Source organism: Henckelia pumila, chromosome 3, assembly GCF_033568475.1.
Source record: "Henckelia pumila isolate YLH828 chromosome 3, ASM3356847v2, whole genome shotgun sequence".
Lineage (NCBI taxonomy): Eukaryota > Viridiplantae > Streptophyta > Magnoliopsida > Lamiales > Gesneriaceae > Henckelia > Henckelia pumila.
This window is the reverse complement of record NC_133122.1, coordinates 61,901,819-61,973,907: the sequence shown is the minus strand read 5'-3', so window position 1 is coordinate 61,973,907 and position 72,089 is coordinate 61,901,819. Positions and strand designations below refer to the sequence as shown.

The window sequence follows — 72,089 nt, the reverse complement described above, 5'->3', positions numbered from 1 at the left end:
CCAGTAGGCCTCTTCCATAATGTACCAACATTAAAGTAGACAGTTGGAGTTATATGACCTCCAACACCCCTGACACGTCCACCATGCTCTTCTGAATCAAGTACATTTGAAAGGATATCCTTTTTTGACCCTTCAAATTTCAACTTACCATCCCGTTTTTTCTTCACATATTCATCCTGTCAAGCACAAGAAATTATTTTTTACCAAAAAATAGTTTAGTTGAATAAATACTATTGGATTCATGTACTTATTACATACAATCTTTTCTATTTTCATTTTCAGATCATCTCCTTCAACTTCACCCTCCTTATTCACCCGTCCTTTCTTCCAAATAAGAGCCCGATTGACATCATCATCATCACATAATTCACTTGCCTTCAAACAAGATAAAAAATATCAAATGATTGTCATACCTTTACGGGAAAGCCGATGTGGGTATATGTTCTGCTTTCTTCTCTTCTTTTGCTCAGCACTTAAGTTTTAGATAATTCTCCACATGTGTTAATGTATCGGTATATATAATAATGACATGTTAAATTGTTTTTAAGAAGTAATTAATAATCGATCTTACCATGAAGTCAACGGACATGCGAGTGATTACAAAGGAACTCCAATCATCCCGTGGAATACCGTAGCCACTTGGCGGTTCTTTCAACTCCTCTGGTTTATCAAACTTCGAGAAAATGAACTTCTCAGTTAGATGCGCCTTGTATTGCCGCCACTTACTATTCGCTGAATGCAAACAGCCCTTCCTCCAGCTTGGGCTAACATTGTATGTCAGCTGTAAAGAAAAGTATATATCAACCCATACATAACATTTAAATTATTTAAACTGTCAAATACTTCTTACTTACATTAACTGATTCCCATATTAACTCTTTAACATCACTTGGAACTTGCTTCCAATTCTTGTAACTGATCTTAATCTTTTCTCGAGCGAGAACTCCTATATAACTCTGCATTTCAGCCGCAAACTCTCCTATTGGCTGTCCAATTTTATTGAACATTACATCCTTTCTAACTCCCTGCACCCTTTGCCTAACGACCTTATCCAAACGTGTACGTCCTCTAGAACTTCTTGTCATCTCGGTCTCAGTAGATTCCACCGGTTCTGCCTCATTGTTTTTAGCAGCTTTACCATTGTGATAACCCTTACGAAACTGTTCACGAGCTTCCATAGTGCCAGAAATTAGAAGATTATTCAATGCCAAATCAGACCTCAAGTTTCCCCAATGACAGTTCCTGCAAAAGTTGACATCTTCTTAGGCATACGTATTAAAACGAAATAAAGAGTGATAATGAAAACGAACTATAAATTTCAAGATAAAATACAAAGAAAATAGATTAACGAGATTTATATACTAAACAGTAAAAAAAGGATTTCAGTGGGTTACATTATGCATTGTCAACCCAAGTTCCATCACAATCTTCACGAATGCATGGTGGTTCATTTTCATCTTTTTCATCAACATCCAATGGTTCCATTGGTAGAAATCCTCTAGTAAAAGATTGATAATGAATTACAGAGTTTCCAACACATCCTCAGATATGAATTCAATGTACTCCTTGGTAGGAGTAGTAAGTACAACATGCCATGTAGGATCTTGAGGATCTTAAATATAAAACACCTGTTTTGCTTGACTGGCTAAGATAAAAGAGTCAGATTTGAATCCAACTCTTTTCAAGTTCACCAACGTGAAACCAAGATCATCAACTTTAATATCGTTATTATTCTCAACCCAATTACATTTAAACATTGGAACTTGATATTTGTGGTAATCGAGTACCCATATCTCTTGAATGACTCCAAAGAAAATCATGTCTGACACAACTGGATGTTTGTCCTTTGCACTGGCAACTTGCATTGTTTTTGCAATTAAGCTTACTCCAGAGTTTTGAACAACTCGTCTATCATCACACTCTTTGGTATGATAAGTTACCCCATCAATCAGATAGCTAGAGTACTTTAACACTTGATTGCTAGGTCCACGGGCTATCCACTTTAATCTTTCTGATATTTGACAGGTGGAATGACCAACACCACTTCCAACCTATATTTCACAATGTGATAAATTTTATCACGAACTTCAAAACTTATATTTCAATGCTTATGACACTTACACGGTCACGTAACCAGTTAGCAAACGCGCGTTTGTGCTCATCTTGTAACCACTTTTTGGACTTAGCTTTATTGGGAAATTTTTCATTCAGAAATGTCATGTGTTCCCTAATAAAAAAATAAATGTGTTTATGTTAAACAATAGATCAAAAAAGTTGAAAGAAATTACTAATAAGTTAGAGAAATTACTCGATATATGGATCAACGTCAACATCATTTTCCAACACATAGCGATGCACTTGATGCAACTCATCAAGGCTAGTGGAGTACACTACGGCACCAGATAAAGGCCTAGTAAGTTGTAATTGTCGATGCCTTGTTGGGATCCCAATTGTATGAACGTTAGACATGTAGTCGGAGCAAAATTCCACAGCCTCTTCAGCAACGTAACATTCGGCTATACACCCTTCCGGCCGATTGCGATTTCGCACATAGCCTTTCAAGATCTTCATGAATCTTTCAAATGGGTACATCTGCCTATACCAAACAGGTCCACACAATTTTACCTTCCGCACAAGATGGACAGTTAAATGAACCATTATATCGAAAAAGGATGGTGGAAAATATTTTTCAAGCATACACAATAGGGTAACAATCTCTCTTTGCAGACCATCCAACTTTGAGACATCTATCACTTTATTGCATAAAACATTGAAGAACCCACACAACCGGATGATAGTATCTCTAACATGTTTAGGCAAGAAGACATCGCGGATGGCGATTGGAAACAATTGTTGCATCAAAGTGTGGTAGTCATGTGACTTGAGGCCAACAAGTTTTAAGTCCTTCATTGACACCAGATTTTTAACATTGGAGGAGTAACCTGTCGGGACTTTCATTCCAAACAAAGAATTGCAAAGTTTTCTTTTCTCAGTCCTACTTAGTGTAAAACAAGCTGCTGGCAAAAAAGTTCTATTCTCCTCCGTCTTTGGTGCCAAATCAGTCCTCACATTCATCTCCACAAGGTCTAGTCTAGCGGCTACCCCATCCTTTGTTTTTCCTGGAACATTAAGTAGCGTACCAATAAGACTTTCACAAACATTTTTTTCAATGTGCATCACATCAAGCACATGTCGAACATGTAGATGTTTCCAATACTCTAGTTCAAAGAATATGGATTTTCTTTTCCAACATGATTTTGTTTCCAACTCCTTGCGCTGAAGCTTCCCACTCATTTTTCCCGCACGATAGTTAATCTTATCAACTCTTTCCAACACTTCAAGCCCAGTTAATGGTTTTGGTGCGGGGTTAAACTCTTGTTTCCCATTAAAAGCTTTTTTTTGCCTTCGGTAAGGATGATTTCTAGGAAGAAACCTTCGATGACCTGTATATGACATTTTTCTACTATGCTTCAACCTGGTCGAATATGTTTCTTTCCCACAGATAGGGCATGCTTGATATCCTTTCACAACACAACCTGACATGTTCCCATAAGCAGGAAAATCATTGATTGTCCATAGTAAGACAGCTCTGAGCGAGAAATATTCTTTCCGATATGCATCATATGCATCAACACCTATCTCCCATAAACATTTTAAGTCATCAACTAGAGGTGCTAAATAAACGTCAATATCATTTCCAGGTTGTTTGGGTCCAGAAATCAATAAAGTCAGCATCATAAATTTTCTCTTCATACACAACCATGGAGGAAGGTTGTAAGTGATCATCACAACTGGCCAACAGCTATATGCAGAACTCATCAAACTATGGGGATTGATCCCATCTGCTGATATGGCCGATCTAAGATTTCTTGACTCCGATGCAAAATCCGGCCATTTGTGATCCACTACTTTCCAAGCCGGCGAATCAGCTGGATGACGCAAGTATCCATCACAAATTCTTTTATCAGCATGCCAAGTTAACTCTTTAGACACCTCTTTGTTCTGAAATAATCTTTGAAATCTAGGAATAGGTGGGAAGTACCAAAGAACCTTTGCAGGAGTACCTTCATTCACCACAGAATTATTACCCAACTTCCACCTAGACATACCGCAAATAGGACAATTGGACAAGTCCTCAAACTCTTTCCGGTACAAGATACAATCATTAGGGCAAGCATGTATTTTCACATAATTCATTCCTAATGCACTGAAGCTTTTCTTTGCATCATAGTAGGATAAAGGCAATTCATTGTGATCAGGAAGCATTTCTCCTAACAAACTTAGCAAGTCAGTGAAACTTTTATCGCTCCAACTATATTTTGCTTTCAAATTAAATAATTTCACAAGTGCTGTTAACTTTGTAAATTTTGTGCATACAGAGTATAAAGGTTTCTCGGCATCTTCAAGTATCTTATGAAATTGGCTTGGATTCTCAGCATAGCTATCATATGCATCATGTACCATATCTATAGTTTCCTTGGCAAAATATTTGTGTTCATCTGGTCCTACTTGATCACTATCATTCATTGGGTTCTTGACCGTAGATCTTTCCCCGTGCCAAATCCATGTATGATATGTTAAATCCATGCCATTAGAACACAAATGTGCCCTTATAGTGCGAACATCTTTCATCTGTAGATTACCACATCTTGTGCAGGGGCAAGGTATTTCATTTGGATCGTTGGCATTTTGCATTGCAAATTGCAGAAAAGATTCTACCCCAACCTCATATTCATGTGATAATCTGTTCTTTGACATCCAAGCTTTGTCCATTACTCATACAAATAAGCAACCAGCACTGAGTCTAATCCTTCAAAACTTAAAAAAAATTAATCAATGTTTTATCATTCTATTTTGTTGAAGAAATATACCAGTTAACACTAGTTTCTAATCTTTATAATAAAATCCTTAAATATTGATCTAATCCACTAATCAACGGACTATGGAAAAATAAGGAAAGAACTAATTCTACTAATGTCCAATATTTGAGTGAAAAGGAGCGAATTTCTCAGAAAAATAAATTTTATGATTTGATATTCAACCTAGAACATAATGAAAAATTGTGAAAAGAATTCAATGGCAAAGAAAACAGTAACAAAATAGAACCACTTTTTGATGTTCATATTTCAAAAATCAAAAATAAGAAATGAAGAAGAGGATTGTCTTACCAGCAGTATACCACAGACAAGATTCACAGATCAGTTCCCATCCACAGAGACATTGGCACTGAAGTTATCTAACACAGCTGGAAATAATCCTGTATCAATTTAGAACACGCACCATTATGGCCAAGAAACACACAGAGAAGTATGAACATTTTTTATGAAAAGTATTGGTTGCCAAGAAAACATTACTTGATGGGCAGAATTGTTGGCGTAGCTAGTTGCACCATTTCCTACAGTCATATGCACATCAACTTCCTTCACTCCCATAATATCTGACTTTTCTTTGAAATTTTTCTGCGGTTTTCAAAATTTGATTGTGATGTTAATCTTCCAACTCACTTCTTCTATTTATAGTGATCGAGTTACATTTTTTTTTCTTTTTGAGAAATTTTATACATTAATTATCTAATTAAAACTACTTGCCTAGTTGATATACGGTTGTTCTTTGACGACCTTGTCAAATAGTCTAATTTGACAGCAAATGTCAGAATTATTTAACTGTTGATTCTTGGGAATCATCAATCCCGTCAAATGACTAGTTGTAATATAAAATATGAGCTACAAGATATTGAAACAATTAATTTAATTACAAATTAATAATACTAGTATTCCATACTTTGCCACTTTTGGAAAGGAAAATTGAGTGCAAGATAGATATAAATTAAAAGAGATCTGGTACGGGAATTGGATACAAACAATTGTTGTTTGAGAGTGTTATTTTAATTTCTATGTATTTTGTGTAAGATATATATTTGATCATATGAATTCAAAACAAAAAAATATTTGGGTCTACTAGATGATCACATGCATAAACATCTTGTATATATAAAAATGCATAAAAAGTAAAATTGCAGATGTAACATGTATAAACTTAACAATAAAGAAATATATATAATTTTATGGAATCACCATTCGAGATTAATTCAATTATTATTAGCTTCTAGTTATTAATCTTTTTTAAAGTACTATAAATCACTGCCAAGAGGAAAATCTATTATATCTCAAATTTATGAACCATATATGATTATAATTAATTATTAATGCATGGCACTGTCATTTATTGGTTAAGTTGTTTTAACTATCACCTTTATAATTCAGGTACTCTTTTAATGACATCTACATTTCTAAGATAAAATTATCTGTTTTGTCCAATAAAATTGTCACATTTTATTAGTTTTCTTTAATACACGATTCATGTATAATCAGTTAATCTACCAAAATTGATCAGACATTAGACACTCAGATCTCAAGTTTGAATCCAGACATTAGACACTCAGATCTAGCTAGTTTCAGTTTTGGTGGACTAAATTTTAAATAGGCACATCGATCTAGGTAAATAAGGAGCAAATCGATGCTAGCTAGATTCTTGTTTTCAGAAAATTATACAAAATCAATTCAGTTGTATCATCATAAAAAATGTTCATACTTTTAGATATAAAAGACTAAATTAAATCCAAACAATAAAATCATAGGAATTATTTGGGCGATTAAGTGGATTTGCAACCAAAACTTGTAATTTTAAAAACACTAAACACAAACTCATGAAAAATTTCTTCGAGGAGGAGATCTGCCCCTAATGGGTCGGTTCTGATTATCAACATTAGCCGATTTTTTTTCCAATAAAAGAATCATTCATCACAGGATAAACTGAATTTAGTAATCAGATACAGGGAAAACATTTCTTCACTGACCTTTTTCTCCTCAACCAAGCGCAAAAGTTATGGGATTTCTCTAGAATTCTACACCAGAACTCGTCATTACCGAGCCATTGTTTGAGGGGGCACTCTTTCAATTGATTACTTCACTCTTTTAAATGGATGCGCACGCCTACATTTATCCTCTGCCTCCTCTGTCGTGGATCCCTTGGCAATTCCAATGGCCTCTACTGTCAAAAAATCGAGCAAGTCAATCCAAAACGCGAAACCAAAAGTCACGTGCATCTTGAAGAAGACCGCAAGCAACACCAGCGTTCCACTTTTGCTTGCAGCAGAAAGAGATGATCAGAATGAATGGACTAAGGGAAGTACTCTAATTATGCCGATCCATCAATCACTGAAATCAATCAAACCCTGCCTTCCACGTAGACTAAACCACATTAAAAGATGTATCAATTTTCCCAAGATATATGGAGATGGACAATCAACCAGTCAATACAGCAGTCCGATATCCTCTGCCACCACTACTTCAGGAGGGGGAGCCTTAAGTGAATTCCTCATAAGAAGTTAGCACGCGGGCCTATCTTTATCATTCTATATACAATCTACCACTAACAGACTTCACAAAGTACACTAATTTTCATATTTACACGAGCACTAGTTGCTCCAAGTCTGTCAATTATCAGTTATATCAAGATTAAGAATGCGACGAAGAGTCTTAGTCGCAGTGTCAGCACTATAAAAAATATCACCATCCAGAGGGCTCTGCTCCCTGGTGGGGTAAGTAGGCAGAGATTTCACAGCAAAGCGCAAACCAATTTCAGAGGTTGAGGCATCCAAATCAAGGGAAATGGATTGTTTAGGCTGTACCGAGAATGTAGGTATAGGCAAGCAACACCAGCGTTCCACTTTTGCTTGCAACAGAAAGAGATGATCAGAATGAATGGACTAAGGGAAGTACTCTAATTGCTGCCAATGACTTGGCTGCATTGTTACACGCCGAAAGTAGAAAGCTGTTTCTCAATGATGTGGAGGAATATCTGGACCAAGTTGAGCGAAAATTCTCATCAAGGGAGTGTGAAAACTCGATTGCTGGGATGATGTACAGAGTGAAAAAGGTGAGCGACTGGCTGGATTTGATAGTAAATAAAGAGGGAAGTCTTCGAAAAGATGGTGGAAGATTGAGTTCTATTGATTTGGAAGATTCTGAAATCGAAATTTTTGGGAGACTGAGGAACAAGATTTACGCGATCTCGATGAAGAACATCGAGCGGACAGCAATGGCTTTTGAAACCAACAGAAACTGATCAAAAAAGTGTACAAATTTCACATTGTGTATGGATCAAAGATTGGCTATGCAGCAAGATTTGTTGATGTATATAGAATTAGCTGCAGTTAGAACCAAGATACGGTACTATAACTTCCTAAGGCAGTGGTTCTAATTATAACTATAAAGTTTAAAAATTTGCAATTTTTATACTTGATGAAGTTTTATTCTAAAAAATTATATAATAACATCTCAATGAATACCAACTTTAATTCCAATAAAGAAAAAAAGGCAACTACTTCGATTTGCCCGACAATTATATTGTATTAAAGAAGGCCACACTTCCAGCTATAACACATAGTACATTATTGAAATTTAAGAAAGAACCAAATGGCCAACTTCTGTCACCATGCCTCCTCTAAGCACAGACCCACCATTATCATCATCTTTTTCTTCTATCACAGGTACGTACTCTATACGTTTTTCTTTTCCATTCTTTTTCTTTCAAAAATATATAGTCAATTTTTTTTGTTGATAAACAACACACATTGTACAAGGAAACCAAAGAGTAACATGAGTTTTGTGGTATAAACTCGAAAACAATATCACAGGCAATGGTTTTACACAAACGGATGAGCTAATGAAAGAACCCAAAAAAAAAACACAAAATAGAGTCTCGTTTTTCACCTTTTCTCGACATTCACCTAAAACCCAAACAACAATAAATCTAGACTCTCAACATCTACTAAAAATACCTAGAAACATGAGCCCGAAGAAAGAGAAGAAAGCAACAAAACTTACACGTGAAAGTCGCGACACTGAAGCTCCGATCCAAGCTTTAAACTCACGATTGAAGTCACGATTGCCGTTGCCAAGGCTTGGGCTAGGTTCAAAGAGGTCGGACAACCATTTTTCGGCGATCCATCGGCGCCGGAGGTGAGCTGGGTTGAAGGGGGCGAAGGGTTTGGCTAGGGATTGGGTTTCTCTCGATTCTTCTTAAGGCAGACGTAGTATATGGGTTTATGTTATATGTATTATATTTTTTAAATATTATTATATTTTTTAAAATATTAAAAATAAAAAAAAATAAATAAATAACAAGGACAACAGATTACAATCTTTTGTCTTAGACCTTCAGAAAAACTCTAATAGACAACGGTTTTTAAAACCGTTGTCATAGAACATCAAAAACGCGCTCATTGACAACGGTTTTTAAAAACCGTTGTATTTGACGAATATAAGACAATTGATTTTTAAAAACCGTTGTCTTTTTAATTAAAAATACGGTTAACGACAACGGTTTTTGTAAAAACCGTTGTTAAAGGAAAAAAGACAACAGTTTGTGTATAAAACCGTTGTCTTTTCAGTGTTGTTAATGAGCATATTTGTTGTAGTGTTAACCCAACAAGTAAAAAAATTTTAAAAAAAAATTGAAAAACATGAACGAAAGAAAACTTGTTAATGGGCTATTTAGCATAGCCCAACAAGTAAAACATTCAAAAATAGAAATTGAAGGATGTCACTCAGAGTCGAACCTGGCTCTTTTTCTTAAAAATAAAGGTAGTTTACTAGCTACACCAAATAAAAATTTAATATAATTTTACTAGTTTATATATATATATATATATATAAACACACACACACTAAGAATAATTTTTTTTGGGGGGGCTATCGATCCCCTGGTCACACTGTAGATAAAGGTAGTTTACCAGTTACGCCAAATGAAAATTTAATATAATTTTACTACTTTATATACACTAAGAATAAAAAATTTTTGGGGGGGCCATCGACCCCCTGGTCACACTGTAGATACGCCTCTGGTGAGGCCTCGTAAACATCTATCTTGTATACGCCACGGGGTCTTCCCCCGGCCCCCTTGGAGAGATTTTCTCTGATGTACACTAGTCCCTTCTTATATCCAATAATTCCGTCATGGTAGCTCATAGCCTTGTTAGCCACACTCTAGCTCTCCTATATCCAACCGTGGACTTCCAGGAACAGGGTTATCTTTGAAGGGGAAGCTTTGGATGTTAAAGATGCTACTAGAAAAATTAAGTTGTTGGTCCTACGATGTGTGCCCCTGTCATGTGATATTTTCCTATGATTTAAGTTTAGTGGTGTGACGGTGTAAGTTGAAATCACCTGAGGATACCCAGTGTATTTGTTTTTTTTTTTTTTTACCCTTTTAATGGAATTTATTTCATTGAAAAAATATCCTATTCTTTTGCCTCCCTTTTCTATTTTTGCTTGTTTGTTTAGGATGATAATGTCTTGAAAATCCTTGAATCGGTTTAAGAATTTCAGAATATTCTATATGATTAGTAGTGTTTAGATTATTCTAGAATGTGGTATACTCTAGAATCATGTAATTAATGCAATTTTATATGAAAAGACAACATAGTAGAGCATTTTATAATCTTTTAATGGTATATAAGTATAGTATAAATAGACGGCTAACGTTCTTCCTTTGTAACACCACTCAAATTTCCCATATTATAATAAAACCACATTTTTTCTACAAACCACTCTTTATTTCTCTTGTCGGGAAATTTATTTTTTGTTTTGATATGTTTATCTCTTTACGATTTTGATCTAACGTGACACCAATACAACATTAATTTAGAGCTGACGTATGTAGTGTCACGTTAGCATTTTTTCAAGTAATCTTTGTTCTCTAAAAATTAATCATGATCCTCCAGCACGAAACCGAACTCCGGGCGGCAAACGATTCATCCTCTCGCTTAATACTGATTCGAATGCATACTACTCCTTAAAACTTCAAACTCATCTTATGAGTTCTTGAAATCGATTTAAAGAAAATTTGTGTTATTCTCTAGGATTGAGGGCCAGTTTTGATACATATCGGTCTCAAGAAAATTTGTGGCATTCCGTGGGATTGAAGGTCAGTTTGGATATAGTAGATGTAGAGTGCGTTAGATTACGGAAGCCAACAAAAAAAAATAAAAATAAATAAAATGATTTTCTTGAAAATTTAAGCGTTACTTATTTAAGTGCAAATAAATGTTTTTTAAAAGCCACAAATTTTGGCTTTTTGGCTTCTGTTTCTATTTAAAAAAATTATTTTTTTAACATTTATTCAAACATTAAAACCGCTTATGTTTTTTTTTTTTTTTAATAAAAGCTCTTTAAAAAGCTGAACTTATTAAGTATTTTTTTAAGCTAATATCTTTTGTATCCAAACTGGTCCGTAACCTTAAGTGCTTTTATTTTTTAAAAACACAGAAGCGATTTTGTTTTTTAAGATAAATGTTGCAAAAATATTTTTATTTAAAATTTTAAATATAGTCAGAAAAAGCCCAAAAAACTAAAAATTATAGCTTTTTAAAAAATAATTTTAATTTTTAAGTGCTTTTTAAAATTGATTTTTCAACCAAACGTAACAATTTTTAAAAAATGTTTTTTTTTAAAAATGATTTTATTCTCTTACCTTCCCCAACCAAACGGCCTCGGAATCTGTAGAAACTTTGAAGATTGAATCTGTGGGAATCTGGCTAAATTCTTTGGATTATTTAGTATATATCTTTTTAAAATTAATCTTTTTTTTTAAAATCTGGATAAAATTAAACCAAATTTAAACTAATTATATAATTGATATATCTAAAATCAGTTGTAGATATAATTAACTTTTACATTGGTCACTAGTTTGAAATTGAACTTTTAATTTATCTTATCAACAAATTATCATTTACCTTATTTTATCCATCCCATGATTCTCTATATATTTTAGCTTACGAAAAACATGATCATATATTATTACAAATATTTTTTAAAAATAGTTTTTATGATAAAATTTCAAAGTTAATGGTTAATTACCATTATATTAAATAACACAAAATATTTTATTATTGGTGAACGATGTTCATGTATGTTGCGCATGTAATATATAGTATATTAATTTTAATATAACATGTGATTATTTTATAATTATTGACAATTGAGACATATACAATTAAACAGTATTTTATTAGGATTGAAACTGTAGAACGTATCTTTGTTGTTAAATTTTTTTGGATAATTAGTTATTATCTTTTTACGATTAGCTTGTTTTTAAAAACTTGATAAAATCAAGGATATAACTGGAATCTATAGATCTTGTTGGATGTTGTCATATTTTAATAAATCAAGAAACCAAATTTAAACTAATTATATCCAATCCTAGCTTTTTGTTTGACAGGCCGAGGTCGGAATCCGTTGTCTGCTTTGAGCTCTCCATGCGTAACATTGCAGACATCTAATTTTCTTATTTGATAATTTCCATGTGGATTTGTAAATCCTACAAACCGACCATGCACGAACCAAAATGCACAAAACCAATTCAAAGTGAAGTATTTAAAGAAACAAATTCATGGTGAAACAAATTCATGGTGAGATTAATGTATATACCATGGCATGCATCATAATTTTCGATTTTGATTCCGTGCAGTGGGGCCACGTAAACATCTATCTTGTATACGCCACACGGTCTTCTCCCGGCCCTCTTGGAGGGATTTTCTCTTATGTACACCAGTCCCTTCCTATATCCATTATATAATTCCGCCATGGTAGCTCATAGCCTTGTTAGCCACACTAGCTCTCCAATATGCTATTCTTTTGCCTCTTTTTCTATTTTTGCTTGTTTGATTTTACCTTGTTTCGACAACAAATACTTCTAATTAAATTATTTTCATAAATTCTATTCAATCAATAGCCAAGAACACTTTAGATTGAACCGGTCGGACCATTTTTTAAGATTTTATAATCATAAAAAAATTCATTTCATTGATGAAATTTGTATTCTTCTAAGTGATAAATATATACTCCAAGTAGACGAGACCGCTTCCTAGCCCTAAGAATAGAAAAGCCCAGGTCCCACCAGCTTTCCTTCCTTTCCTACCTTTCGAAGGCTTATTCCTAGGTACCCGGCTCTCATGCTTTTAGTGATATGTGAAAAACGGTGTTCTTTTCAAAAGCTCTGTTAACGTTATACACTCTCCCGAGCTATATAAACAATTAACACTATAATTTCTAATGTCCTATTCAAAATTCTCTTTCCCGAGCAACGATTTCAAATAAATATAACATATCAATCTATGGCCAGAAAAATTGAAAAGATAATCAATACTAGAGAAAACAATTAATGTAGGAGAATTCAATCCAATAAAATCAAAAGGTTGTAGAAGTCGTATACACGAGGCTACGTCAATCTCTAGACTACTAAAATTTAGTTCATAATCAAAAAATGATAAACACAAAACATGTTTTTGACGGCACGCGGTGACCCGCTCTCGCCGCACACATTATGATCATTTTTATCATGCATCGGCGAGCGACGAGCAGCCGTTTGTGTCCCGTTCTCTTTATTGGAGCATGGGTCGCGCTTGTGATTGATTGCCCACATCTTCGTGTCCGAATATCTGTGCTTGCATATGAGGTTGAGAATAAGCTTGAAACTCCAATAAGGCTTGCATCCCCAAAAGTAGATCGGTTATATCGGTGGGGCTGTGAGTTCTCGTGCAAGACGTTTCGAGTGGGTTCGACTGGAATCCCCTGAAAATCGAAGAAGAGGAGGCATGGGCCGAAAATAACTGCAAAAATGTTCAGATGGGTTTCGTTTAGATTTATCATGAAGGGTCTTGAAAATCAATCCTTGAATCAGTATAAGCAATTCCAGGATATTCTATATGATTAGTAGTGTTTAGATTAATTTAGATTGTGGTATATATACTCTAAAATCATGTAATTAATGTAATTTTATATGAAAAGACAATAAGTGTAGTATAAATAGGCAGCTAACATTCTTCATTTGTAACACCACTCAAATTTTCCAAATTATAGTAACACCACATTTTCTCTTCAAACCCCTATTTATTTCTCTTGTCGGGAAATTTGTTTTTTGATCCGATATATTTGTCTCTTTGAGATTTTGATCTTCTATATTGTCCAATTTCAATTTTAGTTTGTTATTTTTGTTTTGTTTGTTTGTTTTTTTTTAAAAAAATTTTAGTTCTTTTTCTGACGTGACGCTAACGTGACACCAACGCAACACTGATATGGAGCTGACATTTGTAGTGTTTCCTCCAGACAAAACCGAACTTCGAGCGGCAAACGATCCATCCTCTCGCTTAATAATGATTCGAATGCATACTGCTCCTTGAAACTTCAAACTCATCTTATGAGTTCTTGAAACCAATTTAAAGAAAATTTGCCCTATTATCTGGGATCGAGGGCCAGTTTGGATACAGTAGAGGTAGAGTGCGGAAGCCAACAAAAGAAAAGAAAAGCACTTATAAGATAGTAGATAGAGTATAATTTTGATTTCGACATTTTTTTTCTTTCATTAATAAAAATGAATGAGTATTTTTATAGGTTAAATATGTAATTTAATATTATTATAACATCGAGGGAGAATATATCAATTCGGAGCATGATATATATAGGTGCCCTCTGATAAAAATAATCAAAATACATTTACCACCAAAACTAAAATAAACATTTTCTATAGATACAAAATTTCAAATGACAGTGTGTATCTATTACATTTATTCAACATAAACCAGGTCTAATGCTCGAATAATTCGAGTATCAATTAATTTCCACGCCTTCTCTTCATTTATCATTTATCATTTATCATTCAATGATTATTATAAAAGAACGGTTCATAAGCTTTATATAAATAATCTTTACATATTTTTATTTTTAACATGATCTCTAAATTTTATAATATCTTTATATATAAAGTACGTTATTCTTTACAATTCATTCACATAAATACATTTTATTTCTTAGAAGTGAGGTTCTTAGATAGGGAAGATTTTTTTTATTTTTTTTTTGTCCATTAACTTGTCTATTTTTTTTTGTTTTGGTCCATTAATTTATCAAATTTTGGTTTTGTTCACTAACTTTTATTTTTCGGATATTTTGGTAAAACTGTTGATATGAGACCGGAAAATGATGATGTGACATTAAAAAATGATGATGCGACACCGAAAAATGTTGACGTGTCTAGCTGTCACATCAGCAATTAGACCAAAATCACTAAACATTAAAAGTTAATATACCAAAACAAAATTTAAAAAATTAATGGACCAAAACCAAAAAATGAATAACTTATTGGACCAAAAAAAGCATTTTCCCGAACAATTTTTAATATAATTTTAATCATATATAATTATTTTTTTTGAATGAACAAATAACATAAATTTATAAATATTAGTAACTATGTTAAATGTAAAATAATTTTTATTATTTAATTAGTTGTTCAAACAATTAAAGAGTTAAATGTTATATAGAGAGAGAATTCAGGTGAGTGAAATGTGGGATAAATTAAAGGGATATAAGTTTCATCACCCTACCTCGGTTCTTCTGCACGATGAGCTTATACATTTAAATATTTATATAAAAATGATAATTTTTTTTGTTATCTTCAAATTAATGATTTTTACAAATTTTTATTAGGAGTAATATATTATCTAAATTTTTTAAAATATATATAAGATATATGATTGAATTTTAAATATAGATAAAGTTATGATCAAATTTTAAAATATGGATAAAAATAATATTGAAGATTTGAAAGAAATATTATGGGTATTAACGTAATTTTATTATATGTTTCACCAAATTAATTAAGATTCGGTTATTAAAAAGGGTATGGTTTCCCAGTCCCGTGTGTGTTGTTTATATAAAAAAAGGGTAGACATACTAGTCGCATACACACGTATTGCGTGTATGATTAAAATATGAATATTATTTATTGTATACATATTATATGTTTATTACAAATCAATTTAAATTTTAAAATAAAATAAGTTGCGTGTGTGATTAAAATATGAATATTATTTATTGTATATATGTATTATATCTTTGTTTCAAATCAATTTAAATTTGAAAATAAATGAAATCACAAATCAATCAATTTTCTTAAATTTGAAAATAAATGAAATCACAAATTGAATATTATAATGGACAATTAAAGTTAATTTTAAAGAGATAGAGATTTTTTTCTTTTTTTTTAAGGGAGGGTAGAATCTTAATCACATATATATATTAGTACTCTCGTGCATGCAACTACCTTAATTACATATATATTAGTACTCTTGTACACGCCTTGCATGCTTATAAAATTCATGTTTTTTTTAAAGAAAAAGCAAAAAATAAAATTAAAATTAAAAAATACAAAGATTTAGTGTTTTTTCATAAATAAATAATCATTAAAACATAATAAATACATATTTTATAGGTGTGTGACATTTTCATAAATAAAAAGATATCAAGTATCACAAAGTTAATGTTATTTTGGTAAATAAAAAAAATTTAAAGCTTAAGAAAGGTCATATAAAATGACTAATTTGCTTAATAATTTTGATTTTATTATAAATTAAGTTAGGAAATAATCGTAATTTTATCTCATACTTCACCAATTAATTGAAATTTAGTTAATTAAAATATATATACTATAATAAGATAGTAAGATATCAAGATATAAAAACAAAAGAGTTTTTTTTAAAAAGGATATAAAAACAAAAACAAAAACAAAAAATAGATAAACGTTATTAAAATTAAAAATATTCAATCAAATAAAAAGAAGAAAAACTATCAAAAAATAATGTATTTTACATTGTGAAAATAAAATGATAACACATCATGGCGTATTCCGAAATGGCAAAATTTCCTCAATAATTAAAAAAAAATTATTTATATATACCGTGATATATTTTTTAAAAATAATTGAAAATTTGTGATGTCTAAGGTGATAAAAAAAAAAAAAAAAAAAAGAGTGATCGTCGGTATCGATGCCAAGAGGTTGCACAGACAAATAGAACCTAACTTAACCGAACCCTTACCATATGAGATGATTATTAGATTGTGTATGTATGTGAGTGCACGGTTGACTAGGGTTTGTAAAATTTTGAATTAATATGAAATATTAGCTCGGATGACACGATTAAAAAAATTAAAGGATTTTGGAATTTAAAATTAACCCGAATAGATTTTTAATTCTGACTTCATCATTCATGGAAAGACTCGTAAATATGGGATGAGGGCCCTTGAAAAGTTTCTCAATATGTGTAAGCGTAAAAAGACAAGTATTGATATAATAAGGCCGACAGTCGTTGTTATATAGTTAATTAATATCCAAATCCTTCTAATAATATTTTTATATTATAAGAAAGAAAACAAAGAGCAGGTTTAATTGGAAGTAGAAGCACTCTAAACAATAAATTACATATTTATAAAACTATTTTTTTTAAAATAACAAATATTGAAATATTTCGTTCCAAAAAAATGGTTACTTAATCGAATTTAAGTGTATTAAAATTTATATGAGATTATGGTCTCTGAAGCAAATTTGTTAGAACAAGGTTAAAAAGTACTTTTATTGTTATTTTTAAATGTAATTATTTAGAAGTAAACGTCCAATAGGGAGAAATTCTAGCTTTAACCAAAGACAACAATTTTTAAGAAAAAATGTTTTTTTTTTATTTAAAAAAATGTTTTTATCCTCTTGAGACTTGACATCTCTAACTAAATGGACTCAAAAGGTATGAATATGTTGAAACTCGGAATGGAATATTGATAAATTACAAAATAAAGCACAAAATGTATGAATATATATGTCGAAACTTAAAAAAGTAATTTTATCATATTGGTAAAAATAAATTATAATACAATAGCATGGTGACTGATGATGTCGAAATTTTACCTCGGGTTCGATCTGGTAGAATGGATCCTCAAAATCTTCTGTGAAACAGGTCGGGTCGGGTATCAATGAAATCTGCGCAAGTAACAGCTAGGTCAAGGGGCACCGAAGGTGTTTTCGGCGTGACCCCTCCGATGCCTAAGTCAGTGTCTTGAAGGCAGATGATATGATTAATGCTAAAACTGAGAGATATGAGTGTGTGAATGTAAAAGTGAGAGTGAATGTGTGATAAATAATGAGTAGTGAATAATGAATAATGAATAATCACAATCATAAAAATACATGTATTTATAGGGAAAAAATAGTAAGTTACCTAGTCGAATTATAAAATGTCCTGCACTAGGACTCTTTTGAAAGAGTGGGTGCCCGGTTAGCCAACTTGTGGCTAAGGGCTTTTATGACTCTATGTAAAACAATCTTTTGTTTAATATAATTTACACTTTTATAATGGCATTGACTTTATCTTTCTTCATATTGTTATATTATGATATACTATTGTTGTTTTGATAAAGACCTTGAATATACTATAGTGTATGTAAGATGTGGTAGCACATGGGGATGGCTATCATGAAACACATCTTATAGTCACTGTATATTCTAAACAGTTCCTAGTCAATTGAGCCGTCTGCAAATAAAGGATAAGGATCACTCGAGATTGAGACTAGCATTTGCGATGCCGAGTACCACGTTTCATTGGTATGGAACATAGAGATGTTCAAAGCATGCAAATGGATATTCATATGATGAATGATCGAACTACCCTATTCGAACTTTCCAAGTGGTTATCACTTATCGAGTGGATAAAGTCCGCGGTTTTGGTTGTACACCATTAGTCCTTATTACTTGAAACATCATTGAGACTCTATATGCTAGTACTGTATTTTGACTCGTTTATCGACTCTATTGGGGTCATCAGGTGTCGGGATTGGGTACAGTTACGACACATATAGGAGTCGATGCTTTGTTGTTAAGGATTCACCACATACTTGCGAGTGTGGATATCCTATGCGATCTGAGGAGATATTAGTGTGACGAATCTCTGGCCAGAGTACATGATGTGTTTTAGGTTAATGGGTTATCCTAGTAACACATGCGATGTCACTATTTGATCTCCAAGATGTTATGCATAGTTATCGAATCTCGAACGACTCTCGATGCACCAATGGTTGTTGATTCGATCGGGATATTTGGTTGAAGGGACCGTACTGTACGCTAACCAAAATCTACTGGTTCTTGCAGGCACTATCAGTAATACCTAGGGAATCATGGGGCGATGTTGCTAGGCGCTCTTACCATGATTCGATGGGTAAGTCGGAAATTGTTGTTCCGAGTCACAAGGAGTTGTGAGCCCACGGCTAGCTGTATTCCTGAACCATTGAGGGTTACACAAGTAATGGATTACTAAAACCCCGTAAAGATAGTTAAATTTAAAGATTTAAATTTAATGAAAGAGAAGTTGGACTTCTTAACTAAAGGGAGTGAGATTTCCTAAAATGACATAGGGATGGACATTTTTGGAAATCACTGAATTCGGATTCAGAAAAATTATCTTGACTCTAAAAGATGCAGAAATGGTTTCTGTGCACATTGGTGAAATCAGTTTATCAATCGGAGTCACGATGAATTTTATATTAATTTCTATAACAACAGGCTTGGCTTGTTGGGCTTAAGTTATGGATTGTGGGCTTTAAGGAGTTAGAGTCCTGATATAATTATAACTTAATCCAGTCTAAAAATTATCAATAAATAGGACTGCAGTGTTCGAAAATTATGTCTTGAATTTTCGAAAATTAGTCTAGATTATTCAAGAGGAATTTCGAAATCCTCTGTCCCTTTCGGAGAAAATTCGGCTTGTGATTTTTATGAAAAATTACAATCTGAATTAACAGATCATATCTGTTTATTCTCTACGCAAACTTCTGATTGATTTCTAGTGCAGTCAATCAGAGGGTTTTGTTTTCTATTCGTGGACCTGATTGAAGAAACGTTCGTTCATCAGTTCCGCGGATATACAACAAGAGCAGATTAAATTCTGTTGGTGTCCATAATCTCGCTTCGAGATTTTAAGGTAAAATATTTAATAGTGATTATTTGTTTTACTTACACAATTTAATCGTAAAGTTTTGATACCCAGATATGGAATCGTTCCATATTAATAAAATAAATTTTTAAACTTCCGCTGCACCGGGTATCAATTCTAATTGATCTGAACACAGTTTTTCAACAGTGGTATCAGAGCCAGGTTGCTCAGATCAAACGATTAAATTAATCGATTGTACAAAATTTTTAAGCGTCGGTTTTTGAAACAAAACAAATTTTTTAAAATCAAAATTTTGACGGGCAAAACACGGGCAGCGATCGGATCGCTGCCCGGGGCAGCGACTGGATCACTGCCCAGGGCAGCGACGGGCTGCCCGGGATTGTCCCGGGCAGCCCGGAAAATTAAAATTTTATTTTTAAAAAAATTTTGAATTTTTGAAATTCTAGTGTTTGATCCGATCGAAAATTGTTTTTGATTAGATCATGAGGCATCGGATCGAATTTTTCGAGTCCGAAATTTTTAAAATTGATTTTTGGATAAATTTGAATTTTTGAAAAATTTATAAATTTTATCCGTTAAATTAGATTTTATAAAATTAATTATTTTGGTATAATTGATGATAAGATATGATCTTATGGATGAATAAGATAAAATATGATTTTATCTTTTAATTATGATGTCATTGCATGTTTATCCAATTATTTAATTATTGAATTAGTTAATGGGTAAAGGATGATCGATTGCCATGACCAATGTTTTAGGTGTATGTTAGGTGATTTACATTTGTCTTATTGTTGTTGGTGTTTATTAATGGGCTTGGTTTATAGCCCAATATGATTGTCATATGTAATAAAAGTGGGCCTGGTTTATGGCCCGTTCCCACCCCTAAAAATGTATCTCATATTTGTCATCGAAATTTATTGTAAATTTATTAGACTTAGTGGGAGACAAAGATTTGAAGAAATGGTGGGCCCAGCAGACAATGAAGACCGAAGAAATGTAAATTGGAAGCACAATGTAATAGGATTGCATTGCATACTTGCATATCACCTAGGATTGGACTTAGACTCGTGATTGGCAACCACGGGTCGATTAGTTAATGGGATCGATCATCCTTAAATAATATATGATATTATTGATGTATGCATGTTTAGACTAAATTGTATGAATCCCGCAAGCATACATAAATTGCATGATGAGACAAATTTTCAAAATTAAAAATCCCTCATTTTAAATATGATTTAAAATTGATATCAAGATTAATAAAAAGGGAATTTAAATATTGTTTAAATATTTCTACCTTCCATCAACGATCAATGTATGAGATGCTACCCGCAGATACGGTCCGGCTCATATTATTGAGGGGGCCCGTTCGTCGGAAAGCTGTACATTGGATCGACACATGTTGTAAGTTGGGTGGAACTCCCATGGGATTGGCTCATATTATTGGGGGATCCACATGGCGACCGTCCATCACAACTTAATATTGATGGGTTATCTTGACATGTCACAATAAACGGCGTCATATTATTGGGCCCTTATTGGACATGAGGTAAAAACATGGGGGTAACTTTGAAAGTAATTGGGCTCTAACTTTTGAAAATTATGGTTGGCTGATATTATTCGGGATCATGATTTGTCAATTGGATTCCATGTTCTCACTAAGGAAAATAGTTTTCCGTTTTCACTAGAGGGTAGTGAAATCGTTAAAATAGTGGGAGTGTAATTCATAAAATAAAATTCTCCATATTTTATGTCTCAGTAAATTAATTAAACAATCATTGATTATTGTCTGTTTCCTTTTCAGTATACTATTACAATGACTTCTCGCAATCCACTGTTTTCAATTCTCGAACAAAACAAATTGACTGGCGCAAACTATACGGAATGGTTCCGTAAGTTGAAAATTATTCTTACTTCGGAAAAAGCTTTCTACGTGTTAGAGAAGCCGCCTCCGAAGGAAGCCCCGACTAATACAAATCCGGAAGAGTTGGCCAAACTTGATTTATGGTGGGACCATGATATCAAGGCCAAATGCTACATGCAGGCTTCGATGTCTGATGAGCTTCAAAGGAGATTCGAGGATACCGTGAATGCTGCTGACATTCACAAGAACCTCAAGGAACTCTTTGGAGCTCAGTCAAGGTCGGAGAGGTATGTCACCGTCAGAGAGCTCATGACGAGCCGCATGCGAGATGGGACTTCGGTCCGTGAGCATGGGGTGGGCATGATTGGGCTCATTGAAAAGTTGGTAACACTCGGCTTGACTTTGGAGCATGAACTTAGCGCGGACTTGTTGCTTCTATCACTTCCTTCATCGTTTGACGGTTTTGTGATGAACTTCAATATGAACAAGATAGAGGCCACCCTTGAAGATATGGTCAATATGCTTGTCACATATGAAGCCACACTAAAGAAGGATAAACCGGTACTCTAGGTTGGCTCCTCTTCTAACTCTAAGAAAGAACCAAGTGAAAAGGGTAAGAAACGTTCTGCCCCGCCCAAGAAGATTGTACCAAATAAGAAGGGAAAGGCCAAGGCTTCAATTGGGATAAAGATAAAAACGTTTGCCATTACTTTTTGTAAATGTTTCGCTTAATACTTCTTCTTGGGTATTGGATACCGGATGTGGATCTCACATTTGCAATGATTTGCAGGTGATGACAAGAAGTCGTAAGCTAAGGATGGGTGAGACCCAGCTAAGGCTCGGGAATGGTTCTAGAGTCGAAGCCAAAGCTATAGGAGACATTTATTTAGTTTTGCAGAACAATTTTAAGTTATTTTTGAGAGGTGTTTTATATGTTCCGGATTTGGTCAAAAACATTATATCTATTTCTATGCTTGATAGAGATGGTTTTTCTTGAAATTTTGTGAATGAGATTTGCAATATTTACAAGAATGAATGTTTGATTGGAAATGGACAACTTGAAAACGATCTATATAGCTTAAAATTAAAAGACGTTCCAATTAATTATGTTGATAAACCGATATCAACAATTAAAAGGAAGGACGATAGTCAAAACCCGGCAAACCTTTGGCATGCTAGGCTAGGTCATATTTCTTCAAGGAGAATGAACAAGCTAGTGGGAGAGGGCATGTTTGATATGTCTGATATTAACTCTCTACCTACTTGTTAGTCCTGCCTAAAGGGAAAAATGACTAAATCTCCTTTCAAAGGAAAACCTGAGCGTAGTCAAAATCTGTTGGATTTGATCCATACAGATGTTTGCGGTCCATTTAGGATTGGTACTAAATGTGGCAACACCTACTTCATTACCTTTACTGATGATCATTCTAGGTATGGGTATTTATATTTAATGAAATATAAGTCTGAAGCATTTGAAAAGTTCAAAGAATTCAAGGCTGAAGTAGAAAACAAACTAGGTAAAAGTATTAAGGCACTTCGATCGGATCGAGGTGGAGAATACTTAAGTACCGAGTTTTTGGACTATCTAAAAGAGAATGGGATTCTCTCTCAGTGGACTCCTCCTATGGCACCTCAGCTTAATGGTGTTTCGGAGCGTCGCAATCGAACTTTGTTGTACATGGTTCGATCCATGATGAGCTTCACTGAGCTCCCACCTTCGTTTTGGGGCTACGCGCTTGAAACGGCGGTATTGTTGTTAAACAACGTCCACACTAAAGCAGTAAATAAAACACCATACGAGTTATGGAATGGCAAAGCTTCTAAGTATTCGTACTTGAGGATTTGGGGATGTCCTGCTTACGTGAAGCAGACAGTGGGAGATAAGTTGGATAGTCGATCTACCTTATGTTATTTTGTAGGGTATCCGAAGAATTCAATCGGATATTATTTCTATCATCTTGCTGAAACAAAAGTGTTTGTTTCAAGGAATGCTACCTTCTTGGAGAAGGAGTTCTTATTGGATAAGAAAGGCAAGATGATGGAACTCGAAGAAATTCGAGAAGAACCCGAGATACAAAATAGCGATCCTACACCTCAAGAATCATCACAAGACACGCCTATTACTAGGAGATCCGAGAGGACTTCTAGGCCTCCTATTAGATATGATCTTCTTCTTGAAGGGGATCAAAGTGAACCCGACATTGGATGTGATCCAAGAAACTTCAAGGAAGCAATTTCTGATGCGGATTCGAATTTATGGATTGAAGCAATGCAATCGGAAATAGACTCGATGCATTCTAACCAAGTTTGGTCTTTAGTAGATCCTCCCGATGGAATTGTTCCAATTGGGTGCAAATGGATCTACAAGAGAAAGCTTGGGCCTGATGGAAAGGTATTGACCTACAAGGCACGATTGGTGACAAAAGGTTATACTCAAAGACAAGGAGTTGACTATGATGAAACCTTTTCACCAGTCGCAATGTTCAAGTCCATAAGAATCCTTATTGCCATAGCAGCATGGTATGACTATGAGATATGTCAAATGGATGTAAAGACTGCATTTCTTAATGGAAACATTAAGGAAGAGATCTATATGATGCAGCCTGAGGGATACACATCCATGGGAAGCGAGCATAAGGTATGCAAACTTCAGAGATCAATCTATGGTCTCAAACAAGCATCAAGAAGTTGGAACCAGAAATTTGATGAAACAATAAAGGATTTTGGTTTCATCAAGAACCCGGAGGAACCATGCGTGTACAAGAAAGTAGTTAAGAATGCGGTAACATTCTTAGTACTTTATGTTGATGACATCCTAATCATGGGGAATGATGTAGGGATGTTGCAGTCAACAAAGATATAGTTATCAGGTAGATTCTCGATGAAGGATTTAGGTGAGGCATCCTATATTCTAGGAATTCTGATCTATAGAGATAGATCTAAAAGAATGATAGGACTCACTCAATCAACCTACATCGACACCATATTGAAAAGGTTTTCTATGGATGAGTCCAAGAGAGGACATCTACCTATGTGTCATAGAGTTTCTCTATCCAAGTCTATGTGTCCCAAGACTGACGAAGAGATAGAGAAGATGACACATGTGCCATATGCGTCAGCCATAGGTAGTATCATGTATGAGATGATATCTATCAGACCGGATGTGGCCTATGCTCTGAGCGTCATGAGCAGATACCAAGTCAATCCCGGTCAAATGCATTGGAAAGCCGTGAAGGATATTCTTTAGTACTTGCGAAGGACTAAGAATTTATTCATAGTTTATGGAGGGAGAGAATTGAAGTTGGAAGGCTATACCGACTCTAGCTTCCAATGTGACATGGATGACTCGAAATCAACCTCTGGATTTGTATTCGTGCTCAATGGCGGTGCTGTCTCTTGGAAGAGTTTCAAGTAGGACACCACAGCGGATTCCACCACTGAGGCAGAATACATTGCAGCATCAGCTGCTGCTAAAGAGGCGGTTTGGATAAGGAAATTCATCCAAGAGTTGGGTGTAGTTCCTGAAGCTGTTGGTCCAGTCCCGGTGTACTGTGACAACACGGGTGCTGTTGCTCAGGCAAAGGAGCCAAGGTCTCATCAGAAGTCCAAACACGTACTGAGGAAATACCACATCATCCGGGAGATTGTGGAAATAGGAGACATCAGTGTCGAGAGAGTGGCCTCTACAGACAATATCGTTGATCCGCTTACTAAGCCCTTGCCAGGACCATTGTTTGACAAACATCGCGAAGCAATGGGATTACGTAGTATGACTAGTTGTCTTTAGGGCAAGTGGGAGATTGAAAGAGTGGGTGCCCGATTAGCCAACTTGTGGCTAAGGGCTTTTATGACTCTATGTAAAACAATCTTTTGTTTAATATAATTTACACTTTTATAATGGCATTGACTTTATCTTTCTTCATATTGTTATATTATGATATACTATTGTTGTTTTGATAAAGACCTTGAATATACTATAGTGTATGTAAGATGTGGTAGCACATGGGGATGGCTATCATGAAACACATCTTATAGTCACTGTATATTCTAAACAGTTCCTAGTCAATTGAGCCGTCTGCAAATAAAGGATAAGGATCGCTCGAGATTGAGACTAGCATTTGCGATGCCGAGTACCACGTTTCATTGGTATGGAACATAGAGATGTTCAAAGCATGCAAATGGATATTCATATGATGAATGATCGAACTACCCTATTCGGACTTTCCAAGTGGTTATCACTTATCGAGTGGATAAAGTCCGCGGTTTTGGTTGTACACCATTAGTCCTTATTACTTGAAACATCATTGAGACTCTATATGCTAGTACTGTATTTTGACTCGTTTACCGACTCTATTGGGGTCATCAGGTGTCGGGATTGGGTACAGTTACGACACATATAGGAGTCGATGCTTTGTTGTCAAGGATTCACCACATACTTGCGAGTGTGGATATCCTATGCGATCTGAGGAGATATTAGTGTGACGAATCTCTGACTAGAGTACATGATGTGTTTTAGGTTAATGGGTTATCCTAGTAACACATGCGATGTCACTATTTGATCTCCAAGATGTTATGCATAGTTATCGAATCTCGAACGACTCTCGATGCACCAATGGTTGTTGATTCGATCGGGATATTTGGTTGAAGGGACCGTACTGTACGCTAACCAAAATCTACTGGTTCTTGCAGGCACTATCAGTAATACCTAGGGAATCATGGGGCGATGTTGCTAGGCGCTCTTACCATGATTCGATGGGTAAGTCGGAAATTGTTGTTCCGAGTCACAAGGAGTTGTGAGCCCACGGCTAGCTGTATTCCTGAACCATTGAGGGTTACACAAGTAATGGATTACTAAAACCCCGTAGAGATAGTTAAATTTAAAGAGTTAAATTTAATGAAAGAGAAGTTGGACTTCTTAACTAAAGGGAGTGGGATTTCCTAAAATGACATAGGGATGAACATTTTTGGAAATCACTGAATTCGGATTCAGAAAAATTATTTTGACTCTAAAAGATGCAGAAATGGTTTCTGTGCACATTGGTGAAATCAGTTTATCAATCGGAGTCACGATGAATTTTATATTAATTTCTATAACAACAGGCTTGGCTTGTTGGGCTTAAGTTATGGATTGTGGGCTTTAAGGAGTTAGAGTCCTGATATAATTATGACTTAATCCAGTCTAGAAATTATCTATAAATAGGACTGCAGTGTTTGAAAATTGTGTGTGATTTTCAGTCTTGAATTTTCGAAAATCAGTCTAGATTATTCAAGAGGAATTTCGAAATCCTCTGTCCCTTTCGGAAAAAATTCGGCTTGTGATTTTTATGAAAAATTACAATCTGAATTAACAGATCATATCTGTTTATTCTCTACGCAAACTTCTGATTGATTTCTAGTGCAGTCAATCAGAGGGTTTTGTTTTCTATTCGTGGACCTGATTGAAGAAACGTTCGTTCATCAGTTCCGGGGATATACAACAAGAGCAGATTAAATTCTGTTGGTGTCCATAATCTCGCTTCGTGATTTTAAGGTAAAATATTTAATAGTGATTATTTGTTTTACTTACACAATTTAATCGTAAAGTTTTGATATCCAGATATGGAATCGTTCCATATTAATAAAATAAATTTTTAAACTTCCGCTGCATCGGGTATCAATTCTAATTGATCTGAACACAGTTTTCCAACATCTTTATCCATTGGTCCCTTTGTAAGCTTATCTCTATCTCGTGAATATTTGAAAAGATCCAGACTTATCTCATATATATCAGAGTCCTACTTGAACTCGAAAAGAATACTTGCGGCCCATTAGAAACAGCCTAGATCGGCCCATAATGACCAGCCCTGGTCAAAGTCCAACATAGTCCAAACTGGGTTGGACCTTGACATGTTGGGCCATATCGGGTAGACCAATTATAAACGGGCTCGGGTTGAAATATTTTCTCGGGGTAACAATAGTACCTCCCTAACTGGTCTAAAAGAAGAATGAATTTAGACCAATAATGTAGAACTGACCCCGAACTACATGTGCTTCCTTTGGACGAATGGTCTAGATGAATGTCTGATTAGAATCGAGCTCGAACAAAGAGCAATAGACGACAATATGATGAAACTGAGTGCCAGACCTGTCTGGGCTTTGAATACCACTGACGTGGGCCACTGAGGTGGACTTTGAGTGCCAGACCTGCCTGGGCTTTTGAGTTCCACTTATGTGGTCCTTGTCTGCCAGACCTGCCTGGGCTTTTGAGTTCCACTGATGTGGTCCTTGAGTGCCAGACTTGCCTGGGCTTTTGAGTTCCACTGATGTGGTCCTTGAGTGCCAGACCTGCCTGGACTTTTGAGTTCCACTGATGTGGGCCACTGAAGTGGGCTTTGAGTGTCAGACCTGTCTGGGCTTTTGAGTTCCACTGATGTGGTCCTTGAGTGCCAGACCTGCCTGGGCTTTTGAGTTCCACTGATGTGGTCCTTGAGTGCCAGACATGCCTGGGCTTTTGAGTTCCACTGATATGGGCTTTGAGTGCCAGACCTGCCTGGGCTTTTGAGTTCCACTGATGTGGTCCTTGAGTGCCAGACCTGCCTAGGCTTTTGAGTTCCACTGATGTGGTCCTTGAGTGCCAGACCTGTCTGGGCTTTGTATACCACTGATGTGGGCTTTTGATGCCACTGACGTGGGCTTTTGAGACCACTGATGTGGATTTTTGATGCCCCTGATGTGGGCTTTTGATGTCGGACCTGCCCGGACTTTATAAAGTGTTGAACCATAAATTGGGCCTTATTGCTAGATTGCATGACCGATATGATATAATTTGGTCTTACTGCGAGATTGCATGCCCGGTGTGATATAATCGGGCCTTACTGCGAGATTGCATGCCCGATGTGATATAATCGGGCCTTACTGCGAGATTGCATGCCCGATATGATATAATTGGGCCTTACTGCGAGATTGCATGCCCAATGACGTAAAATAACCCAAACAAAATTCAAGGGAAGAGAAGTCCAACAAATTTGATCACAAGAAAACAAACATTTAATTTTGATGGTGGAAGATGCCTCAGAATATTATTAATAATGATAATAAATAAAAATTTAATAATTAAATTCAAACATAAAGATGATTGAAATACTTATCTCGTTCACGCGTTGTCGCTGACGTGACTGGATATATAGCAAAATAATATCTTCTATACTTTGATCAAAGAACCGACTTGATGTGGCAAGCGAAAATCGATCTCAACCGTCTAGAATGTGCGTCAAGATGTTCTGAACTCATGATAAAAATTTCAAATAATTTCAACGGTTAGACTTTTCATAATGATTTTGTCAAGAACACTACTCAAAAATTATGCGAGCAGATTGCACTGAAGCTCGGCGGTCCGAATCACCTTTTACAGAGCCCCAAAATTCAGATCAAGATCTTCACCGTTCAGATACTTGATAACATTATCTTAAATAAGCATACCAAATTTTAACTCAATCCGACGGTTCAATCAATTCCTATGATTTTTTCAAGATTTTGATATGCAAGACCTACGAAGAACACACAGAAGCTGTGCGAGCGAGCAGTGTACGTTTGGCGGTCTAGATATGATTGTACAAATCACCAATCACGATCTTCACCGTTCATATCCTTTTAAACATAATAATAAATATTTCTGCAAAATTTGAACCCAATCCGACGGTTCAATTAATTCTTATGATTTTTGCAAGTTTTTGATACGCAAGCCATGCAAAAATATATAGAAGCTGTGCGAGCGAGCAGCGTATGTTTGGAGGTTCAGATCTGGTTGTAAAGATCACCAATCACGATCTCCACCGTTCATATCCTTGCAAAAATATTAATAAATATGTTTGAAAAATTTGAAACCGATCCGATGGTTCAATTAAGTCTTATGATTTTTTCAAGTTTCTGATGCGCAAGTCATGCGAAAATATATAGAAGTTGTGCGAGCGAGAAGAGTATGTTTGGCGGTCCAGATCTAGTTGTAAAAATCACCAATCACGATCTCAATCGTTCATATCCTTGAAAACATATTAGTAAATATGTCTGCAAAATTTGAACCCGATCCGATGGTTCAATTAATTTCAATGATTTTCGCAAGTTTGTGATGTGCAAGCCATGGGAGAATCCGAAATTTGTTTCTTCTCTTGTACTCATCATCTTAACCCTTTGTTTTCAAATTCCCACAGACGGCGCCAATTGATGATGTCGAAATTTTACCTCGGATTCGGTCTGGTAGAATGGATCCTCCAAATCTTCTGTGAAACAGGTCGGGTCGGGTATCAATGAAATCTGCGCAAGCAACAGCTAGGTCAAGGGGCGTCGAAGGTGTTTTCGGCGTGACCCCTCCGATGCCTAAGTCAGTGTCTTGAAGGCAGAGGGTATGATTAATGCTAAAACTGAGAGATATGAGTACGTGAATATAAAAGTGAGAGTGAATGTGTGATGAATAATGAGTAGTGAATAATGAATAATGAATAATCACAATCATAACAATACCTGTATTTATAGGGGAAAAATAGTAAGTTACCTAGTCGAATTATAAAATGTCCTGGACTAGGACTCTTCATCCATTGGTCCCTTTGTAAGCTTATCTCTATCTCGTGAATATTTGAAAAAATCCAGGCTTATCTCATATATATCAGAGTCCTACTTGAACTCGAAAAGAATACTTGCGGTCCATTAGAAATAACCTAGATCGGCCCATAATGACCAGCCCTGGTCAAATTCCAACATAGTCCAAACTAGGTTGGACCTTGACATGTTGGGCCATATCGGGTAGACCAATTATAAACGGGCTCGGGTTGAAATATTTTCTCGAGGTAACAGTGATATAAGTTGAAACTTGAAAACGTGATTTCTTTTCTTTCTTTTTTTTTATAAAGAAAAAATTGGGGGTAAAATAAATTTTGAATTAATCTCAATGGTGAAAATAAAAATAAAAAAATCGTCAAATTATTATCTCACATTGCGTTTTGTTGAAAATCATATATAGCGTTGTTTGTCGACATGAGTCGACATCATGACTTGTACAGATAAATTTATCAAATTTCTCAATTTGTTCGATGAGAACAACTCTTCGATTTTAGTTTTTTTTTTATATATATAAAAAAACAACCCTTCGATTTTTTAAATAAATATAAAAAAATTGATTTTGCGAGCGGTGCTATTAATTATTTGAAAATGATATAAAATTAAAGCCCTATGATCTATCAAGTAATTAGATACAAGTATAACCATATTTTCAATATAAAAACTGATAAGACATTACGAGAGATAATAAATTCCAATAATGATTTAATTACTATAAACAATCAAACAAAAACATCCTCGTGGTTGATAGATCTTATAATGACCGATATATCTCAATAAAATTACAATTTCACCTAAAAAAATATGGCGATTCCTAGAGAATTTACCTTACAAAAAAAATGATAATTCCATTAAAAAAACGGATAATATTTTCGTTAGACAAACAAACAAAGAACTTTCCCTGCATGTACCAACCAATCTACGAACGTACGTGCTTAATTAATTACATGCATATTCACAATTTCTCGGTCAATGAATCCCATATCAACTCCCAAATACCACAAAGAAAACGACACTCCCTGCGCAGCGGCGGACTTGGCAACCCGGTCGGCCTCATGGGTCGCAAGTATAAAAGAGCTGCTCGTCTTACGAGCCGATCCTTGCACGACTTGTCGAAATCGAAAAACGGTGGCGTCGACGTATCCATCACATTTTGTAAAGATACATAATTTGAAGTTGTTTCTCTATGGTTTTTGAGACATGACACTATGCTCCTCGAAACTTTGGACTCCTTTGATTTTTCTTGACACACTGTGAATTTCAGATTTTTGATGTAATGAGACTTTTGAAAGTTAAAATTATAATGTTAGCTTTTATATATAATAGGGGAAAGAGAACCATAGGAATACTACTTCTTCTTCAACTCAAATTAAATTAAATTAAAGTAAAGAAATTGGCGGTGTTTAGTACTAAGATCGAAACTGAAAGAGGTATATGTATATATATGAGTTCTTGAAACAGATTTAAAGATAATGATGTTATGAGTTCTTGAAACCGATTTAAAGAAAAAACTGAAAATTTGCGGTATTCTACTGGGATTGAATCTGTGGAAAGTATATATATTTTTAAGTTTAAAATCTTGTTTTTTTAAAAGCTGGATAAAATTAAAATCAAATCTAAACTAATTATCTAATATTGATATATCTCAAATATTGATATTTCTAAAATCAGTTGCAGATATAATTTCTACATCCGTACCTGTTTTGAAATTAGACTTTTAATTTATCTTATCAACAAATTATCCTTTACCCTTATTTTATACATATTTCAGCCGACGAAAAACGTGATTATGTTTCATTATATTATCTGTACAAATATTTTTTATTATAAAATTGTAAATTTAATTATTAATTATCATTATATTAAATCACACGAAACTCGTTATGTATAGTATATAAATACCATGTGAATATTTTTATCATTATTAATGATCGAGACACACGATGCATGTTCAACATAATAATAAAATTACATAAATAAATAAATAAAAATTGAGGAAGATAAAGAATAAAAAAATATATATGGAATTAAAATAAGTTAAATATAAGCGATTCATTCAAATTTTAAAGGAAAAATATTTTTTTTGGTCCAAAAAGTTGTTCATTTTTTGGTTCTGATCCATTAACTTTCAAAATTTTGTTTTGGTACACTAACTTTTAATTTTCAATGACTTGATCGTATCATATAATAGATAGAATATAATTTTGATTTCGACATTTTGCCCTTCATTAAAAAGCACTTTTATTTTTAAATGTAATATTTATAAGTAAAAGCCCAAAAGTCAGAATATGTTGAAACTGGGAATGGAATATCATTACAAAAGTAATATTTATAAGTAAAAGCCCAAACGTACTCGAAAGATATGAATATCATATAATATGTTGAAACTCGGAATGGAATATTCATAACAAAATCAAGCTCAAAAGGTATGAATATATATGTTGAAACTTTAAAAAAATTTATTTTATCATAATAATTTCGTTAAATCTGCATAACGTGCTTACATGCATATTCACAAATTCCCCGTCAATGAATCCCATATCAACTCCCAAATCCCACATAGAAGACACTTCCGGCGCAGCGGCGGACTTTGCAACCCAGTCGGCTTCATGGGTCGCAAGTATAAAAGAGCCGCACGGCTCACGAGCCGATCCTCGCACGACTCGTCGAAATCGAAAAACGGCGATGCCGATGTATCCATCACGTTCCGTAAAGATATATAATTTGACGTCGACTCTCTATGGTTGTTTTTGCGGCATGACACTATGCTGCTCGAAACTTTGGACCCCTTTGGTTTTTCTTGGCACATTGTGAATTTCAGATTTTTGATTTAATGAAATCAAAATCTTTGAGAGTTATTATCTTAGCTTTTATAATAGGGGAAAGAGAACCATACAGCACTTCTTCTTGAAGTCTAATTAAAGAAAATTGGCAGTGTTTTACTACTAGGATCGAAAGCCGTAGGAGGTGTATATATATACAATATGAGTTCTTGAAACCGATTTAAAGAAAAAGCTCAAAATTTGCGGTATTCTTTTGCTGTAGAAGGCTTATGTATATATATTTTTAAGCTTAAATTCTTTTTTTTTTAAATGGATAAAATTAAATTAAAACCAAATCTAAACTAATTATCTAATATTGATATATCTAAAATCAGTTATAGATATATCTTCTACATCCGTATCTGCTTTGAAATTAAACTTTTTATTTATCTTATCAACAAAATTATCCTTTACCCTTATTTTATCCTATCAATCTAGCTCTACATATTTGAGCAGACGATAAATGTGATTATCTATCATTATATTATCTGAACAAATATTTTTAAAAATCGTTTTTACTATAAAATGTAAATTTAATTATTAATTACAATTATATTAAATCACAAGAAATATTTTATTACTATTGAACATTGCTCACTCGTTACGCGTGTAATTTATATATCATATATATTTTAATATACCACGTGAATATTTTATCATTATTGAAAATCAAGGCACATGTAATGATTGTGTAATATAATAATCAAAACCACATAAATAAAAAAAAATGATTATTCTAGTCCATTTCAAAGTCATAATTTTAAAAATGGTCTTCTTTATTACACATTTTGCATTATGCCTAATATAATTGAAAAAAAAAATCATAAAATACCCTTTTATTGATAATTTTTAATTTTTTAAACTTTTTTATAGTAATTTTTTAAAAACTTTTATCCCTTCTTCATTTACTATGTTGAGTTTTCATATTCTTTTTTCGTGATTCATCTTTTTAATTACATAATATTTCTTTTTAAGAGCTGATTTTAGCATTCCTTTAGTTTTATTTAATTTATAATATAGTAATTTTTTTAATAATACTTACTTATATAAATAAACATATTTTAATAAAATTATGAATCGTTAGTTTGAATTAGAGTGTGCACGAAATCACCAAAGTTTGCCATAGCTCATACATCTGTGCATATACATCAATGTAAATATAAAATTAACCATTATTTGTGAAAAAAATAAGTAAAAAAAAATGAAATTCATACAAAAAATGGGATTGACGTGCTTCAAGGCTCCTTATTTATGGGATGGGAGCAGAACAATGCTCTGTATCCTTCCTCCTTACAATCTCCCAAAAAAATAATAATTGTGGAAGATAAGAATTTAAAAAAAATCTGAAAAGAAGTTGATAAGCGGTTCATTTAAATTTTAAATTAAAGATGACAATGGATTATGTAGATAGTAGATAGATTATAGTTTTGATTTCGACATTTTTTTCTCTTTATTATTAATTAATATATAGAAATGGATGAATATTTTTATAGGCTAAATATGTCATTTAATATTTTCGTGACATTGACTGAGAATATTTAGGAGCATGATATAGTTACCCTATGATATAAATGGTCAAAAGTACATTTACCACCAAAACTAAAATAAATATTTTCCATAGATACAAAATTTCAAATGAAAGTGTGTCTATTACATTTATTAAACATAAATCGGGTCTAGTGCTCGCATAATTTGCATATACATATATTACATAATAAACGAGCATACATGCACCGTGTGATACTCTACAATAGCAAATTTCAAAATATATATACATTGTTGTTACAAATATGTGATACTCTACAATATCAAATTTCAAAATATACATACATTGTTGTTACAAATATGTCTTCCAGATAGAAACTGTACAATGAATTAATTCCCACACCTTCTCATCATTCTATGGCTCACTTGCTTTCTTGAACGTACTGAAAATAATATAGATACCTGCATTCTGATGTTGGAGTGTAGTATGGTTATGCTCTTTTGACTTCTAAATGCTAGAAAACTTAAGGGCGAGATGGGATGAGAACGAGCTCCTTAGTTCAAGATCAAGTATCTGATGGTGTTTTATTCATGGTGGCATCGACTGCAGTAGGCGTTGAAGAACTTGGTGGGGTTTGGGCTTGCAGCACACTGGTACAGGCCATGGAATTATAATCTTCATCTAGTGTGTTTAAATTGTTCCAGTCGATTTCAGCTAATATTCAGAAGTCAAGGAATGAAATGAAACATCTGAGCAAAAGAGAAGAAATCAACAGATTATTAAGTTAGGATACGTTCTGTCCTCCACATGTCTGTGATGCTCACATCCGCATCAGATAATAGCCAATAATCAGCAATACTCTGCAAAAATGTGAAACGGGAGCTCAAGAAAAGCCAACATTTGAAAGATAGGTGGATCTTGTGCGATGATATTTGAATCTGATCGACTAATATGGTAAATTTTCATTTGGCTTACATCAATATCTGGCACGACTTTCATGATTCCACTTACGAAATCATGTGATGCACTTGCATCTGAGCAAATTCTTGGAGCTTCTATTCCCTGCACATCGACAATGTTTCCTATGTTCTCCTCTATGGGAGGAAGTCGTGTAGATGCAGTCTCATCAACATTTGATGTTTCAAGGATGTTCAGTTGGGCCTCAACAGTGTTTATCACCTCAAAGTTCTCCTCAAATTGACTAAACCCGAAATTAAGAACAAAACAGAAGGCAACCGAAAAAAAAAACGTGCATCAGAACAGACATCAAGTTAACAAACTTCATCTGTAGCGGAACATGAGATAGCAAAACAAAAAAAAAATACATATAAATGAAACATACCTGACAAGGTAAACATCTATACGCCCCATCGTGCTTCGAAGAACTATTCTATATCTCCGCTGTGGATAATCAACAGCCTATAACGAGAGAATCAACACTAATTAGTTACATGCACAATCACAGTAAACTGTCTCGTATCCGGGTTGCAATTAGCAGAGGAAAGGAAGTACAATGACCTCATCAGGATCAGGAACTTCTAATGTGGTGCCATGTGGAGCTTTAATGGCTATAAGGGTTTGATTCTAATGACAAAAATTAATCATGTCTCAGTATTTATGGACTGACAAATACACCAGGTTAAATCGATATCAAGAGCTATACCTGGAAGCAAGGTAAGTTTTTTATGTCATCTTCTGTGACAAAAAGCCACCTAAAGTGATAGTAAAATATAATAAGTGACCACAAGAAAAATTTTCAGTACACCAAAGGAAGTCAAAGTACTTTATTTTTTAATGAATATTCAAATGGAGTTTTACCTCTGATTGTTTTCATCTTCACTGAGGCCCCTCAATCTCTCCTGCATTTCTCTGAATCAAGATAATTTATTAGAAAAGAGTATCGACCACAATAGTGCCATAGAACTATAGATGCATTAGGTGTGACCTTATTCGTTCATCTAGTCTGCCGTCTTCAAGTTTTAGATTTTCTACTTCTTTCTGAAGTAAAGTAAATTTAAAAGAATAATTAGGAATGCAGAAAAAAAATTTACAATGCATATTTTTATGCTAATACCTGTAAACCAGAGAGACTCTCGTCATCTTCTCCAGGTCTTGAGACGTCTAATCCCCTATTTGACAGCAATACTCATAAGCGACTCTGATTATCATATTTGTACTCAAGGACAAACGTGATGCTAAACTAAAAAACACGTTAACCAAATAAAGAAATATTTGGTAGTTGCTTCCATACTTCCACTGGATTCTGTTTTTGAGTTTCTTTTCTATGAGACCAATGCCTTCGAGAACATTAGTTATATCATAAATACGTCTCTTCTGTACCTGTTGAAACATAAGAAACTTTCAAATACTATGGCATGGCAAAAAAAGAAGCATCGATTTAAATAATATATTCACCTCTAACACCCCTGCAGCATTATTCAAATCAAGAATACCATCTTCTGCGTGCTTAATAAGATTAATGAACTTCTTTGTTAAAAGACCTGTGATGGAAAAGTTACATATTATATATCTGACCCTGGATAAAACAGACAGCCAAACAAAGGTTTTTAATATAGCAATGAATTACCAGATGCAAATACATGCATCTGAAGGATCGAGAAGAAATAGTTCTGAAATAGACTGATAAAATTCTACTACCTAATGAGCTGTCATAACGACATGGGCCAACAGGTGTGACATTGTTACTTCCTGGAGGTGGAGAACCTGCATGAAGATGCAATCAGAAACTAGAAACAATCTTCCTCATTGTTTATTCTTCCTTCGGAACTAAAATGGACGAAATTCAGCGTATGAAACAACATATGAGATGAAATAGTAAAATTCACAAATAATTGACAATGGAGTTCGAGAACCTGCTTTGCTAGACTTTGTAGTCCTTGGAACCTTTTGGGCCCTTCCTGCTTTTCCAGACACCGGAGTTCGGAAAGGACCTTTGTTGGTGCTAGAATTTCCGGGACCTAAATATTGTTCTGAAGATTCCACTTCATTGTCGGCCATTCCATTCTTCCGCTTTAATGACTTGAGGAGATGCAAAAACATGTAACGGACTCAGAGTCACCAACATTTATCAAATCCAGCGAACGAATAGCTAGTGCAATAATTAAAGAACGACCATGGACAATACTACATCATGTGCTTTTCTGTGAAACCTCAAACACAGATTTAGGACAAATAGAGGTGAAGAATCGGAAGAACTTAACTCGGTCAAGATTTCAAGTGGTGAAGTTAAAAATCATTTGTGCCATAACTTCAAGGCTATCAAATATTAAAGTTAAAAGGCAACACCTATGGTAATGATGCAAATGGATAGGTAACATCTACGAGGGAGGATGTAAAACATGTGGATGACATTGAACCCGTAATAGCACAAAAACCTTTTTTTATATATATAAAACAAGGTAAACAATGGGTCGAATCCAGTTATGAGTCCACAAACCCACCAAATCAAAATTTGTATTATCTAAGAGAGTGAGAGAGAGAGAGATAATTATAGAGCTTCAAGACACATATATTGAAATATCCAGTAAAACCAAACAAAGCAACTTCAGTTAGCTTATAAATCAAATGATTACTTCATCGCAGACACCAATATTTCCTTGAATAACAAAATTCACTCCGCAGTAACGCAAAAATCCACAACATTCAATTCGCCCAAAGATTGGCACCCAAAGGTTCAACATCATCCATTCATCTGGCCTCACTCGATTCATAAAATCCAAGCACGAGAAATAAATTAAGAAACCAAGTAATTCACAGCCGCAATCCACCATCAGTTATCCTTTTAACTACACAAACACTATCCAAGGACAATCATGCTCACATAACCGTAATTCTGATACTCGAAAAAAGATTCCGAACACTCACAGGCGGCGTATCCACGACGAAAACCTCATCAAATTCCTGATTAGACACGAGGCGCGAAGAATTGGCAGCCGCAAAGTGATGGTAGTCGCCGTCCCCTCCAACTCCTCCGAACGGAGGCTTCGCGGAAGTAAAAGGCAACTGTTTTCTAGATGACTTGTGCTCCGATTGCCGCGCTTCCTCCATTATTAGATCGTTGCTTGAGACAAATACAATAATTCTTGGAAAACCCAGTTAATCTCGGATTTCAAAGTTTCATCTTTTGAATTTTTTCAGGGGTTTTTTCAGTGGAAAAAAAGGGCAAGAAGATTCAGTAACGGAAAATTGGGGAGGGAAAGAAAATTGGTGGACGAATGGAGGTGGGAATTGAAGTAGATCTGATTTTTGTAAGAAGAACAAAAATAGAAGGGAAAAAAGGGGAAAGAAGAAAACGAGGGAAAGGAACTGTGTGAAGAATGAGGGAGGGAATTTGGTTCGGATAGAGAGATGGAGGGAAGCACTTGCCATTATTATTAAATAATAATAATAATATTATTATTATTATATTGTAAATTACTCGATTAAAATATTTTATAACTATTTTATCTACACAATTATCAAGCATGCATAAAAATATCAGTGTATTAAAAGTTTTGATTATATTATATTGAAAATTATTACAACATTAAATTTCAAAATTGGACTTAGATGATCTTATACGCGTAGAGGAGGTTAGTGTCCTAAGTAATAGATTACTAAAGTTCATGTTATTACATTCGATGTTGTTTCGGAACAAAAGGATTGGATGATCATCTTGTGAAAACCCCTTATATGCTCAAATCAGCGATCACTTTCACAAAATAACATAAAAATAGAGATAGTTCTTGGTATTTATAAACAAAGTGACGTGAATCTAGACTGCAAACAAACCAATTTAGAGTTTAAAAATTAAACTGACCCTCTTCGAGAAATACATTTTACAAATTGAACTATGTATTTTATTTATATATGTAATCATTAAAATTGTTAAAATATATTTATACTCATCAATATGTTTTCCGCAAGAAAAAATATCAAATTAGATTCTAAATTGGCATGTGAGTGTGAGCTTATCGACATGGTTATGCTTTCTTCCGAGTGATAATTTTTTTTTCCTGAAATTTCATAATCATGTAAAGTGAAATTCATGATAGCCATGAAATGAAAACAGGTGTTCAACGGTAAATCGGAGAAGCAACGATACCAATCACTTCATGATTATATAAATATAGATTCAAGAAATGTGATGCTATCGAACCATATGTTTATCTAAATAAAATTTATCCTCTTTTCAAAGATAAATCTTTTCATTGTTCGAATGTTCTTTGAACCACTAAACTTATCAACGATAAATCATATTTATAAATCTTGAAAAATTTATGCCAAGTGGGTAATGTCTTTCATGTTAACAAGCTATTACTAACCTTTTATTATCAGTGCCTTTTTAACCTGGTACGGATTGTGGTTTGGCGCCTTCAATTTGTGCCGTTAAGGCATTCTCTTGGGCTACGATCGGCTTCTTGATTTCCCAGGCACATGGGCCATTCAAGCCTGTTAAGCCCAAACATTTGTTATTGGCCAACTATGTGGTAGGCTTTTCGATGGGCTGACCGATGAGACTATTGGTCGTTTTTTCCCATAAGATTTTAACCTTGTTTAATTTTATATAATGAGGTTCTACCTAAAAATCAACTCACCTAGATGGGATTTTGGAACCAAAGGAATATGAAAATTGACTCTTTAATAATTTATTTTTGTTTGTAAAATTCTTATGGGTCATCAAAACATTTAATTATACCCGCTAAATTAATTTAAAAGAACAAGTAATTAGACTTGCCTAAATATTGGGACTGAGGGGGAAATATCATTTGCCCTGTTTTAATTAATTAACATCCCATGCCATTAGAGCTAACCAGCCGAATGGGGATAGAACAACTTGGCAAAAACCACGATCTCCAGCTCTAAAATGCAATGTCCACGCATCACTACAGAATGAACCAAGAAATATAGGGGTGGGATTAGGAATGATGCTTCGAAGTTCATCCGGTTTATTTATTTCAGTTAGGGGCGTAGTCAAGAAAAAAATTCACCCCGGGCTAGACGATTCGATAAAAGTTTAAAACAAATAATAAAAATTTAATATTTAAAAATTAAAATATAATAAAAAATAATTTATAATCAAAGAACACTTGCAAAACATTTAACGATAACTACAAATATTATATAGTGACAAAAAAAATATAATATAAATTACTAAAATGTGGTCGATGTTTCAAGTGAGCTAACTTCGAAAAAATTTTAATGTTGTAAAAAAATTAAGTTTCATATATATAATCTATTACATATCATTCTTTAATTGAGATCCTTATAATATACTCAAAATGAAAAATATCATGATGTTCAAATAATATAGTATATCATGAAAAAATTTAAACGCGATCCCGCCCCTCAAAAACACCTGACTTACGTACGATCAAAGAAACGAAGAAACTTTAAGGTGAAAAAAATTTCAATTTTATTTTCTAAATGAAATCGACAAAATTTATAAATCTTTCAAATAAACTATTTGGAAATACAGATAATTATCATTTTCTAATTAATAAAATACAAAAATGTCATAGAAAATCATATAAACTAAAAAATCATTTCAAAAAGTCCACTTCACTATTATTTACAAGAAACCCACAATTGCACACATCAATAAAATCAATCAGTTGCCCACAGAGGCATAGGCGAGTTGGTAAGGCCTGAGGTGACGTAAAAAAAATTCCTCAGCGTTGCGGATTCGATTCTCGTGTGGAGCATATTCTCTGTTGAAATATTGTGGGGTATGCTGTGGGAGTTGGCCATGTTGCTTTCTCCCTCAGGTTTCTGTCGTTCATGCACATCCCTTAATTTAACCCCGCATGAGCCAATGAACCTCTAACTCATGTTGGATGGGGTCCCCTTCGGGATCAACTCTTTTAAAATAAAATCAAGCATTTTTAAAATAACAAGAAAAAGAGTTGTTTTCTATTTCTTTAAAAAAAATTTTAAAAATCAAACCAAACAAATCTAACAAACATAATTTAGAAAATAAGTTGGACCAAGTATTGGACTAATTAAAAAATTTAACCTAGACAAGATTAGATATATATTATAACTAATAATAATATTAAAAAAATCAACTCGAGCTGGAGCCCACCCCAGCCTTTGGAGTGGCTCCGCCCTTTTTAAGCCAAAACTAATGTGTTCCCGGGAATAGTGGGAAGCAAGAAAGCAAAAGCGATGACGTTAAAGGAGGGTCTAAGCTGGGTTGAAGGTATGGATTTTCAAGAGGTAATTTTCGAGTCTGATTCCAAAGTGGTAATTGATGCAGTGATCTCTCATAGAGAAGACGATTCAGAATTATGAGTAATTATCTCTACATGTCGTGAAATACTTTGCCAATTAAGACCATCATTCAGGGCCTCTTTTTACTCAAAAACAAGCAAATAAGGTTGCCTACAATCGTGATAGACCGAGTATCTTATTTTTCATATTCGTCTCAGCATCTGGACTTCTCCACCAGATTTCATGTTTTGAAGAAGATTATAATTCTTTAGTTCTAACTAATATTAATTCTTCCTTTTTTTTTTGAAAGTATATTAATTCTTCCTTTTCAAAAACAAAAAAACACATCACATGCAATTACTTTTTGTTAATCAATATATTTGTAGTGACCCTGCATGGTATCACCTACTAACTGGCAACTAATAGCATGCATTAAACTTAATACAGCAAAATAACTTAACAGAGTAAAACATGCGAAAACAAAACCATAATTTACATATCAGCTTAGTAACATAATCCAGGCTTAAATCTGTAGTGATACAACCAAATCGAAATCTTAAACAGTAAATATTATACAGCTATATCGAATCCTGCTGTATAATAAAATCATCAAGGCTCCTGCTCCCTAGTCCTGCCTTGAACTACCAGCTCCATCCATCCTGCGACCTGCCACATGGAATAGGGTGTCCAAGATAACAACTAAGACGTGAGCGCTAACGCCCAGTACATAGACATGAGTAAACATATGTATATAATGCATGCAACATGATGATTGGTACAGGGTCATCTGAAAAGTCATGCTCAGAACCGGCGCCACATGAGTGCTGCCACCGCACGGATCAACCTCTGGGTGTAACCACACTCGTCTAGTACACCAGAGTAGACAGACATAAATTCCCCCGCCGTCGCGGTACTCTCAGTGACAGACTATCGAGTATAGAGTTGAGCGGCTCTATAGTCAGGTATAACAAGGTATAGGCTCAACGTGTATATGCACATGACATATGAATATATAAAGCAGTAAATCATATATCATGCCATATAATAATGCCAAATAAATGCAACATATAAACATGTATACTCGCTGGCAATCTCAGTCAATGTGTACGTACCTCTAGGCTAGTTCAAGTATAATAGGATCCTAGGTTCCAAGCCTATATTCAAAAGTTCACTGTATCACTACATAAATTCTATAAGCCTTAACTAAGCTAATAAGTACTCCCAAAACTTAAATAGATTCCCGGACCATACCTTCGTTCGTAGTTAGCCCTTTGAAGTCGCTAGTCCCGGATGACTATAACCACTCCTTGGTTATTCCAGAACTTCTATTATAACCGATAGGGCCCTCAAGTGTATATCTCACACTATATAACTGTAGAAGGAAAATCGGGAATTCGTAATTCAGAAATGAATCTGAGAAGCCCTATTTATAGGCAAAATTCTTGGCCAGGATCGGAACTTCCGATTTTAGGATCGGAGCTTCCGATCCAGCTCACTGCGTGCATGTGTGACACGTCGGGATCGGAACTTCCGATCGGGCGATCGGAGCTTCCGATCTGCTCTACATTCAACACTTGTCAAAACTCGTGGCTGAGTCATCGAGCATTGCTGGCAGCAGGAGATCGGAACTTCCGTTCCGGGATCGGAGCTTCCGATCTCTATGCTTCCGATGAGCTTCCGAAGTGGCTAGAATCGGAACTTCCGATCTGGGTTCGGAGCTTCCGATCCGACCCAAAGTCAAAAGCCCATATTCTCTTCTGAAGTCCAATAACATTCCGAAATTACTAACCCTTAATCATGTTTAACATATTATTATCTTAAAATGAAACCTGGGTTACTACATTCTCCCCACCTTTAGATATTTCGTCCGCGAAATAATATCTAAAGATAAATCAAGATAACAATATGAAACATTCAAACCATGTTTTATTACATCAACGGTAATTACAACTACATGGTAATAAAAAATACAAAGCAAACAACTCAGGATATTCCGCTTGCATACGACTCTCAGTTTCCCAAGTTGCTTCTTCAACGCCTCGGCGCTGCCACTGTACCATCACAAGTGGTATAGTCTTGTTCCGAAGAACTTTATCCTTCCTGTCTAGGATACGGATTGGTCGTTCAACAAACGACAGATCTGGCTCTAGCTGAATATCAGTAGAATGAATCACATGAGATTCATCAGCTATATACTGTCGAAGCAACGACACATGAAAAACATTATGTATACTGGAAAGATTTGGCGGTAAAGCCAAACGATATGCAACATCTCCGATCTTCTCCAGTATCTGGAAAGGTCCAATAAAACGAGGAGACAACTTGCCTTTTATGCCGAATCTCATCACCTTCCTGAAAGGTGATACTCGAAGGAACACATATTCACCAGGCTCAAACTGAAGTGGCCTGCGACGAATATTAGCATAACTGGCTTGTCTATCTTGAGCAACTTTGATCATATGCTTGATCAAATCTACCTTGTCTACAATCTGCTGCACCAATTCAGGACCCTCGACTTGTCGTTCCCCGACTTCATCCCAGAATAACGGAGTACGACACCGTCGACCGTACAATGCCTCGAAAGGTGCCATATCAATACTACGATAATAACTGTTATTGTAGGCAAATTCGATCAAAGGTAATTGATCCTGCCAAGATAAGCCAAAATCCATGACAGAAGAACGTAGCATATCCTCCAACGTACAAATTGTCCGCTCTGACTGCCTGTTAGTCTCCGGATGATATGCAGTGCTTAAACTCAGAGTGGTACCCAACGCCTCCTGAAAACTACCCCAAAAACGTGAGGTAAATCGCGGGTCTCTATCACTGACTATGCTCACTGGAATCCCATGTAATCGCACTATCTCCTGAATGTATAAACGTGTCATGAGATCATAAGAATACTCCCGGTTATATGGAATAAAGTGTGCTGATTTCGTCAAACGGTCAACAACGACCCAGATAGCATCACACTGACGTGATGTCATAGGCAAGTGGATGACAAAATCCATAGTTACGTGCTCCCACTTCCATTCGGGAATCTCAAGATTCTGCAGTAATCCACCTGGTCGTCGGTGTTCAGCCTTGACCTGTTGACAAACCAAACATCTTGAAACAAATTGATGCACACTTCGCTTTATTCCTTTCTACCAGAATTTAGTTCGCAAGTCCTTATACATTTTCATGCTTCCAGGATGAACTGATAATCGACTCCTGTGAGCTTGAGATAGAATATCGTTCCTGAGCTCCGCAACATTAGGTACAACCACTCGATTAGATAAGCACAATAAACCATCTGCTTGAAAATGGAATCCAGATGTATTAACTCCATTGGCTAGACGTGCCAAACACTGAGTCTTAACATCAGATATCTGAGCATCTCTGATCCGAGAATACAATGTTGGCTCAGACAAAATAGTATACAACCGAATCCCATTTCTCCTTTTCTTGTGCTTGATCGTAAAACTCAAAGAACAACACTCTTGTATCATATGAGATACTTCACTAGTCTGAAGTGCAGAAAGTCTCACCTGCCGACTCAAGGCATCATCAGTAAGATTAACAGAACCTGGATGATATTTGATTTCACAATCATAATCTTTCAGGAGATCCATCCAGCGTCTCTGTTGCATATTCAACTCCGCCTGAGTGAATAAATATTTCAGACTCTTGTGATCCGTAAATATCTCAAATTTCTCGCCATAAAGATAATGCCTCCAAATCTTGAGCGCAAATACAATGGCGGCTAACTCGAAATCATGTACTGGATAATTACTCTCATGCGTCTTCAACTGTCGAGAAGCATAGGCAATAACATGTCCATGCTGTGTCAAAACACATCCTAACCCCTGACCAGAGGCATCAGTATAGACAACATAACCTCCTGATCCAGAAGGTAGAGCTAGCACAGGTGCAGTAGTAAGACGTCCACGCAGCTCGTGAAATTACTCCTCACAATCCGAGGACCATATGAAGGCAACATATTTCCGAGTAAGCTGAGTCAAAGGCCTTGCCAACTGTGCAAAATTTTCGATGAACCGACGGTAATATCCAGCTAGACCCAAGAAACTACGAATCTCAGCAACCGTCGTCGGACGAGACCAGTTCAGCACTGTCTCTATCTTACTAGGATCAACAGATATCCCTTCATTAGAAATCACATGACCGAGAAACACTACCCGATCGAGCCAGAATTCACACTTGCTCAATTTCGCATACAGCTGCTTATCTCGTAACGTCTGTAAAACAATCCTTAGATGTTGTGCATGCTCATCCTTGTCATGAGAATAGACAAGAATATCATCAATTAAGACGATGACAAATCTATTCAGTTACTCTCGAAATATCTGATTCATCAAATTCATAAAGACTGCCTGTGCATTCGTCAAACCGAATGGCATCACCATAAATTCATAATGCCCGTATCTGGTCCTGAAAGCAGTCGTAGATATATCTGAGTCTCGTACCCGCATCTGGTGGTATCCAGATCTCAGATCTATCTTCGAGTAAACCGAAGTACCCTGTAGTTGATCAAATAGATCATCAATCCGCGGCAAAGGATACTTATTCTTGATGGTGACACGATTCAACTGCCTGTAATCAATGCACAATCGCATCGATCCATCCTTCTTCTTGACAAATAAAACAGGTGCTCCCCACGGAGAAACACTCGGACGAATATATCCCTTATCAAGCAGATCTTGTAACTGCTGTTTCAATTCCTTCATCTCTGACGGTGCCAGACGATAAGGTGCTCGGGATATAGGCGTAGTTCCTGGTACTAAATCAATACCAAATTCAACCTCTCGCACCGGAGGAAAACCAGGAATCTCATCAGGGAATACATCAGGAAACTCGCTGACAACCGGTAACTGATCAATACCCGTACTACTCGTGGACATATCAGCTGCATAGATGAGGTAGCCCTCCCCACCTGACTCCAAGACATGACATGCCTTCAGAGCCGAAACAAGTAGCATCGGAGGTCGCGCACCCTTACCATAAAAATATCAGCTATCACCCTCAACCGGATGAAACTGTACCAGACGCTGATAACAATCCACAGTAGCGTGATACAAAGTCAGCATATCTATTCCCAAGATACAGTCAAAATCTGCCATCGCTAATATCATCAAATTAGCTATTAACACATTACTCTCAAACTCCAGAAGGCAACTCATCACTAGACGCTTAGTTACTATCTCTTGCTCCAACGGAGTAGATACAACTAAATCCATATCTAATGATACATAAGGTAATCTATGTCTCTTAACAAAGCGACTAGAAATAAAGGAATGCGATGCTCCAGTATCAATTAATACAAGTGCAGGAATACCACATAACAGAAAGGTACCTGCCAACATGTGATCGCTTCCCTCTGTAGCCTGCTCCTAAGACAGAGCAAACACCTGCCCTTGAGTCTGGGGACGATAACCAGAAGAACTCTGTGGTGCTGGCTGCTGACGTGGAACAATAGAAGCCTGAGATCCAACCTGTGATCCCGATCCACTAGCAGAACCCATGCGCTGAGGACAATCTCTCCGCAGATATCCCTGCTGACCGCAAATATAACAAGCACCAGTAGCTCTCCGACATGAAGCTGCAGGATGCTTCCCTCCACAATGGCTACAAAACTCCTCCTCCTTCTTCTTCTTCCCAAAACGGAACATACCTCGTGAACCACGAGATCCAGATGAAGTAGTAGGAGTAGAAGAAGACGTAGGTCCAGATTGCACAACAGTTTGAGCTCGAGGCTCAAAAGATCCACTAGGATGTCCTGGCATCATCAACTGTGCCCGCCTGTTGCTAGTCTCCACAAGACGGCAACGGTTCACCAAAGTCTCAAAAGATACCGGGTCATCACAAATGACAACCTGTGAGTAGATATCTTGGTTCAAACCTTGTAGAAAGATATCATACTTCGACGCATCACTCTCATTAATATGAGGACTGAAAGGTAGCAGATCAAGAAATCGTTGCTGATATTGATCAATAGTCATTGATCCTTGCCTCAGAGTAAGCAACTCCATAGATCGTGCTTGGCGAACAGCCGGAGGAAAATACAATTTCTGGAATTCCCGACAAAAATCCCCCCAAGTCACCTGTCCTCTCTCAGTACGTGCCTGAGCAGCTTTGGCATCCCACCAAAAACGTGCTCGATCCTCTAGAACAAATTCTAGAACTTCCAATTTCTGATCCTCAGTACAATCGTAAGCACGAAAAGTACTCTCGAGTTTAGACATCCAGCTTCTAGCTTGTTCAGGATTCTCACCTCCCACCAAGGGTTTCGGTCCTACTTGCATGAACTTATTGATAGAGTAGCGACGTCTACCCTCATGATGACGATGTTGATCATCATGATGGCGGTGATGACGATGATGATGACCACCTCCCTGGCCAACACTACCGTGACTTTCGCAGCCATATCCTGAAAAGAATTGCACATTAAAATCCCAAATGCGCAAGAATTACTAAACTAAATCCCAAGTACTAATCCCAAAATCTAAGCATGCTCTGATACCAAAAATATAGCGACCCTGCATGGTATCACCTACTAACTGGCAACTAATAGCATGCATTAAACTTAATACAGCAAAATAACTTAACAGAGTAAAACATGCGAAAACAAAACCATAATTTACATATCAACTTAGTAACATAATCCAGGTTTAAATCTGTAGTGATACAACCAAATCGAAATCTTAAACAGTAAATATTATACAGCTATATCGAATCCTGCTGTATAATAAAATCCTCAAGGCTCCTGCTCCCTAGTCCTGCCTTGAACTACCAGCTCCATCTATCCTGCGACCTGCCCCATGGAATAGGGTGTCCAAGATAACAACTAGGACGTGAGCGCTAACGCCCAGTACATAGACATGAGTAAACATATGTATATAATGCATGCAACATGATGATTGGTACAGGGTCATCTGAAAAGTCATGCTCAGAACCGGCGCCACATGAGTGCTGCCACCGCACGGATCAACCTCTGGGTGCAACCACACTCGTCTAGTACACCAGAGTAGACAGATATAAATGCCCCCGCCGTCGCGGTACTCTCAGTGACAGACTATCGAGTATAGAGCTGAGTGTCTCTATAGTCAGGTATAACAAGGTATAGGCTCAACGTGTATATGCACATGACATATGAATATATAAAGCAGTAAATCATATATCATGCCATATAATAATGCCAAATAAATGCAACATATAAACATGTATACTCGCTGGCAATCTCAGTCAATGTGTACGTACCTCTAGGCTAGTTCAAGTATAATAGGATCCTATGTTCCAAGCCTATATTCAAAAGTTCACTGTGTCACTACATAAATTCTATAAGCCTTAACTAAGCTAATAAGTACTCCCAAAACTTAAATAGATTCCCGGACCATACCTTCGTCCGTAGTTAGCCCTTTGAAGTCGCTAGTCCCGGATGACTATAACTACTCCTTGGTTATTCCAGAACCTCTATTATAACCGATAGGGCCCTCAAGTGTATATCTCACACTATATAACTGTAGAAGGAAACTCGGGAATTCGTAATTCAGAAATGAATCTGAGAAGCCCTATTTATAGGCAAAATTCCCGGCCAGGATCGGAACTTCCGATTTCAGGATCGGAGCTTCCGATCCAGCTCACTGCGTGCATGTGTGACACGTCGGGATCGGAACTTCCGATTGGGCGATCGGAGCTTCCGATCTGCTCTACATTCAACACTTGTCAAAACTCGTGGCTGAGTCATCGAGCATTGCTGGCAGTAGGAGATCGGAACTTCCGTTCCGGGATCGGAGCTTCCGATCTCTATGCTTCCGATGAGCTTCCAAAGTGGCTAGGATCGAAACTTCCGATCTGGGTTCAGAGCTTCCGATCCGGCCCAAAGTCAAAAGCCCATATTTTCTTCTGAAGTCCAATAACATTTCGAAATTACTAACCCTTAATCATGTTTAACATATTATTATCTTAAAATAGAACCTGGGTTACTACAATATTACTATGTCGACAACTAGATTTTATGTCTTCTGAATTTGTAGATTAAATCCTTGCAACGTAACTAAATTTCCTAAATCTTGGGATTGTGCGGAAAATTCCTTGCCTTTCCGAAAATTTGATATATACCCAAAAATAGGTATGATATAAATTTTATGTGAGTAATGCTACATGTACAACAAAATTGTACATCAAATATTCTTGGGATTGTGCATAGAATTCCTTTCCTTTCCGAAAATTTGATATATACCCAAAATTGGGTATTATATAAATTTCATATGAGTAATGCTACATGTACAACAAAATTGTTCTTTAAACCTTATAACACAAAAGAATTCAATATAAAAATTTAATTTATCAAAATATCACAATACATTAATATTAACTACAAAATCTCATGATAAAATTATAAATTTCACGCTATATTAATTGTAAATATACACGATATTTATCGTACTTTTGACATTATTCATTTCATATGGTTTAGGTCAAATATTTTCGTACAATATTGGTATAATACCGTCTGTGTCAAAATTATATATGATACATTAAAGAAACTCGTGCAATACAGAAAATAAAAAAGTATAGTTAAAGCCTATATATATGTATATGTATATATATATTGATATATAGAGGTCCACCTTGGCTTAGGAAGAGGTCCACCTCAGATCGGGGCAGTGTCCACATCGAATCAGAAAGAGGTCCACATCGGATCGGGGCAATGCCCACTTCGTCTCAGGAAGAGGTCCACCTAGGATCGGTAAGAGGTACCACCTCGGTATGACAGAGTAAAGAGTTAGCTTGGTTTGCTAGGGTGCCATCGCGACACATGGGGTGCATGTTTATCTTCATAAGGTCGAATTTAAGGGAAAGAGTCCATGAGTTGATAAGTGGAAGAGATGAGATATTTGTAGAGATGTGGTTTCCTTTTAATAAGATTTGATATCATTTAAGATGAGAAAGAATCTGGGATAAGTAAGGAAATCGAATTTTGTATTTCAATGGAATATGGTGTTTTATTTTGGAGGGATTCTCCTAGGGTTCCGAGAATCTCCTATAAATATACATGTTTGGATCATGCTGAACATTAATTCTCTTATTCACATATTACTACATACACTGCATATATTCTTTGAGTTTTTTTCTCCAATAACCTCTATTCTGACTTAAACATCGGAGTGGTCACGTCGAAAAACTCTTTCAATGCCTATTCACGAGTTTTTAAGTACGTGAAGGAGGCCGATTGGAGTGCAAAACCAAGGTGAATAAGAGAGAGTTGATTGGAAAAAATTGTCACGTCTACCCAACTTTTTTTTGTGTTAACATATATATATATATATATAATACAACATGAAATTGGCGGAGTAATTGAAATAATAATAATAATAATAATAATAATAATAATAATTTTTTTTGGAATTTTAGTATACCGAAATTTTATAAATCTGACAATATTTTTTAGCCATATTTGATAACCACATATGTTTTCAACACAAGTTGGAAAACTTATTTAAAACTCTATCAATTGGGTTTTGTTGGGTTGTGAAACACAAGAAATCTTGATTTTGATTATAAAAAAACTTGTTATTATGTTTCTAACATATTTCATCAAGTGTTGTAGTTAGTAGATCAAAGTTGAAAGTTTTTTAGCTGGAACTCAAATTACTCAAACTAGCGCAGTTGATTAAATCAAACATATCTAATAGCTCGGTGATCCAAATGACTTGAGGCCAAAACGATTGTAAAGCATACTCAAATATCTACTTAAGTCATATTTAATACCAAATCAGTTAGTTCGGACGTTAACTAGACAAAACGTTGGTTGCAACATTAAGCTGGATGCAAATCAGATCAATGATACAATAACCAAATCAAATACGACCAGTTATGATATTTTGGTTGTATCTTATAGCTCGCTTAACCAAATGAAATGATTCAGTATGCGTTATGAAGCTAATAGAATTATCTACAAATCATTTTCACAAGTAAAAGTCTGAATCGGATTTTAAGAAGTTGATAGAGCACAATGAAATTTTGAGTTCTGCAGAGCAGAAATTTTGATACAGCTGAGTATTTCGAGTATTCATACGAACTCGAAATTGAGTGATTCTTGATTTTGTGGAAATGACAATACAAAGTGCTACAACTTTCATATTCATCACTATGCCCAAAAATTAGTAAATCAAGAGCTATAAGAAAGTGAACATATTAGTTTGAATCTGGAACAAACCAAATCAATTAGAATGAAGCAGATTAAGGGCGACCCTAAGATAGGGCGAGCTAGGCGACCGCCCAGGGCCTCACCTTCATACGAGCCCCCGATTATTTTTAAAAAATTAGTATTTAAATTAGTATGAAAATAAATTTAATTAATAAATAGTGATATAAAAAAATTAAAAAAAATCGTGAATAGGTATTTATGACAAAAATCTTGGTCCAAATGAGTTAAATCATCACAAACACTCATGGTTCACTAACTCTGTCCATCTTCCATCTCATTTTCTCATGCGGCCCTCCAACCAATTTAATCCATGCACGAAAATTTATTGCAGACCTCTGTTGCATCATAGGTAGACATATCGTCAAGTTTTTCTTACTTATTATTCAGTTAAACCATGTTGATTACTCAGATTAATTGCAGGTTATGAAATTGAGTAATTTTACAAAAGGTAAAATTTTTCTTTTCATTTCTTCATTTACTAATGGATTGTTGCATTATTTTTTAATTAATTTATATTACACTAATTTATTATTATCTCTCTCCTATATATATGTGTATATATATATATATATATTCATATTTGACTTCATTATTTAGTACTATTTTACATTGTTTATGAATTTAGTTAAATAATTTCATTCTTGCATAAATATTCATCATAAAATGTAAAAAAATGACGAATTTGTTATAAAAATGCAGTAAGAGTGAATTTTAAATAATATTGGTTGTTGAATAATTTATTTTGAGAAACTATGTGTAAAATTATTTTAATGTGTATGTTCTTTAATATTATATGTGTATATATATATATATACATTATTAATGAAAACAGATCATATTTTTTACTTCGTCCCGGGTCACATTTTTTTCAGGACCATCCCTGAAGCAGATAAACTAGAGACCAGATCAAGTTTGACCAAACCAGATCAGTTCGACTAGACCAGATCGGTCAAACCAGTCCGATGAACAGTAAAATCAGCTCAAGTTGAGAAAAATTCCGCAACTCAAATATGACAGTATCAACATTAGAAAGTGTCCAGATACTTCCCAACGAAATATTCTTGAATTTAACTTTTATATTATTCTTGGAGCTTATAAATACAATACTTTGAAGCACAAACATAAGCTTTTATGGGGATTAAAAGCATGGGCAGATAATAGAAGCAAAATAAGCTAGAATGAGAGCAAGCCCGGCCAATGTATGAGGAACAAGAAGAAGAGATGAACTTTTAACGTTAAATATTTCATATCAAACCCATTTTATAGAACACTTTTCCACATCCAAATGTTGTTAAATTTCAGTTGAAGAGAGGTCACTCACACACATACGAGAGATGTTTTTTGAAAGATTAGTTGAGTGAAATTCTTGGCACAAAGACGTTAAAGTTGTGTTTGTAGTCTTACATAAGAGACTTTAAACATTATGTGGATTGTGAGGTTGATGCCTACAGTCGAGTGTTCTAGGGGTGCTTGTTTAGGCATGAGGTAAGTCCTAAACTGGATTGGATTTGTACAAAGAGTTGTATGATTCAAAATCTTCTAGCGGATCCTTCTGAGGAAGAAGAAGGGGTGACGTAAGAGTTTTATCTCCGAACTTTCATAAACAAATTTGTGTCTATTTGTTTATCGCATTTACTTTCTTATTGCCACTGTTTTTATTATGTATTGTTGAAGCATTTTATGTGTTTTTCACATACCAAAATATTGTATACAAAATGTTTGATAAAATTTTTCAACCAAACTGATTCTATCAATTCAACTTGCATCCCATTCAAATGATTTCTAAATTGTTTATTCGATTTCTACGAAGGATTATTTCGAGTGTATTTCGCTTGGTTTGAAAACCAAACTCGATATAATTCATCGGTGCTCGGTTCATGTTTGAACATTTCAAAAACGAGCTATTGTAGCTTTAAAATATTTTTAAATGTGTATTCACCCCCTCGATTCACGTTTTTCAATCCTAACAGGTTTTATGAATAATTTATTTTTGGATTCTACAAGAAAAATAATTTTAAAATCTGTCAGGTTTGAAAAGTTGTATAATAAAAAAAATTTAATGGGAAATTTATTTAAAACTCTATCAATTGGGTTTTACGAGTCTTTCTTTTTTTGGATTCTACAAGAAAATTAATTTTAAAATCTATAGGTTTGAAAAGTTGTATAATTAAAAACTTTTATGGGAAAATTATTTAAAACTCTATCAATTGAGTTTTATGAATCATTTATTTTTGGATTCTACGATATTAATTTTAAAATCTATCAGGTTTGAAAAGTTGTATAATAAAAAAAATTTATGGGAAAATTATTTAAAACTATGTCAATTGGGTTTATGAATCATTTATTTTTGAATTCTACGAGAAAATTAATTTTAAAATCTATCACGTTTGAAAAGTTGTATAATGAAAAACTTTTATGGGAAAAATGTTTTGCAGGTAATCTCGTGTATATAATATTTATGAATAACTGACAATATATTACGTCCTTTATAAGAACTATTTATTTATTTATATCCACATGCACTGCCTCGGAATAAATAAAAGAATAAGCATTCTATATATATATATATATATAAGGAAATATTGATAGGTAATGAGATAAAAATATATTATGATAATATAAATACATAATATCTCATATCAAACAATTAACTAAATAAATATATATATATATATAAGGAAATATTGATAGGTAATGAGATAAAAATATATTATGATAATATAAATACATAATATCTCATATCAAACAATTAACTAAATAAATCAATTGAGTAGAAGATAATTCCTATTTAAAAAATCTCAATCAATTTAAAAACTACTTTAAATCCAAAAGAGGCAAAGGACTTGATTAAATATTTTAAAACTTAAAAACATTTAAGTAAATAAATATTCCGTTCAAGGCATACAGAATTTATCCACATCAAAATCTGAACGTATATATGCATTTAAGTTTGGCCGGTAATGAAATCAAAATAAACAATATATTGATATAATATATATTTACCTATTTAACAATGGAAAATCAGAGGCCCGTAATTAATCATTCCACACTATATAAATTGACCATTTGATTACAAATTAAACTCGGAACATTATAAATTAAAGAAAATGAAGATTTCAAATTTGGGACACACAGTGGCCATATTGGTGATGGTACTGCTTATGTTTATAACAAATGCGGATGCGAGCAGGTGGTATGAAGAGCCTATCGGCCCGATCATGCAATGCATTCAATCATGCTACCGCACTTGCCATCCTGGTTCATATGAAGACCCATGCCATAACGCATGCTATCGAAGCTGTTTCGGATTGTCGCCGCCTTTGCAGCGGTGATGGGCGGAGCCGGATGAGTCATGGAAGAATGCATCCTGTAAGAAAATAATATTATCGATTGATAAGTGATCAATATATTCATGCATGATGATATGATTGTTCATTATGTTTCTAATGATTCGGGCCACTGGATATTATATTTTAATAAACATGATATTTTAAAATTAATCAATATAATATTAATTCATATTAAGGATAAATTTGACTTTTTATTTAGATCATGTACCAATTAAGTCATTTTCAATAGTTCGTATACCAATATGACATTTTACCAATAGTTCATATACCAAAATACATTTTACTCTTTAAAAAATGCAATAAGAATGAATTTTAAATAATATTGGTTGTTGAATATTTTATTTTGAAAAATTATGAATAAAATTCTTTCTAATGTTAATGTTTTTTAATATTATATGTATATATATTTATATACATTATAATGAAAAAATATCATATTTTTAACTTCGCCTCAAACCATATTTTTCGACCGCACCTCGCTAGAGTGGTATCAACTTACCTGAATTCCTAGCACGTTTTCTTTTCTTTGAAATCCAAGCAGATTGAATAAAGCTTACCGCATATTCAAATATGAAATATCCATTTAAACGGCTTTTGAGGCATAATCAACTCACTTATAATATTACAAACCCAAATCTTACACATATATCGCCATGAATACCTCCAGAAGGTCAGGGAACTATAAGCCCACCATTTGGGATGATGACTATACATATGGAGTCGATATCGAGCGTTTACGAGATAACTAGTTAATGTTCTTCCATCAATATTTAGTTTGCATGTTTCAGTGGGAACCATCACATGAAATCATGCATGCTAGGGAAAAGAATACATTATCTTTTCAATATTTCAGTAGAGAATATGCTCAACACGAGGATCGAACCCGCAAAGTTGGGAAATCTCTTTTCACGTCATTTCAGGCTTTACCAACTCGTCTATGTTGCTCCTTCCTTCAGGTCCTTGCCGCTCGTGCACATCCCTCCATTTAACCTCTGCATGAGCCAATGAGTCTCTGACTCATGTGAAATGAGGTCTCATTTGGGGTCAACCCTTTTGATAAAAATTATACTGTTTTAACAAATATATTAATTTTAGCAAAAAGAAATTCGGCGTTCTATAAAATTTTTAAAATCTTCAATGATATCGTCAATACAAATTTTTTTCGCAATGTCTCTTTCAATAAATATCATCAATGCATTCGATAGAAAATCATCATCTCCAAAATCTAGTTTTGACAATTTAATTTTCATAGCTGGGAATGACACAGTTTTGTAGTAACTGTAGAAACTGAAAGAATAAACACAAGCAATATCACCCTATAAAACAAGGTCGTGCATAATAATTTTTTTAGTTTTTACCAACTATTAAACCAATGAATAAAATCTAATCAGTTGATCAAGACAGCGATTCAGTGGGCAAAACTTTGTCAAGCTTACATGGCTGAAACAAGATGGTTTTTCATTGGCTACACTCCAACTCTTAATGAATTTCTTAAAAATGGCCTAGTATCAATTTTCGGGCCATTAGTAGTCGTTCATGCCTATCTCTGCATCGCAAAACCAATAGAAGAGAAGACATTGAAGGATTTGATGAAACTACCGGACCTAGTTTGGTGGATATCGACCATTGTCCGTCTTAGTGATGACTTATACGTGCACTTCATCAGTAAGTATATATTAATTACATTTGTTAATAAAAAATTATTTAGATTGTGCATGCTCGACCTCACGTTAAAGAATATATAAATCAATTTTATTTGATTAAAATTAGTACAAGGCTATGTATGCAATGTAATGCTCATTTTGGTACTGTATCGGTGCCAATGATTTCTTTTAGTTATTATCTGAATATGTCAGAGATAGGTAAAAATGAACTCAGTATTGGGAATCTTGCGATTAGATGACTTCTTTAGTGTAGCTCAGAGATCAGCAGTTTGATTATCAGTAGTTTAATTTCCAAGTGAATGAGAGTTGATTAGTGATTGTCAAGATTGATTAATTCTTTTAGACTAAGCATGAGCAGCAATGAATCAATATCAGGAGATGATACCATCAAATCCAGTGATTATAGATTGTAATCAGGTAATGGGATATTGTGGATCCTGAGACAAATATGCTAATTTTGTAAGTCTGTCGTGATTAGGAACTTAGTCAGTTGATGCTACCTCAAAATGATGTTTAGATCCACATAGATTGTTAATATTCAGAATTCCACATAGATTATTAATTATTCGAAGTTCTTGTAATGTTTTACCCAGATTTGTTATGGTGATGACACTTGTCAGCAATAAGATAAACTGATTAGTGTGGTCAGAAATGTTGTGGTCGAATAGTTTGATTTTACTTAGCCATGAATGTGACTCCGTCACAATGTGTTTCTAAAAAAATCTCTTGCAAGACACATATAGTGGAAACCAGTATCAAACAAGGAAAATATTTTTTTATCAGAAAAAGTTAACTCCATTTTATACCTAGCTTAATACCAGAGTTTGTCAACCTAGTAATATGAGACTATACTAGATAAATATGAGCATATCATAGAATGCCAGTCTTGAAGAATGATATTAGAGCATGGTACTCAAAGATCTCTACATTCTTTTTGGAATTATCGTTGACAGGTTTTGATCCAGTTGGATAGCATCAAGTAATTAGTAATGGAAAAATGCCGGTAGTTGAGACATATATTTTTCGGGTTTGGCGGGATTATTGTCATCGATTTTCTCGGGGTTTTATTGGATGCACTAGATCATTGTTGTCACGGGACAAATTGAGTTGATCCGAACAAGATTATAAGGCTTTGCAATTATCGAGTAACTCATTTTGTATTTCTCAGGATCAGTTAGTCAAGATTTGATGAATGTTTATTTTTGTCAATGAGATAATAATCAACACCATTTGATCGGCATTTTGGTATATTATTCCAATCTGTATGCTGAGAGACAGATGTAATTATTCAATCCAAATTATTAGTATCAAGAGTGGTATTAATGAACTTGAGTGTTTAGCGTATAACCCTGAATGTTCTTGGAGGATAAGTGTTGTGGACAACAGCGTTGTTACGGTATGGGAAAGAGGCAGAGACTTGACCATTTTTGGATCAGTGGTGTCCTTTCAGGTATAAGAATTTAGCGTTTGGCAATAAGAAAAATTTTGATTTCGGATAATGATCGAATTAAATTTTGGTTTGGTTTGTTAATGTAATGAATAGAGTGACAAACTTTTATTATTGGCCGAACTATGTGGTAGGCTTTTTGATGGGCTGACCAATTATTTTAATTTTTTAATTTTTTTTTTTTGTTTTCCCATAATATTTTAACCTCGTTTAATTGTTGAATATAGGTGAAGTTCTACCTAAAAATCAACTCCCCTACGGGCTACGAGATGGGTTTTTTTTTTATTCAAAACAAATAATTTTGTTAATAGATGAAATGATCTCAAGATTAGGGTGACATACTAAGAGACCAACTAAATACTAAGAGACCAACTAATTTCTCTAAAAAAAATTTGCTTAATAAATAGGTGTACGTGTGTGTATATATATATATATATATATATATATATATATATAATAAGAATTTTGTTTGGTATTTTAGTATAAAGAAATTTTATAAATCTGACTATAATTTTTTAGCCATATTTGATAACCAGAGTTTATTTTTATTAATTTTAAGCAACGTTAGTTGGGGAAATTATTTTAAAACTCTATCAAATGGGTTTTATGAATAATTTATTTTATGATTCTACAAGGAAAATTAATTTTAAAATCTATAAAGTTTGAAATGTTGTAGAATAAAATATTTATATGGGAAAAAATATTTTGTTGGTAATTTCGTGCATAAATATTTATGAATAACTAACAATATATTACGTCCTTATTGATTATTTTTTTTATATACACACTGCCTCGGAATAAATAAAAGAATAAGCGTCCTATATATAAGGATATGTAACCAAATAAGTTAAATTAAATATTATTTTTGTATTTAAATTATTGAATATTAATTAAGTTCATACACACACACACAAATTAAATAATATTTATATGAATAAAATATTTTTTTATTATTATTTTACATTTTTAATTACAAAATTAAAAATATATCGCTAAATTATACCATTTAAAAAATTTTCTACAAGGCTTTTCCTTTACATAAAATGGGTTTCGTTTTATATAATTCCAGTGAGAACTATCGGATACTCAAATTCAAATATATTTCAAAGTTGACCAGTATATATATAATTATGGGAAATGTTATATGTATACATTGACCTACACATTAGGTTACACACTACACATGAAATTATAAAATTATACCTCCACCAATGGCTGATCCAAGTTAATTGCTACCCAGGCCTGAATTTTTTTTTTATTATTATTTTTGTATATAAAAATTTTGAATAATTTTGGATTGATTTGGTGTAAGTCCGGGTATCTCAATTCAAAATATTAAAGGATACGAGAGCTTCGAATTTTAGTCCGACTAGACTAAAAATCTTGGATCGGCCATTGCCCTCCACTTTATTTTAAATAAACTATTTTCAAAATACATTAAGAATATTTATGTAATTTCAATTGCAACGTGTAATCCTCTGTGTACATATAACATCACCCATTAATTATATACCTGCATATCCATCACATTTTTTCAATCAAGTGCGTGCGTTATGCATATTGAAAACATGTAAAAGGGATACTAAAATAGTAAAGTCAGAGGGTTTCTAATTTCAAATCCACTTGCATAAGTAGGGGCAGCGTATCGAAAATTTAAGTATAAAAAAATGTTGTACCGATATCGTATCGAAACTCTCAGTATACCGAAATTTTCGATATATATCGAAATTTTATGATAATTTCGATACGGTATCGGTATATACCGTTTTATATCAAAAAAACATTATATTTTTTAGAATTTATAACTTATTGTTTATAAATATTATATATTTTAAATTTTTTTATATTATTTCGATATAACGGTATATACCGAAAATTTCAAATTTCATATCGTTACCATACCGAAAAATTCGATATCGTTACCATACCCTACCGAAATTTTCGTTATATCAAAAATTCGATAAATTCAATATTTTTTATGTAGCGTGACTTCGATGCACTTAAAATTCGGTATTTTTCCCCACCCCAATACCTATGCATGACTAGCCTTCTAAATTTCATTAAATGACATTGAATTTGACAAAGACTAAGAGTTCAGCATGCATCGTTGATTTCATTGGTTCAAATTCTAAATACAGAAATGGTGGGATAAAGAAAGCATGGAGATGTACTAGCGCGTAGTAGTCCAAGTTGGTGGAGTAGGACGACCATTTCATATTGGGTTTTTCCAATTCGATTTATATATCCAATTAACATAATTTACAGAATATTACAATTTTACAATTGCGCAGGAGCTTATGTACCAATTGTCCATGGAAGGGTAGCGGTAGCTAAGCAAGCACAAACAAGCAACAACTAATTAATTCCTTGAACTCCAAAAACGTTTTCCTCTCTTGGAAACATTCCAAGCAGACAGAACAAAAGGAGGCGGCTACGCATGCAATCCCAAACAGAGCCGGTCCTTGTTTTCAAAGGCCCTAGCCAAACTATAAATTTTTTCTCAATTTTTATTTCGATCAATAATTTGTCTTTCACAAGCACCACTTATTTCCAAAAAAAAAAGAAAAAAAAAACTTTTATATCATCCTTTGATAACATATATATACCTAAAAAAACAGATAACTCATTTCCTGAAAGTTCATAAAATACACAAAAATTTAATCAAACCATGAAAAAAAAATCACTCAAATTTATGTCTAAGAAATTAATTAAAGAACAAAATATATTTGAAAAAATGATTAATACAAAATGCATTAAATAAAAATAATAAAAAATTAACAAACCTGAGTCAAAAAAACGAAAGGGTTTCTCGTGAGATTGTGAAATGTAAACCCAAGTGTCGCAAGACGGCAAGGGCCAATGGTTTTTCTCTTCTCCCGTTCACGGAGCGATTTTTTTTTTTTTTTTTGATAGGTCTAGAGTGATATTTTGTTTTTGTTTTTTTGATAGGTATGGAGTGAGATTTTGTTCAAAAAAAAAAAAGATTATGAAGATATATATTTGGGGTATAATTGATTTATTTTTAAAATTATTTTATTTGATATATAAGTATATATTTATATTCTTATAATTTTGTGCCCCTAAGTTTTTTCAAAATTTTTGGGCCCTCGGCAGGAGGCTGTAGCCCTGCCCCCAGGCCGGCTCGTATCCATCACTTACCTGAATTCCAAGCCATACGTTTTCTTTCCAAGCAGATAGAATAAAGCTTACCGCAGATTCAGATATGAAAGGTCTATTTAAACAACTTTTGAGCCATAATCAACTCACTTAAATATTACAAACCCAAAGCTTATAATTACACACATATATATATATATCGCCATGAATACCTCCAGGAGGTCAGGGAACTATAAGCCCGCCATTTGGGATGATGACTATCTGCAATCGATATCGAGCGTTTACGAGGTAACTGTTAGTGTTCTTCCATCAATATTTAGTAATTAATTTGATTCGGTGGGAACCATCACATGAAATCATGCATGCATGTTAGGGGGAAGAATACATTCAGAGAGCCAAGGAACTCGAAGAAAAGATCGAGAAGATATTAGCAGAGAAAATGAGGAAAGATTCAGCTTTAGGCCAAATGGAGTTTGTTGATGTTTTGCAGAGACTTGGGATATCATACCACTTCAAAAACACTATACACACAATTATGCAGTGCATATTTAATATGAAAGATGGATGGGTTTCCTCAGATCTGCACCAAGTTTCTCTAAGATTTAGACTACTCAGACAACATGGCTATAATTTAGTCCCTCGAGGTATATACTTTAATTCTGTCTATGAAATTTTGTATAACGAAAATACTCAATCATGCACGTACAGATGTTTTCAACATTTTCTTGGACAAGGAAGGAGAGTTCAAGAAAAATTTATCCAACGACAACAAGGGTCTTTTAAGCTTATACGAAGCATCTTACCTTACGATGGAGGGCGAAGAAATCATGGATAACGCACAAGATTTCGCCACGCATCATCTTGAGCAAAATCTAAAGCAGCAACAGCAGCTGTTGGATCAGACTCTTCTTGCAGAAATAACTCATTCTATGGAGAACTTTCCCATACACTGGCGAGTGCCGAGATTGGAAGCAAGAAGGTTCATAAGCGTGTATGAAAAGAGCAAGGATATGAATCCTTTGGTTCTCGAGTTTGCTAAATTGGATTTCAACTTGCTACAAGTAATGTACCAACAAGAATTGAAAGAGATGTCCAGGCATATATATTAATTACTTTTTCATGATGTATATAAAAATTTATTTGAAACGGCAAATATTAAATGAACAAATGAAATGTAGGTGGTATACCAACACTAGACTAGCGGAGAAGTTGAGTTTCGCGCGGGATCATTTGGTGGAATCCTTCGTATGGACCATAGGGAACACATTCGAGCCACAGTTTCGATATTACAGGATAATGAGTGCAAAGCTCTTCCTACTAGTAACATTGATCGATGACATCTACGACGTCTATGGAACCGTGGATGAACTCCAACTCTTCACACTTGCAGTTGAAAGGTACTATATATATATGTAATTCAACTAGCGCAAATTTCTTTTTGATGCTTGAAACTTTATGTATGTTTAATAGAATATGTGTGCCGAATATTTTCGTAGATGGGATATCAATGCGCTGGACCAACTTCCGGACTACATGAAGATTTGTTTTTTCGTGCTTTTCAACTCTATGAACGAACTGTCATTTGATATACTTAAAACTCAAGGTTTCGGTAGCATTTCATGCCTCAAAGAAATGGTACTTTAATTTACTTTGGGTATTTAGTGGTGTTGTTATTATTATGATGTTTTTGTTTATGAAAGAGATCTATGTTACAACTGATTCAGTGGGCAAAACTTTGTAAAGCTTACATGGCTGAAGCAAGATGGTTTTCCAGTGGCTACACTCCAACTCTTAATGAATTTCTTGAAAATGGCCTAGTATCAATTTCCGGGCCATTAGTAATTGTCCACGCCTATCTCTGCATCGCAAAACCAATAGAAGAGAAGACGTTGAAGGATTTGATGAAACTATCAGACCTAGTCCGATGGATATCAACCATCGTCCGTCTTAGCGATGACTTGTGCACTTCATCAGTGAGTATTACATTTGTTGATTAAAAATTAATTAGATTGTGCATGCTCGACCTCACGTTAGCTAGCGAATAAATCAATGTGTATCATGTTATTAATCGCCAAGGATGAGATGAAGAAAGGAGATGTCGCGAAATCAATCCAATGCATCATGCAGGAGGCCGATTGTTCTGAAGAAGAAGCGTGCGGGCTTGTCAAGTCCTTGATTCATACAACAACAAGGAAATTCAACCTAGAGATATTTTCTAATTATGGTCACTACTCGAAGGATATGGTTGAAACTTTTACGAATTTTATTCGAGCAGCTCAATACATGTATCACATTAATGGAGAGGGACACGGCATCTCCCATGCATGTGTTTCGTCATTAATCCTTGAATCCATTCCACTTTCATGAAAATGCATGAGGTTAAGATTAATGCAAATGTATCATGATGATCTTTTTAGAATTATAACAATGTTTGTTTTAAATGTTTATTAATTTAAATTAATTAACAAATTGCTTGTAGCTTTTATATGATTAATCAAGTGGCTAAGGGTGCTTCCATGTTCTTGTTTCCACTCCATAAAGCATTAACATTAATTTAAACACAACAATAATGTGAATATGCGATCATATTTTGTGCTTATAAATTATTAGTTCTAAAAATTAAGATTGTATTAAAAACAATAACTTTAAATACAATATATGTGTGTGTTCACCCGTGCATATCACAAAAATGCAAGTAGTTTGATTGTTTATTTACTTCATTGAACAATGGAAGATTTTGTCAGGACACCGTTGCATTCAAAGACAGCCTCTGAGTTGGGAAACGGTCACATTCCCAATCATAAATGCTGCAACACTTCACGCTGTCCGAGAACCTCAATTAAGTCACCCCACCATTTTCTGTGAATGGGATGCTATGCACATTTAAAGATTGAGATTTACCAATTCGTTCGCTCACCATAAATATTGATAAATCTCGGTTCTTAAATTTATAATTGAACAATGTTAGTGAAAATAGGATAAAATTATTCTTCGTCGTATTACAAGCGACAGTTGTTGCTGACCCAAGTTCCACAAATATGCCCACTTTTTCTGTACCCCACATTACCAACTTTAACAGCCACTTTTTCCTTAAATCAACAAAAGAAAAAATTCACGTCACACCCCCTACATATGATATCTTCATCATTAAGCTCTTAAACACAGGTATCAATGGCTTCCTGTTTCTCCTCTTCCCGTCTCCTCTCCCTTTTTCTGCTAAATCTCTTGTTTTCTTTAACTTCTTCCTCTCCTACAAGCAACACTGTTTCCCTCTCACTTTTTAACCCAATCCCATTTCCAGATCCATTCCAAAAGCTCACACATTTAGCTTCAACCTCTGTCGCCAGAGCCCACCACATCAAGAATCCCAAAGATGCACCCATTTCCACCACTCCTTTGTTTCCCTTCAGTGGAGCTTACTCCATCTCTCTCAGATTTGGCACCCCACCGCAGTCCATACCACTGGTTATGGACACCGGCAGCAGCTTTTCTTGGTTCCCTTGTACCAAAAGATACATTTGCAAGAATTGCTCTTCTTCTTCTACTGGGATTTCTTCCTTCATTCCTAAACAGTCTTCCTCTGTTAAGATTCTTGGATGTTTGAACCCCAAATGTAGTTGGGTTCACAAATCATTTGATCCCAAATCCGGTTGTAAAGATTGTGAGTCGTTGGATTCCAACTGCACCCAAATCTGCCCTCCTTATTTAATGCTCTATGGCCTAGGCTCCACAGGGGGTATAGCGATGCTCGAAACCCTGAGCCTGCCGCAAAGGGTGGTGCCGAATTTCGTCGTGGGTTGCTCGCTTTTTTCGTCGAATCAGCCTGCCGGAGTCGCCGGATTCGGCCGCGGAGTTTCCTCTCTGCCCAACCAATTAGGCCTCAAGAAATTCTCCTACTGCCTCGTCTCGCACAAATTCGACAACACCCCGACAAACAGCGTCCTAATCATGGATGGCAAATCTGATTCTAGTAAAAAGACTGCAAGATTCAGCTACACGCCGCTGCTGAAAAACCCTGTCAGCAGCAAAAATGTCGCCTTGGCAGATTTCTACTACGTTGGCCTGAGGAAAATCAGCGTTGGAGGGAAGAAAGTTAAGCTCGCACACGAATTCTTGGCTCCTGATTCCGAAGGAAACGGCGGGACCATCGTGGATTCCGGCTCGACTTTCACTTACATGAATCCGGCGGCGTTTAAAGCAGTAACAAATTCATTCGCAGAGCAGGTCAAAGGCTACAAAAGGGCTAAAGATGTGGAGAATTTAACAGGTTTGCGGCCTTGTTTCGATGTCACGGGGCACGAAGCCATTAAATTTCCGGAGCTGAAACTCCATTTCAAGGGCGGCGCGGAGATGGGGCTGCCATTGGAGAACTATTTTTTTGTGGTGAAAGATGATGAGAAGGTGGTTGTTTGCCTGACAATGGTGACTGATAACACTTTGCTCGGGCCGGAACTCGTGAGCGGGCCGTCGATTATTCTGGGAAATTTCTTGATGCAGAACTTTCATGTGGAGTTCGATTTGAGGAACGGAAGATTCGGATTTGTTCAACAGTCGTGCTCCGAGTAGTTAGGGAAGATGGATGAATGATGATGAACAGATTCAATTGGTTTTCTTGATCAAGATTATGATGCCCAATTTACATAGGATTATAGTTTGATTATTCTTAATTTATGCTGTTTAGAAAAATTTCTTGCGATAATTTCATATGAATAATTTTATTTGAGTTCATTGTAATTTGTATTGTATCCACAGCTCATGAAGTTCTTGATTAGTTGGGTGGCGAAATATTTTGGAAGACAGCTAAGTTTGTTACGAAGATTACAATTTTATTTATTTAATAGATTAGCATATGGGATTAAAATAATGGTTTTCGGTATTCCCTTAATTAATTAATTAATGTAAAAGGTTGAATATTTATATGTAGAAGAATGGTGTGTATTAAGTACGTATTCAAGTGCCTTAAATACTTGTGTGAACATAAATGTTTTTTAATTTTTGCACCACGGGTGGCCAGAAATTTGTTGGTTCTGTTGTGAAAAAGTAAAAATTTACGGTAAAAAGTAAAAACTCAAAAACTCAAAATTTATCAAATTCTACACTTTATAAAATTTTTCTCTCTTCACAATTGTGTTTTTCTACACAAATGGAGAGACCTATTTATAGATCTCAATTGGAGATTAGTCAAAAATTAATACATCATTAATTACATCATCACACACTAATTTTCAATATTTTACAACTCAATTTTCAACTTTCAACCTTCAACATTCAACAATAAATAATAATATATATTTATATATATTTTCAACACTCCCCCTTGTGATGATGATCATGATAGAATGACTATCTCCATTACGTGTTGTATACTGCCTCGTTAAAAACCTTACTAGAAAAAACCCATTGGGACAAAAACCATAGTAAGGAAAAAAGAGTGCAGCCACGTAAACTCCCCCTGATGTCAACATGAATGATTCTTCACATATTTCGTAGATTGCGTATCCCAATATTATAAATGTGTTTTCTGAATATCGCCGTGGGAAGTGCCTTTGTGAAGAGATCGGATGAGTTCTCACTTGATTGAATGTAACAGATATCAATATCTTTATTCTTCTCCAGCTCTTGAGTGTATGCAAAGAATTTAGGAGGAATATGTTTAGTTCTGTCACTTTTGATGTATCCTTCTTTCATTTGGGCAACACATGCGGCATTATCTTCATACAGTGTGATTGGATTCTTGTCCACTGATAATCCGCAAGAAGTTTGGATATGCCGAGTCATTGATTTAAGCCAGACACATTCACGGCTTGCTTCATGTAGTGCAATAATCTCGGCATGATTTGATGAAGTTGTAACAAGTGTTTGTTTCTGTGATCGCCAAGAGATTGCAGTGCCTCCACGAGTAAATACATATCCGGTTTGGGAACGTGCCTTATGTGGATCAGATAAGTATCCAGCATCAGCATAACCAATTATTCTCTGATTTGTATCTTTTGGATACAAAAGTCCCAAATCCGTCGTTCCTCGTAAATAACGGAATATATGTTTAATTCCGTTCCAGTGCCTCTTCGTTGGATATGAACTGAATCTTGCCAATAAATTTACTGCAAAAGATATGTCTGGTCTAGTGCAATTTGCAAGATACATAAGGGCACCAATGTCACTTAGATATGGTACTTCAGGACCAAGAACAACTTCATCATCTTCACATGGACGAAATGGATCATTTTCTATATTCAATGATCTGACAACCATTGGAGTACTTAAAGGATTTGATTGATCCATATTGAAACATTTAAGGACCTTCTCTGTATAATTAGACTGGTGAACAAAAATTCCACATTCTTTTTGTTCAATTTGTAAACCAAGACAATACTTGGTTTTTCCAAGGTCTTTCATTTCAAATTCTTCCTTCAAGTATAACATCACTTCTTGAATTTCTTTATTCGTTCCAATGATGTTTAAATCATCAACATATACAGCAATAATCACGCATCCCGATGTTGTTTTCTTGATGAAAACCCAAGGGCATATTGGATCATTTACATATCCCTTTTTCATCAAGTGTTCACTTAGCCGATTATACCACATTCGGCCGGATTGCTTTAACCCATACAATGATCTTTGTAATTTCACAGAATAAAATTCTCTGGGTTCTGAACTTTGTGCTTCTAGCATCTTAAATCCTTCAGGGATTTTCATGTATATATCACTATCAAGTGATCCGTATAAATAAGCTGTAACAACATCCATTAGACGCATGTCCAAGTTTTCAGACACTGCTAAACTGATCAAATACCGAAACGTAATTGCATCCATAACAGGAGAATATGTTTCTTCATAATCAATTCCAGGTCTTTGAGAAAAACCTTGTGCAACAAGTCGAGCTTTATATCTCACTATTTCATTTTTCTCATTTCTCTTTCGAATAAAAACCCATTTGTACCCAACAGGTTTAACACCTTTAGGTGTAAGGACTATAGGTCCAAAAACACTACGTTTATTTAGCGAATTTAATTCAACCTGGATGGCATCTTTCCATTTTGACCAATCCTTTCGAGTTTTGCATTCACCAAAAGATTTTGGTTCATTATCTTCATTTACGATGTCACATGCCACATTGTACGAAAATATCTCATCAATATCTTGTACATTCTTTCGGTTCCATATTTTTCCAGTATTAATATAATTGATAGAGATTTCATGATTCTCGTCAGTTTGTGGTTCTGACAGAATATTTTCATCATCGTGTGTTTCTTCTGGAACACCATTTTCTATTTTCTGATCATCATTTTTCTCTATGTATTTTCTTTTCCGAGGATTTTTATCCTTTGAACCGATTGGCCTTCCACGCTTCAGGCGTTTTATGACATCATGAATGTCTTCATTTTGTTTCTTTGGAATTTCAACTCGAGCAGGGGCATTTACAGCAGGTATATATGATTTTGTTACCCCTTTTGTGTCTGCAAATGCATCTGGCATTTGATTTGCTATTCTTTGCAAATGCACAATTTGCTGTACATCTTTATCACATTGTTTAGTTCTAGGATCCAAATGTAATAATGATGGTACATACCATGTGATTTCTTTTTCGATGTGTTTCTTTTCTCCCCCTAACATTGGGAAGTTATTTTCATCAAAATGACAATCAGCAAACCGTGCTGTAAACACATCGCCTGTCTGAGCCTCAAGATATCTAATGATTGATGGACTATCATAGCCGATATAAATACCATTCTTTCTTTGAGGTCCCATTTTTGTTCTTTGAGGTGGTGCAATAGGCACATACACCATACATCCAAAAATTCTCAAATGAGAAATATCTGGTTCTTTGCCAAATACAAGCTGCAATGGGGAGTGTTTATGATATGCACTTGGCCTGATGCGAATCAATGCAGCAGCATGTAAAATTGCATGTCCCCATATAGAAATAGGGAGTTTCGTTCTCATAATCATTGGTCTAGCAATCAACTGCAGACGTTTAATCAATGATTCAGCTAATCCATTTTGTGTATGAACATGAGCTACAGGATGTTCAACAGTAATTCCCATCGACATACAATAGTCGTTAAAAGTCTGGGAAGTAAATTCTCCAGCATTATCAAGTCTTATTTTCTTGATCGTATATTCGGGAAATTGATTCCGTAATTTTATTATTTGAGCCATCAATTTTGCAAATGCCACATTTCGAGTGGACAATAAACATACATGTGACCATCTGCTAGAGGCATCGATCAATACCATAAAGTATCGAAATGGTCCACATGGTGGATGAATTGGCCCACAAATATCACCTTGAATACGTTCAAGAAATATGGGTGATTCCTTTTGGATTTTAGCTGGTGATGGTCTTATAATAAGTTTCCCCAGAGAACATGCCTTACACTGAAACTTATTATTCTGAAAGATCTTCTGGTCTTTCAATGGATGACCATGCGTATTTTCAATAATTCTTCGCATTATTATTGAACCAGGATGTCCCAATCGATCATGCCAATTGGTTAATATTGAAGAACTATTAACCACCATATTTGATTCGATTGGCCTTATATGTGTATAATGCAATCCAGTAGGGAGCATTGATAATTTTTCAACCACATATTTCTTTCCTGATTTATATGTGGTAAGACACATATATTTCTGATTTCCATCAGTTATCGTCTCAGTATCATATCCATGAGAATATATGTCATTAAAACTCAACAAATTTCTTTTCGATTGTGGTGAATATAAAGCATCATTTATCAGAAATTTTGTACCATTTGGTAACAAAAATTGTGCTTTACCATAACCTTCAATCAAGTCTACAGGACCTGATATGGTATTCACCATTGCTTTTGTTGGTTTTATTTCCAAGAAATATCTTTTATCTCGCAGAATAGTGTGCATTGTACCACTATCTGGTATGCAAATTTTCATGATATTATTTCCATGTTTGCTCATAGCATTTTCATATCAAACTTCACAAAAATATAATAAAGAAAAATCAAAGATAATATATATATGCAAAATATATCATGTTTCATAAGAATGCATGAAAAATATAGCATGTTACATTCTAGTCCCACCAATATATTAATCAATATTCTCGAAATCATTTGAAAAAATCGGCAGCATTGAAATAAGTTGAACCACTTAAATGGTTACTGATTTCAACAAAATTGGTCTCTTTTTCTTTCCCCTTTATCGATACTTTAAAGAGCTTACATAAGTGCTCAGGGGTACATGACCAATTTCTTGGAGTGCCACATTTATAATAAGCACTATCATATCTTTTTGAATGATTTTTATTTTCACTCATATTTTCATGCTGTCCTTTTGGGTGGTTCGTGACGTTCTTTTGAGATTAGTTATTGAAGTAACTATCTCGATTATTTTCATATCCACGGCCGTAACCACGACCACGATCATTTTTACATCCACGTTCATGACCACATTCACTTCCTCGACCACGACCAAAATCTTGTTTATGCATTTGATTTTGGTTTTCATTTTTCATTACGACATTTGCTTCAGGAAATGTCGTTGATCCAGTGGGTCGGGATTGATGATTTCTTATTAACAATTCGTTGTTCTTTTCTAGTGATATCGAGAGCAACGAATTTAAGTTTTGCCAAATTTGACATGATGGTACTAGAAAAACAACAATGCATTTTATTAGTTAATTTTCATAAATATGACAATACAAAATAATGGAAGAACGTAAATTACAAGTGCGTATACAAATAGAGAAAAAATATGTGTTGGAAAATCGTTGGTGAGTAAAAGACTCGTGAGCATGATGATCATAGTCGTTATGAAAAATATCTTTATAAATGTCATCATCTCCATCTTCGAAAAAACCGAGGATAAAATATTTTGAGAGAAAGAATGAATTTGGTGTGATTGAAAATGAGTTTGAGTGAACATATTTATAGGGCAAAAACTAGCCGTTTTGTTACCGTTTGTGACCGTTGGGGGTAAAGAAAAAATTGAGTATGTGTTGAATAAAAATTCGTGATAATCATGTAATGCATATAATGATAATCATAATTAAATAATTATGTATATCATATCACATTATTATAAGGTCAGTGTCGTAGACAGCCTTTTATATAATGTTGTGAAATTATACCAATATAGTTAGTATAAAGTCAGGTATAGTATATCATATCACATTATTATAAGATCGGTGTCGTAGACAACCTTTTATATAATAACATGAGATTATACAAATATGGTTAGTATATAAATACACAATAATATATATCATATCACGTTATTATAAGGTCAGTGTCATAGACAACCTTTTATATAATAACATGAAATTATATATTAATATAGTTAATATATATACATAATAAATATATATCACGTTATTGTTTAAAAACCTTAGAGGCTTTTATACTTGTCGTATCCCTTACCGGGAGTGTGGGATGTCGTCTTAACATCCTCCCAGGATTTATAACAAGTTTTGAAAAAAACTTATTTTTTTTTCATAACATGATATTATATATTAAT

The 72,089-nt window shown here is 34.6% G+C and overlaps 3 protein-coding genes across 3 annotated transcripts; 2 read left to right on the top strand and 1 right to left on the bottom strand.

Moving 5' to 3' along the window:
• Positions 1–34,822: 34,822 nt before the first annotated feature.
• LOC140889566 (transcription factor E2FB-like) lies at positions 34,823–38,937 on the bottom strand. Its single transcript, XM_073297279.1, has 14 exons — positions 38,478–38,937; positions 37,466–37,631; positions 37,251–37,316; positions 37,008–37,093; positions 36,844–36,932; positions 36,667–36,721; positions 36,538–36,590; positions 36,411–36,461; positions 36,256–36,304; positions 36,111–36,176; positions 35,935–36,011; positions 35,568–35,793; positions 35,386–35,452; positions 34,823–35,306 (listed from the first exon to the last, which is right to left on the bottom strand). The coding sequence occupies exons 1-14, from the start codon at positions 38,658–38,660 to the stop codon at positions 35,158–35,160; spliced, it is 1,383 nt and encodes a 460-aa protein (XP_073153380.1). The 5' UTR covers positions 38,661–38,937; the 3' UTR covers positions 34,823–35,157.
• Positions 38,938–61,776: 22,839 nt separating this feature from the next.
• Positions 61,777–63,959, top strand: LOC140888853 ((+)-epi-alpha-bisabolol synthase-like). The gene is made up of 7 exons (XM_073296558.1): positions 61,777–61,880; positions 61,966–62,236; positions 62,301–62,688; positions 62,771–62,989; positions 63,089–63,227; positions 63,317–63,565; positions 63,669–63,959. The coding sequence occupies exons 1-7, from the start codon at positions 61,797–61,799 to the stop codon at positions 63,957–63,959; spliced, it is 1,641 nt and encodes a 546-aa protein (XP_073152659.1). The 5' UTR covers positions 61,777–61,796.
• Positions 63,960–64,676: 717 nt separating this feature from the next.
• LOC140891910 (probable aspartyl protease At4g16563) lies at positions 64,677–66,439 on the top strand. Its single transcript, XM_073300600.1, has one exon. It carries the CDS (start codon positions 64,764–64,766, stop codon positions 66,156–66,158), a length of 1,395 nt encoding a protein of 464 aa, XP_073156701.1. The 5' UTR covers positions 64,677–64,763; the 3' UTR covers positions 66,159–66,439.
• Positions 66,440–72,089: the final 5,650 nt, after the last annotated feature.

Excerpts from the sequence above, each read along its gene's own strand:
- LOC140891910 (XM_073300600.1), top strand. The coding sequence starts at position 64,764 with ATGGCTTCCTGTTTCTCCTCTTCCCGTCTCCTCTCCCTTTTTCTGCTA.
- LOC140889566 (XM_073297279.1), bottom strand. The coding sequence starts at position 38,660 with ATGGAGGAAGCGCGGCAATCGGAGCACAAGTCATCTAGAAAACAGTTG. Across the intron at positions 37,094-37,250 it reads TCGTTATGACAGCTCATTAG|GTCTTTTAACAAAGAAGTTC; the intron begins GTAGTAGAATTT and ends TTTCCATCACAG. Across the intron at positions 35,453-35,567 it reads AAGTCGTGCCAGATATTGAT|AGTATTGCTGATTATTGGCT; the intron begins GTAAGCCAAATG and ends ACATTTTTGCAG.
- LOC140888853 (XM_073296558.1), top strand. The coding sequence starts at position 61,797 with ATGAATACCTCCAGGAGGTCAGGGAACTATAAGCCCGCCATTTGGGAT. Across the intron at positions 61,881-61,965 it reads CGATATCGAGCGTTTACGAG|GGGGAAGAATACATTCAGAG; the intron begins GTAACTGTTAGT and ends CATGCATGTTAG. Across the intron at positions 62,990-63,088 it reads TTCACACTTGCAGTTGAAAG|ATGGGATATCAATGCGCTGG; the intron begins GTACTATATATA and ends ATATTTTCGTAG.